The sequence below is a fragment of the Carcharhinus amblyrhynchos genome, unplaced genomic scaffold, assembly GCF_965287045.1.
Source record: "Carcharhinus amblyrhynchos unplaced genomic scaffold, sCarAmb.v2.hapA scaffold_40, whole genome shotgun sequence".
Taxonomy (NCBI): domain Eukaryota; kingdom Metazoa; phylum Chordata; class Chondrichthyes; order Carcharhiniformes; family Carcharhinidae; genus Carcharhinus; species Carcharhinus amblyrhynchos.
In genome coordinates, this window is record NW_027649781.1 from 1,263,736 (window position 1) to 1,335,824 (window position 72,089).

A 72,089-nucleotide genomic window follows, 5' to 3' on the forward strand; every position below is an offset into this window, starting at 1 on the left:
GTCAGTCCCACTCCTGGTGTTAGCCACTTAGCTCAGGGGCTGGCTGGATGGTTACTGATGCAGAGCGACACCATCAGTGTGGGTTCAATTCCCACCAGCTGAGGTTATCCATGAAGGTCCCACCTTGCCCCGTGCCTGAAGTGTGGTGACCCTCAGGTTAAATCACCACCAGTCACCGCTCCCCACTCAAAGTGCAGAACAGCCCATGGTCACCTGGGACTATGGTGATGTTACTTTACAGTGTGGAGCCCAGAACTGCCCACAATATTCCAGCTGAGGTCTAACTGGTGTCTGAGAGGACAGCAGAGGTCTCAATTTAATGTTTGCTCTGAAAGACAGCACTGGTGGGAGTGCAGCACCCCCTCAGTGCTGGAATGGAGTGACAGCCTTCATTATTGACTTCACGTCCTGTCCTGGGACTGGAACCCACCACCATGTACTCTATGTACTGTATGTTTTCCCTGTATAATGCTCAGGAAACAATGTTTTTTACTGGGTGGGATTTCATGACCTCGCTTGTCCCAAACCCAGAAAATCCCACCCGAGGTCAACGGATCTTTCCATAGCCTGCACCTCACCCACACTGATCCCTAAGACATGTGTCTGGGAAAATTCCGGTCACTGTATCCCAATATGTGTGACATTAATAAATCAAATCAAAATCAAATGAAATCAAACTGCATCCAGCCTCCGATCTACAGCTCTCTGCTAATACTACATTCCACTGAACTGCTTTAATTACTTCCTGTACCATGGTGTCCTGGTCAATTATCCACCTTGGAATAAATCCAAAGCTGAGAGAGACGGATCTCTGGATTTTTAGAGAGTCAATGGATATTGGGGAATGAGATGGGAAGTAGAGTAGAAGAAGGAGATCCTGCTGATTGTATTGAATGGTGGGGCAGCAGGCTGGTGGGGGCCATATAGTCTACTCCTGCTCCTATTTCTTATCATCTGATACTGTCATATTCTCCGATTACTTTCAAGAAATAACAATATTATTTTGCCGGCTGTGACCACTACACTGGGAGATTTACAATAATGTATTGAGACTCACTCTGTTGAATCTGTCACTGCAGAAATCCATTGAAACAAATGGGTGGCTTTTTCACCTGTTGGGCAGCCAATGGGCCCAGAAGTGACCACGAAGCCAGCAAGTGTGAAACTGATGCTGTGTAAGGCTGATTGGTGCCGGGGAGGGCAGGTACAGATTGGTTACTGAGAAAAGTGAGGGTGTGGGTTCGCCGTTCCAGTCTGCTCCCAGTTGTCAAGTTAGAATTTGGGGCCCGATCCTCCCAAAAAAATTCTAAGTGCTGAATTGGTTTGAAAAATGCTGTAAATCACTGTTGTTTTTTGCCGTGGGAGTTCAGACTGGAATCTCCCACTGTGCAATGCAGAGGTCACAGTTGTGAATATCATTAAAAGCTTGGGGGGGCCTATTCAGGACAGAGTCACCAGTTCCAGAACTCTGCACACGTGCAGTGGCCCCGAACTGTCAGCATCCCACTCGCTCGATCGCTGACCACCCCGGGACCCCCACACTGCTGCCCCTCCAGACCTCCCCACAGCCCAATCACAGCCCCGCTGTCCATTCCCGAGGCAGTCCCAACCCCCCCTCCCATCCTGCAGTGCCCTGGTCTCCAGCACCCCCACCCCCAGCAGTGACGATACACCTCCATCCCCCTCCGGCAGACCCAGCCCCTGACCACCCCACCAGAGGCAGACACCCCCCCGGGAGGCAGAGTCCCCCCTGCAGACCAACATCCCAGCCCATCCCAATCACTGTCCACCCCCAGCCCCGACCAATCCTATCTACAGAATGGTACAGGGACCCCCCGCCACCCACACCAATCACCCCTAGGCCCCGCCCACATTAGACCCCACCTTGCTGCTCTTTCTCCTATATTATTGTTTAGTCCCTCCTCTGGATAAGAGATGTGTAATGATGCAAGCTCAGACTGCACCACACCAGCATTTATTAACAAGGAGAAGCTTGCAGCCTCTCCCCCTCCCCCTCCAGCAGCTCTGGCAGCAGCCCACCCTCTGCTCCAGTTCCTACATGTCTTCTCTGGGCCTTCTAGATATCTCCTGCCCGAGAGAGGACTCCACTCCTGGGGCTGATTCCACACTCTCTGTCCCGATTGGTCCCTCAAGTCAGCTGACCCTCATCTCCTGTGCTGCCCTTAAAGGAGCAATCATGTTGTGAAGTTAACTTTGTAAAATCATAAAAAGTGCTCAAAAAGAATTAAAAAGATTATTAAAAAAAAGTTAGAGTGAAAGATAACAGTGTGTGGGCCCTTTAAATATTGTTTTGAGTTTCATGTTAAAATGCAGATTACACACAGACTCCAGGTTACAATATTTGTTTCAAAAGGACCAAGCATCAGGGTTGCCTTGCTAACCGGCTCTACAGGTTTTTGCATTTTTCTTCGCCTGTGAGTTTAAAGAAAACACTCAACAATTGGCACAGTGGCACAGTGGGTGGCACTGCTGCTTCACAGCGCCAGGGATATAGGTCCGGTTCCTGGGTTGGGTCACTGTCTGTGCGGAGTGTGCACTTTCTCCCCATGTCAGTCTGGGTTTCCTTTGGATGTTCCGCTTTCTGACTGACGTGCTGGTTAGGGTGCATTGGCCATGTTAAATTCTCCCTCAGTGCCTCCAAACAGGTGCAGAGTGTAGCGACTCGGGGATTTTCACAGTAACTTCATTGCAGTGTTAATGTAAGCCTACTTGAGATTAATAAATAAACTTTCTGGGTAAGTTGGGTAGAGAGGGATATGGGCCACAAGTGGGAAATTGGGTCTATCTTAGGAGTTTAAAAAGGGGCCGATGGGCCTGTCTCCATGCTGGAAACCTCTATGAAGAGCCTATCAGATTTGAGTTTGATCGTGTTGACAACATGAAACCAATCGCGGTGGAAGAAAATTGTGAGGTCATCACAGGAATAACGGCCAAAGTGACAGCTATTACAAGGGAGAACATCTTGGAAGAACATCTCCAGAGACCAGAGCAGCCAATGGAACAGCAAATATTCCTCTCTGGAGCAGCACTTCACTCTGCCAGTTTAATATCCCTTCAGAGAATTATCCAGCTATCTAACCGATGGATCCCCAATCAGAAAACCTTATAGACAGTGGACAACTACCGAAGACTTCAACACTTCCCACCACTATCAGACCTGGGGAAATATATATTTTGAGAGTGACTAAACATCTATTATTACTGTTTTGGGTCATGTATTTTCCTTGTATTATTCGAACAGCACTTCTGTCAAAATTTATGTTAGCTAATATGTCACTTGACCAGTTGAAGTTCCTGGTTATTTAAATAAAACACCTTGTTAATTATTCACTGAAAGTGAGTGTCAGACCTTTATATTAATGAATCTCTAAACTGAAGAACAGATACAACCTTTCCAAAAAATTGCAGCAGATTATGACGCGAGGTAAAGGGGATTAACCTCTGTGTCGTAAAAATCAGCACAAGATATTACCACAGAACTGCCAGAGCTTTACGTTCGAACTTCAGACATGGTCCCGACTCATAAATGTGTGAAATTACAAAAGGAAATGTCTAGAATGCTGCAGAGTGACACAGTGGTTCGCACGGCTGCCTCACAGTGACAGGGACCCGTGTTTAATTCCCAGCTTTTGTCACTGTCTGTGTGGAGTTTGCACATTCTCCCCGTGTCTGCGTGGGTTTCCTCTGGTTGGACCAGTTTCCTCCCACAGTCCGAAAGTCTGGTTTGGTGCATTGACCATGATAAATTCTCCCCCAGTGTAACCGAACAGGTGCTGGAGTGTGGCAACTAGGGGATTTTCACAGGAACATAGAACATAGAACATTACAGCGCAGAACAGGCCCTTCGGCCCATGATGTTTGCGCCGACCAGTTAAAAAACAATGACCCACTAATCTAAACCAATCCCTTTTCGTCCATAAACCTATCCACGGATCTCTTAAACGCCCCCAAACTAGGCGCATTTACAACTGCAGCAGGCAGGGCATTCCAATCCCTCACCATCCTCTGGATAAAGAACTTACCCCTGACATCCGTCCTGTAGCTACCCCCCCTTAATTTAAAGCTATGCCCCCTCGTGCTAGCTTTCTCCATCCGAGGAAAAAGGCTATCACTATCCACCCTATCTAAACCTCTAATCATCTTATATGTTTCAATAAGATCCCCTCTGAGCCGCCTTCTTTCTAACGAAAACAACCCCAAATCCCTCAGTCTCTCCTCATAGGACCTCCCCTCCACACCAGGCAACATACTGGTAAACATCCTGGAACTTCAATCCAGTCTTAATGTCAGCCTTACTTGTGACACTAATAAATAAGGAAAACCTGAAGCAATGTCTTAAAGCAAAATTTTTGATTGGTGGGTGAGTGTGAGTGTCAGACATGCACCAACCAACAGCAAAAAGACAATTTAAATTAACGAACCACCAATGGCCCAGAATTTTACATTGTCCTTCTGTCTTTGCAATGGACAGATGTTCCGATTGACAAGGCAGCTTTTACGGTGAAACTGCATCCTGGATCCAGGGCAGGGTGAAAGGTGAGGCTTCAAATCAATTCACCAGTGTGTCTGGGGACTGAGCTCTGTGTCTGATCATGTGTTCGTGCCCTGGAGCAGAATCCCAAATTCCATCAGGAAGACAGATTAGACCCCAGCAACTTTTCTGTTTTGGCATTAATGTGAGGATTGTGTGCTTCACTCCAGGAGTAATTCCACCAACAAATTAGGGATCCAACCACATTCCATCGACTAAAACCAACACAGTTAAAGTATAGGCCACCTCCTCCGACTAACCTGGAGCGACCCCACTGGTGAATGCATTACAGAACCTGTCATTCAGATATCACTGTTCACATCCAAAAATACCCTGTGGAACATCGTGACTCTGTGTGATAACAGACACTGAGGCAAAGGGCGAAACACACCACACTGCACATTAAATGGCAGACGCGACCAAGACAAATTCCATGGATCTCTCGGCAATCCACCCAGATATCAGTGACCGCAGTGAGTCACAACATCTCCTTCAATCTCTGTCTTGCTCAGGATGGGATTGAGATCTCTGAGTTCCCACAAAAGCCTCTGCGTCTCGGACTGTCCCAGCATTCCGATAGTTTGATGGATGTGATGGTTGGAGAAAATACATTTCAAGATGACCTGGGAGGAAAGAGGCAGAGTGATTCAGGGAAGGATTTCCCAGGAGTTAAGTGACGGCCGCCAAGGGTGAGAAATAAGCCGGGATACACACAAGGAAGCAGAGAGAGAGCGGGCTATTCTCCCAAAATTCCCAATGCTGTATTAGCAGGAAAACATGTGTAAATCACAATTGCTTTTTATTCAGTGGGAGTTCGGACTGGAATCTCCCACACTCTACAATACAGAGGTCACAATTGTGAATATCATTAAAAGCTCGGGGAGGGGCCTATTCACACCACAGTCTGATAGTTCCGGACCTCTGCACATGCGCAGCAGCCCCGTACTGTCAGACTGCATTTTGCTGGCCAGCTCGATCACTGCCACAACGAGCGTTCCCCAGCCCAGCCCCGACCCCTCCCGCAATCTCCAGCAGCTGCCCCCAGCACTGATGACCCCTGCCTATCCCAACAGACCCAACCCCCCCCAAGGAGCCAGACCCCACCGCAGACCAACCCCCACCCCCACCCCAGCCCATCCCAATCGCTGGCCTCCCTCCAGCCCTGACCTATCCCCATGCAGGTTGGCAGCGGGACCCCCTACCACCACTGATCATCCCTAAGCCCACCCACAGTTGGCTCCGCCCAATGGCACTGGCTCAGGCCCAGTGGGCAGTGTCAAGCTGCTGTGTGGCATGGGCACTTTGCCCCTTGGCTGCCAGGATGCCCATGCCCATGGGGCACGACCCCCTCCCCACTGCCCAACCACCCCAGGGGGCTCCACCTAACTCCCCTTCCCTCCAGCAGGGTCTCCGATCGGTTCCCCGAAAGTTGGGGGTTACTCTGGACCTCACTTGAATGAAATTGTCCTGGTGGGGTGGGAGATGCTATCGGGCCTGGTGAATTCAGTCCTGGGCCTGAAAATGAGATTTCAATGACGTTCAGACCAGATTAAAATCGCTTCCCGGGTCTTCCCGCAGGTTTCCAGTGTGACTGCGCCTGCTGTCCAGCTGTGAGAGCCACACACATCAGGAATGGGAGAATTATCCCCAGAAACACCAAGATTCCCGGAGGCTGGGGGTGGGAAGCCAGCGGGAGATTCCTGGGAAGGACAGGCTGGAAACAACGGATAGAATTCCAGAAGAATTTAAATGCTGGTTTATTGATTTGATTTGATTTATTTTTGTCACATGATACAGTTAAAAGTATTGTTTCTTGTGCACTGTACAGACAAAGGCCTGATTTTACCATCACGTTGCCCCCATGTTGGGACGGGAAAACTTGGTAAAGTCGGACGGTGAGGTGAGTAGTGCGACCCGTGCCCGACTCCGCGCCGGTTCCCCCTTTCCCAAGGCCCGGAAATGGCCAGGATCGGGGCCTTGATGCAGGTATTTAAATGAATTGAGTGGGCTGCACTCCCAACCTTCCCAGCACTTCCCCCTTTACCATCACGTTCACCCATCTGGATTCAGTCCAAAAAAACACCCTCCAAAAACTCCAATTTGGGCCCTCCAGTTAATGGGGAGGAAAGTGTCGAGTGTCCGATGGCTCTCTGTCCGAGATCAGTGAGGGGGAGGGGGGGGGTCTTCTGGAACTCTGTCTGTGATCAGTGAGGGGGAGGGGGGGGGTCCGCTGGAACTCTGTCTGTGATCAGTGAGGGGGAGGGGGGGGGGGTCCGCTGGAACTCTGTCCGTGATCAGTGAGGGGGAGGGGGGGGGTCCGCTGGAACTCTGTCTGTGATCAGTGAGGGGGAGGGGGGGGGGTCCGCTGGAACTCTGTCTGAGATCAGTGAGGGGGAGGTGGGGGGGTCCGCTGGAACTCTGTCCGTGATCAGTGAGGGGGAGGGGGGGGGTCCGCTGGAACTCTGTCCGTGATCAGTGAGGGGGAGGGGGGGGGGGTCCGATGGCTCTCTGTCCGAGATCAGTGAGGGGGAGGGGGGGGGTCCGCTGGAACTCTGTCCGAGATCAGTGAGGGGGAGGGGGGGGGGGTCCGCTGGAACTCTGTCCGAGATCAGTGAGGGGGAGGGGGGGGGTCCGCTGGAACTCTGTCCGTGATCAGTGAGGGGGAGGGGGGGGGGTCCGCTGGAACTCTGTCTGTGATCAGTGAGGGGGAGGGGGGGGGGTCCGATGGCTCTCTGTCCGAGATCAGTGAGGGGGAGGTGGGGGGGGTCCGCTGGAACTCTGTCTGTGATCAGTGAGGGGGAGGGGGGGGTCCGCTGGAACTCTGTCTGTGATCAGTGAGGGGGAGGGGGGGTCCGCTGGAACTCTGTCTGTGATCAGTGAGGGGGAGGGGGGGGTCCGCTGGAACTCTGTCCGTGATCAGTGAGGGGGAGGGGGGGGGGTCCGCTGGAACTCTGTCCGAGATCAGTGAGGGGGAGGGGGGGGGTCCGCTGGAACTCTGTCCGAGATCAGTGAGGGGGAGGGGGGGGTCCGCTGGAACTCTGTCCGTGATCAGTGAGGGGGAGGGGGGGGTCCGATGGCTCTCTGTCCGAGATCAGTGAGGGGGAGGGGGGGGGGTCCGCTGGAACTCTGTCCGTGATCAGTGAGGGGGAGGGGGGGGGTCCGATGGCTCTCTGTCCGAGATCAGTGAGGGGGAGGGGGGAGGTCTGCTGGAACTCTGTCTGTGATCAGTGAGGGGGAGGGGGGGGGTCCGCTGGAACTCTGTCCGAGATCAGTGAGGGGGAGGGGGGGTCCGCTGGAACTCTGTCTGTGATCAGTGAGGGGGAGGGGGGGGGTCCGCTGGAACTCTGTCTGTGATCAGTGAGGGGGAGGGGGGGGGTCCGCTGGAACTCTGTCTGTGATCAGTGAGGGGGAGGGGGGGGTCCGCTGGAACTCTGTCTGTGATCAGTGAGGGGGAGGGGGGGGTCCGCTGGAACTCTGTCTGTGATCAGTGAGGGGGAGGGGGGGGGGGTCCGCTGGAACTCTGTCTGTGATCAGTGAGGGGGAGGGGGGGGGTCCGCTGGAACTCTGTCTGTGATCAGTGAGGGAGGGGGGGGGGGTCCGCTGGAACTCTGTCTGTGATCAGTGAGGGGGAGGGGGGGGTCCGCTGGAATTCTGCCTGGTGATTAATGGGGGAGGGGGAGGGGCTGTGTTTGGTCTGGGTGGTGGGGGAGGTGAAGGGGGTCAGTAATGTTGTGTGGGGTGGGGTAATGTCTGTGGGTCCAGGGGGAGGCTCTATCCGGCCTGGGAGTGAGGGGGACCTGCATTCCATCATTATTCTGCGCCTGCACAGTTAGAGGCTCTGGTCAGAGCTGCAGGATTTCGGGGGTGATAAACCCCACCCACAGGCTGGTGCAGCACCATACAGAATCACTGATATTTTTTTCAGGCAGAGTCCGTATAGGGGTGTCTCAAAACGGGTCTAAAAGTCGGACCTGAAACTCTCCCAGTTTGAAGTCTGCCCAGCAATTACAATTCAAACGGTAAAATAGGGCCCAAAGCATACCGTTCATAGAGTAGAGAGGGGAGAAGCAATGCAGAGGATGCAGAATACAGCTTTACAGCCACAGCGAGGGTGGACAGAAAGACCAACTTCATATAAGGCAGGTCCATTCATAAATCTGATGGCAGCAGGGAAGAAGCTGTTCTTGAGTCGGTCGGTTTGTAACCTCAGACTTTTGCATCTTTTCAGTTCTTGGACAGGCAAAGTTGAATTCTAGGAAATGAGAAAGTGGCACGGTGGCACAATGGTTCACACTGCTCCCTCACAGCGCCACGGACCCAGGTTCGATTCCGGCTTGGGTCACTGTCTGTGTGGAGTTTGCATGTCCTCCCCATGTCTGCGTGGGTTTACTCTGGTTGATCCAGCTTCCCCCCACACAGTCCAAAAAACACACTGGTTAAATTGTTTGGATAGTTTGCCCCTTAGTGTCAGGGGATTAGCAGAATAAATATGTAGGTTTATGGGGATAGGGCCTGGATGGGTGACTGTTGGTGAAGGCTTGATGGGCCAAATGGCCTCCTTCTGTGCTGTCGGGATTCTATGATTTTATAATACTAGAATTCTATGATTCCAGAGTGAAAGCACCTTAGAGTCTATTACAGTTAAAAGGTTGGAGTTATATTGATGTGAGGGGATAGCAGATTTAATGCTAAGACCCTAAAACAGGAGATGGGTTTACAAAACTGAAGAACTGGGAACACGGTGTCTCCAATGAATATTTGTATTTTAGCATTATTTTTTAAAAGTTTATTTGTTGGGGTCACAAGTACGCTTCCATTAACACTGCAATGAAGTTACTTTGAAAATCCCAGAGTCGCAAATCCCACACTCCGGTGCTTGTTTGGGTCCACTGAGGGAGAATTTTACCGTGGCCACTACACACGAACCAGCCCGGCTTCCAGACTGTGGGAGGGAACTGGAGCACCCGGAGGAAACCCACGCAGATGGCGGGGAGAGCGTGTGTAGGCTCCACACAGAGAGTGACCCAAGCCGGGAATTGAACCCCAGCCCCTGGCACTGTGAGGCAGCGGTGTTGTCCACTGTGTCACCGTGCCACCCTGAGCTAATTTAGGGGAAAAACAATCAGTGAACCCTGAAAGGCCATGTTGTTATGGAGAGGGGTGGAGGATAAGAAACTTCTCTGGTTTCAGTTTATCTTTGTGTTGGCTGGAGAGGTGTCGGTTTCCGTTTGGACCTCATGTTGTTTGCAGATCACAGAGAAACGCTGGAACCCTTTACAGCTCAGTGCAGCTGCAAGACTGGAGTTGGGAGAAACCCGGGACAATGTTAGTTTAATGGAACTAGTGATTTGTGAGAAAGAGCTGGAATTGTGGCAGTAGTTAGAGGTGGGAGTGCATTTGTGTGAATCCCAGAGAACACAGGCCCAGGAGAAACAATGGAACCATCGGAAGGCTGAGACAGTCCGAGTCGGAGTGGTTTATGTGGGAATTCAGAGTCTAAGGGTGAGATACTCCAGCCTCCCAGCCATCTGATTCCCACCAGCGGGATGAGGCATGTTGTTTGCCAGCGGCAGTATTCTCTGGTCCCTCCACTCTCAATGGGAATTCCCATTGATGTCACCCCATGCACCTACGGACAGGGGTGCGCTGCCGGTGGGACTCCCAATGGTCACTGACATCTGGGTGGGCTGCTGAGATCATGGAATCTATCTTGGTCACATCTGCCATTTAATATACAGTGCGGTGTGCTTCCCCACCACTAACTGCTAATTCTCATGTACCTGGTGTTAAATCTGAATATGGGAGTGTCAGTTAGATATTGTAGATTGTTTGACTTTGCTGACTTTGTAGAGTGAATTTTACATTGTTTGTTCCAAACCGTTGTCTATTCCCTTAGCGGTTAACTGTCATTTCCAACTTTTGTCTCCTCTCAGCACAATGTTTCTGGTCACTATCTGGACAATAAGAGAATCAAGTGTGGGGCTCTTTCATGGGCAGGCTCGGTGTAAAAAAGAGTGATTGTTCTGAACACAGAGAGTGCCCAGCGGGAGAGTCAAGTCAATGCCTGTCCTAATGGAAACACAGTGAGTAACAGAATACTGAAAGGCCTGGATAGAGTGGACGTGGGGAAGGTGTTTCCATTAGGAAGAGAGACTCGGATCTGAGATCACGGCCTCAGAGTTAAGGGGCGGCCATTAAGAATCGGGATGAGGAGAAATTTATTCAGACAGAGGGTGATGAATCTGTAGAAATTATTGCCACAGAAGGCCGGGGAGGCTGGGTCATTGAGTGTATTTAAAACAGAGATAGATAGGTTCTCAATTGGGAAGGAGATCAAAGGTTACGTGAGAATGGGATTGAGAAACATGTCAGCCATGATGGAATGGTGAAGAAGGCTCGATGGGCCGAATGGTTTAATCCTGCTCCTCGTTGTCTTATGCTCTAAAAGGCCATTGGATTGGGAGGAATACAGAGAGAAAATAAATCTCAAAAACACCCTGATGGTGTCGAGACGCTGTGATGAACAACAGTGTAAAAGCCAGGGGAATAGTGAACCTGCAACTCTCCAAATTACTGTTACTGGTGATGAAATTATCCCCTGATCTGAAAATCATTTCATTCATGATGTTTTGCTGGATTGTCTGTGTCCCCGCTGGCAGCTGTTAGGTAACTTCACCGAGCCATTGGAGGATTGGTTCAGGTATAAATCTGTGTGCTGCTTCCAATGCATTACGCAGAGCGCCAGTTGGAGGCTTGATCTCGGGAAGTTTCAATAATGTCTGTGTAAAATGGGAGCAACCAAATCTGTCGACATTACTGTGATTGGTTATCCAATTCTTGTCATTATCAGTATCCCTGGTGAGTAACAGTAAACAACTATTTATTTTAGAAAGCCCTGGTTTCGATGTGTTGTCTTTTTCTTCCCCCTTGCTGTCTGTTGCTGAATCCACGTTGACCATTGCTGCTCCAGTTTAGGCAAGAAAATAATCGTACTTTTCCTTATTTGTATTGATTGTGTGGATCTGAGGCAGATTTTTGACAGGATACTGTGATTCACCGTGGACACTAATATATGGGTGGATTGCTGAGAAATCCATGGAATCCGTCTTGGCAGCATTTGCCATTTAATGTGCATTCTGGTTTGTTTGATGACAGTTTGCCTGGAAACTCACACGCATCTATTGTTAATTATGTTAATGTGACGGTGGCACAATGGCACCGTGTTTAGCACTGCTGCCTCACAGCGGCAGGGACAGGGGTTCCATTCCCGGCTCGGGTGAATGTCTGTGTGGAAACTGCACGTTGTCCCCTGTCTGCATGGGTTTCCTCCGGGTGCTCCGCTTTCCTCATACAGTCTGAAACACGTACTGGTTAGTTGCATGGGTAATGCTAATTTCTCCCTCAGTGAACCCGAACAGGCATCAGAGTGTGGCGAGAAGGGGAGTAATTATTTTTTCCAATTTCTTACAGCTAATCTGATGGCGATTGTGGTCCTGTCCCAGGGAAGGTGCGGCCTCTCCAAAGGGATCACCTGTTATATGATCACCATGGCGATAGCCGATCTCCTGGTCTGCATTTTTAACGTCACACTGGAAGGAATCTTTAGCCATCATTTCCCGTATTCATTCCTGATGTACACCAGTGTCTGCAGCGCCAATATCATGATGCAAGTATCCAGCATCCAAGTGTCCGTCTGGTCCACAACATTATTTACTCTTGACCATTTCGTGGCCATTTGTTGTCCAAAACTAAAATTAAAATACTGCACCAGGAGAACTGCCACTGTGATTCTAACGGCCGTGAGTGTACTCAGTTTTGTCATGAATATTCCAGCCTATTTCCGTTATGAACCCTATTCTCTTGTTGGCAATGTGCAGTGGGGCTGCCGCACAGTGAAAGAGTACGTTTCTTCACCAGCATGGAGAGCTTACAAGTGGGTCGTTCGCCTCTCCGTCCCCTTATTGCCATTCCCCTTGTTGCTGCTGTTGAATATTCTCACCGTCCATCACATTTTGGTGGCCAGTAGGTCTCGCAGGGCCCTGAAGGCTCACGGCCCTGGGGAGGGCAGCAGTGACCCCGTGTTGAAGAGCAGAAGAACGGCTATCGTCCTGCTCTTCACCGTCTCCGGGAGTTTTATGGTTCTGTGGACACCAATTGTAATACTTGACGTCCTGTTCGATTTCACTGAGGCAACTGCCCTAGAAGGTGCCAGTTTGCTTCATTTGACAATGAGAATCTCACTCCTGATGATGTATTCCAGCACCTGTACGAACACATGCATTTATATATTGACCCAGAGGAGGTTCCGGGAAGAGATTCTGAACATGGTGAAATATCCATTCATTCTCCTGTTCAAATTTCTTCAGTGATTTTAGATTAATGGAAAGCTGGATAGGGTGCACGTAGGAAAGATGTTTCCATTAGTTAGAAAGACTGATATCCGTGGGCACAGCCTCAGAGTCGAGATCAGGAGGAATTTCTTCAGCCAGAGGGTGGTGAATCTGTGGAACTCGTTGCCACAGAGAGCTGTGGGGGCCCGAGCATTGAATGTTTCTAACACAAAAATAGATAGTTTCATGATTGGTAAGGGGATCAAAGGTTACAGGGAAAAGTTGGAAAAATGGGTCGAGAAACATATCAGCGATGATTAAATAGTGGATAAGATTTGATGGGCCGAGCAGCCCAATTCTGCTCCTTTATCTTACAGTCTTAAGTTTTGGAAGCTTGATTTGATGGAGTTGGGGAACGAGATGTTACCTGATATCTCAATTGGACCTCACCAAGTGGCCAGAAGATCGAGGCAAGTCTCGCTGTTCACGGCTTCTCAATCTCTCACAAAATCAGGGTTTTCTTTTAACTGAAGGAGTTTGGACTAATATTGTTATCCTGGGCACATGTGGTTACCATTGACCAGAAACTCAACTGCACTCGCTACATAATCACAGTGGTTACAAGAGCAGGTAAAAGGCTCGGAATACTGCAGTGAGAAACTTACTCCCGACTTCCCAAAGCCTCTCCACCATCTACAAGGCAGAGGTCAGGAGAGTGATGGAATATTCCCCACTTGCCTGGATGGGTGCGGCTCCAACAACACTCAAGAAGCTTCACACCATCCAGGACAAATCAGCCCGCTAGATTTGCATCATATCTAAAAGCATTCACTCCCTTCACCACCGACGCTCATTAGCAGAAGTCTCTACCATTACAAGATGCACTGCAACAATCCACAAAAAAATCCTTAAACAGCACCTTCCAAATCCACGGCCACTTCCAGCTGGAAGGACAAGGGCAGCAGATACATGGGAACACCACCACCTGCAAGTTCCCCTCCAAGCCACTCAGCATCTTGAGTTGGAAATATATCACCGTCCCTTCGCTGTCGCTGGGTCAAAATCCTGGAATTCCCTCCCTAATGGCATTGTGGGTGAACCCACAGCACGTGGACTGCAGCGATTCAAGAAGGCGGCTCACCACCACCTTCTCGAGGGCAACTAGGAATGGGAAATAAATTCTGGCCCAGCCAGTGACACCCAATTTTTCAAATTCATTTGTGGGACATGCATTGTCAATGCTAAATTCTCCGGAGTGCGGCAAATAGGGGATTATAACAGTAACTTCATTGCAGTGTTAATGTAATGCTACTTGTGACACTAATAAATAAACTGTAAAAGTATTTTAACTGAATAGTATCCACTAAATCAATTAGAGTTCAAGTGGATTTTTCAGAACTGAACCAGAAGGTTTCCCTGGAAGGAGAAATGTGTCCGTGTGAGAAAGCAGCAATCCAGCCTCTTCAGCTGTTTCACAACTGCTGGGGGGGGGGACCCGATGTTAATTTTAACTTTCGGCTGTGTCGGAGAGCTGGCCTCCAAATCCAATTACCTTCCCCATCAACAGAGAGGAAAATCAGTCACCGTGGGGGGCCAATTCCATATCCGGTGTCCAGCTTTCCCCAGAGTTGAAGTGAACCCATGTCCCCAATGCTGAAGTCTTCTCCATTGACTTGAACAGCCTGTCAGTCCCACTCCTGGTGTTAGCCACTTAGTTCAGGGGCTGGCTGGATGGTTAGTGATGCAGAGCGATGCTAACAGCGAGGGTTCAATTCTCACACTGGCTGAAGTTATCCATGAGGGTCCCACCTTGCCCCGTGCCTGAGGTGTGGTGAATCTCAGGTGAAATCAACACCAGTCACCGCTCCCCACTCAAAGTACAGAGCAGCCCATGGTTACCTGGGACTATGGCGATGTTATTTTATCGTGTGGCACACAGAACTCCATGCAGTATTCCAGGTGAGGTCTAACCAGTGTCTGAGAGGGTGACAGAGGTCTCGATTGAATGTTTACTCTGAAAGACAGCACTGGTGGAAATGCAGCACCCCCTCAGTGCTGGAATGGAGTGACAGCCTTCATTATTGACTTCACGTCCTGTCCTGGGACTGGAATCCACCACCATGTACTCTATGTACTGTATGTTTTGCCTGTATAATGCTCAGGAAACAATGTTTTTTACTGGTTGGGATTTCATGGCCTTGCTTGTCCCAAACACAGAAAATCCCACCCGAGGTCAACGGACCTTTCCATAGCCTGCACCTCACCCACACTGATCCCTGTGACGTGTGTCTGGGAAAATTCCGGTCACTGTATCCCCATATGTGTGACATTAATAAATCAAATCAAAATCAAATGAAATCAAACTGCATCCAGCCTCTGATCTACAGCTCTCTGCTAATACTACATTCCACTGAACTGCTTTAATTACTTCCTGTACCATGGTGTCCTGGTCAATTATCCACCTTGGAATAAATCCAAAGCTGAGAGAGACGGATCTCTGGATTTTTAGAGAGTCAATGGATATTGGGGAATGAGATGGGAAGTAGAGTAGAGGAAGGAGATCCTGCTGATTGTATTGAATGGTGGGGCAGCAGGCTGGTGGGGGACATATAGTCTACTCCTGCTCTTATTTCTTATCATCTGATACTGTCGTATTCTCCGATTACTTTCAAGAAATAACAATATTATTTCGCCGGCTGTGACCACTATACTGGGAGATTTACAATAATGTATTGAGACTCACTCTGTTGAATCTGTCACTACAGAAACCCATTGAAACAAATGGGTGGCTTTTTCACCTGTTGGGCAGCCAATGGGCCCAGAAGTGACCACGAAGCCAGCAAGTGTGAAACTGATGCTGTGTAAGGCTGATTGGTGCCGGGGAGGGCAGGTACAGATTGGTTACTGAGAAAAGTGAGGGTGTGGGTTCGCCGTTCCAGTCTGCTCCCAGTTGTCAAGTTAGAATTTGGGGCCCGATCCTCCCAAAAAAATTCTAAGTGCTGAATTGGTTTGAAAAATGCTGTAAATCACTGTTGTTTTTTTCAGTGGGAGTTCAGACTGGAATCTCCCACTGTGCAATGCAGAGGTCACAGTTGTGAATATCATTAAAAGCTCGGGGGGGCCTATTCAGGACAGAGTCACCAGTTCCAGAACTCTGCACACGTGCAGTGGCCCCGAACTGTCAGCATCCCACTCGCTCGATCGCTGACCACCCCGGGACCCCCACACTGCTGTCCCTCCAGACCTCCCCACAGCCCAATCACAGCCCCCCTGTCCATTCCCGAGGCAGTCCCAACCCCCCCTCCCATCCTGCAGTGCCCTGGTCTCCAGCACCCCCACCCCCAGCAGTGACGATACACCTCTATCCCCCTCCGGCAGACCCAGCCCCTGACCACCCCACCAGAGGCAGACCCCCCCCCGGGAGGCAGAGTCCCCCCTGCAGACCAACATTCCAGCCCATCCCAATCACTGTCCACCCCCAGCCCCGACCAATCCTATCTACAGAATGGTACAGGGACCCCCCGCCACCCACACCAATCACCCCTAGGACCCACCCACATTAGACCCCACCTTGCTGCTCTTTCTCCTATATTATTGTTTAGTCCCTCCTCTGGATAAGAGATGTGTAATGATGCAAGCTCAGACTGTACCACACCAGCATTTATTCCCAACTTGTCCATGCCAGCACTGTCAATGAGAATTCACATTGACATCACCGTATGCTGGCTGGGAACTACAGGTGGGGGTGCGATGCCGGTGGGACTCCTTGTAGTCACTGACCTCTGGCTGGGTTGCTGAGAAATCCATGGAATCTATCTTGGTCGCATCTACCATTGAATGTGCAGTGTGGTTTCCTTGCCCACTACATCCCTACTAATTTGCATGTCTCTTGTGTTAAATCTGAATATTGGAATATAAGTTAGATGTTTTAGATTGTTTGAATTTGCTGTGTTTGTAGAGTGAGTTTTACATTGTTTGTTCCAAACCGTTGTCTATCCTCCTCGCGGGTAACTTTTGTCTATCTGAAGTACAATGTTACTGGTCAGGAAATGAACCATCAGATAATCGGGTCTGGAGTTCTTTTGTGGACAGGCTCGATGCCAAAAAAGAGCGATTGAGCTGGACACAGCCAGTACCGAGTGGGAGAGTCAAATCAATGCCTGTCCTATTGGAACTAAAGGGAGGAACAGAATACTGAAAGGCCCAGATACAGTGGACATGGGGAAAGATATTTCCATTCGGAGGAGAGACTAAGATCTGAGGGCACAGCCTCAGAATAAAGAGACGACACTTCAGAGCGGAGATGAGGAGGAATTTCATCCAGCAGAGGGTGGTGAATCTGGGGAATTCATTCCCAGAGAAGGCTGTGAAGGCTGGGTCATTGAGTACATTTAATACAGAGATAGATAGTTTCTTGATTGGTAAAGGGACCAAAGTTTACTGGAGAATGGGGTTGAGAAACTTATCAGCCATGATGCAATGGTGAAGCATCGAATGGCCTAATTCTGCTCCTTGTGGTCTGATGGTCAAAAATGCCATTAGATGAGGGGGAACACCGAAAGAACAGAATTCTCAAAAATACCCTGATGGTGTAGAGACGCTGTGACGAGCAACAGTCTAAAAGCCAGGGGAATAGTGAACCTGCAACTTTCCAAATTACTGTTACTGGTGATGAAACTATCCCCTGATCTGAAAATCATTTCATTCATGATGTTTTGCTGGATTGTCTGTGTCCCCGCTGGCAGCTGTTAGGTAACTTCACCGAGCCATTGGAGGATTGGTTCAGGTATAAATCTGTGTGCTGCTTCCAATGCATTACGCAGAGCGCCAGTTGGAGGCTTGATCTCGGGAAGTTTCAATAATCTCCGTGTAAAATGGGAGCAACCAAACCTATCGACATCGCTCTGATTGGTTATCCAATTCTTGTCATTATCAGTATCCCTGGTGAGTTACAGTAAACAACTATTTATTTTAGAAAGCCCTGGTTTCGATGTGTTATCTTTTTCTTCCCCCTTGTTGTCTGTTGCTGAATCCACGTTGACCATTGCTGCTCCGGTTTAGGCATGAAAATAATTGTATTTTTCCTTATTTGTATTGATGTGTGGATCTGAGACAGATTTTTGACAGGATACTGTGATTCACAGTGGACACTAATATCTGGGTGTTTTGCTGAGAAATCCATGGAATCTGTCTTGGCAGCATTTGCCATTTAATGTGCATTGTGGTCCACTTGATCACAGTTTGCCTGGAAACTCACACGCATCTCATGTTAATCATGTTAATGTGACGGTGACACAATGGCACCGTGTTTAGCACTGCTGCCTCACAGCGGCAGGGACAGGGGTTCCATTCCCGGCTCGGGTGAATGTCTGTGTGGAAACTGCACGTTGTCCCCTGTCTGCATGGGTTTCCTCCGGGTGCTCTGCTTTCCTCATACGGTCTGAAACACGTACTGGTTAGTTGCATGGGTAATGCTAATTTCTCCCTCAGTGAACCCGAACAGGCATCAGAGTGTGGCGAGAAGGGGAGTAATTATTTTTTCCAATTTCTTACAGCTAACCTGATGGCGATTGTGGTCCTGTCCCAGGGAAGGTGCGGCCTCTCCAAAGGGATGACCTGTTATATGATCACCATGGCGATAGCCGATCTCCTGGCCTGCATTTTTAACGTCACTCTGGGTGGCATTTTTAGCCATCATTTCCCACATTCATTCTTGAGGTACACCAGTTTCTGCCGTGTCAATAACATGATGCAAGCATCCAACGTCCAAATGTCCGTCTGGTCCACAACAGTATTTACTCTTGACCGTTTTGTGGCCATTTGTTGCCCAAAACTAAAATTAAAATACTGCACCAGGAGAACTGCCACTGTGATTCTAACGGCCGTGAGTGTACTCAGTTTTGTCATGCATATTCCAGCCTATTTCCGTTATGAACCCGACTATATTGTTGACAATGTGCAGTGGGGCTGCCGCACAGTGAAAGAGTACGTTTCTTCACCAGCATGGAGAGCTTACAAGTGGGTCGCTCGCCTCTCAGTGCCATTATTGCCATTCTCCTTGTTGCTGCTGTTGAATTCTCTCACCGTCCGTCACATCTTGGTGGCCAGTAGGTCTCGCAGGGCCCTGAAGGCTCACGGCCTTGGGGAGGGCAGCAGTGACCCCGTGTTGAAGAGCAGAAGAACGACTATCGTCCTGCTCTTCACTGTCTCCGGGACTTTTATGGTTCTGTGGACACCACTCGTAATAATTGACGTCCTGTTCGATTTCACCGAGATGCCTACCTCGGAAGATGTCAGTTTGCTTCACTTGGCAATGAGAATCTCACTCCTGATGGCGTATTCCAGCACCTGTACGAACACATGCATTTATATATTGACCCAGAGGAGGTTCCGGGAAGAGATTCTGAACTTGGTGAAATCGCCATTGATTCTCCTGTTCAAATTCCTTAAGTAATTTTTGAATAATGTCAAGCTTGGATTGAGTGGACGTAGGGAAGATGTTTCCATCAGTCGGAGAAACTGAAATCCGAGGGCACAGCCTCAGAGTAAAGAAACCAACCTTTAGAACTGAGATCAGGTGGGATTTCTTCAGCCAGAGGGTGGTGAATCTGTGGAACTCATTGCCACAGAGAGCTGTGGGGGCCCGAGCATTGAATGTTTCTAACACAAAAATAGATAGTTTCATGATTGGTAAGGGGATCAAAGGTTACGAGGAAAAGTTGTGAAAATGGGTAGAGAAACATATCAGCCATGATTAAATAGTGGATAAGATTTGATGGGCCGAATAGCCCAATTCTGCTCCTTTATCTTACAGTCTTAAGTATTGGAAGGTTGAGTTTATGGAGTTGGGGACCTAGTTATTGTTTGATATCTCAATCAGACCTCACTAAGTGGCCAGTAGATCGAAGCAAGTCTCTCTGTTCACGGCTTCTCAATCTCTCACAAAATCAAGGGTTTTTATAGCTGAAGAGTTTGGACCAATATTGTTATCCTCGGCACATGTGGTTCCCATTGACCAGAAACTCAACTGCACTCGCCACATTAATACCATGGCTACACAAACAGGTTAGAGGCTCGGGTAACTTGGGGGAGTTTTTGTTTGCCCAGAAACTGTAAAAATCCTACCCGAGATCAACGGATCTCATAGAGTCATAGAATCATAGTCATGGAGGTTTACAGCATGGAAACAGGCCCTTCGGCCCAACGTGTCCATGCCACCCCTTTCTTTTTAAACCCTAAATAGTACCAATTGTCCTTATTTAGCCCATATCACTCTATACCCATCTTCCCCATGTAACTATCTAAATGATTTTAAAAGACAAAACTGTACCCACATCTCCTCCCACCTCTGGCAGCTTGTTCCAGACACTCATCACCCTCTGTGTGAAAAAATTGCCCCTCTGGACATAATTGTACCTTTCTTCTCTCACTTTAAATCTATTCCCTCTAGTTTTAGACCCCCTTACATTTGGGAAAAGATACTGACTCTCCAGCTGATCAATGCCCCTCATTACTTTATAGATCTCTGTAAGATCACCCCTCAGCATCCTACGCTCCAGAGAAAAAAGTCTCAGTCTATCCAGCCTCTCCTTTAAACTCAAACTATCAAGTCCTGGAGCATTGTAGTCAATATTTTCTGCACACTTTCTAGTTTAATAATATCCTTTCTATAACATGGCAACCAGAACCGTACACAAGATGCCAAGTGTGGCCTTACCAATGTTTTGTACAACTTCAACAAGACGTCCCAACTCCTGTATTCAATGTTCTTACCAATGAAACCCAGCATGCCGAATGCCTTCTTCACCACTCTGTCCACCTGTGACTCCACTTTCAGGGAGCTATGAACATGTACCCCTAGATCTCTGTGTTCTGTAACTCTCCCCAGTGCCCTACCATTTACAGATGATCTTTCCATGGCCTGCCCCTCGCCCACTCCAATTCCCGTGACGGACTGGTAAAATTCCGGCCACTGGATCCAAATATGTGTGAAATTAATAACTCAAATCAAATCAAAATCAAATCAAACTGTGTCTATCCTGTGACACTTTGGCCCTCTGCTAGCACTACATTCCTGCTAACTGCTTCAATGACTTCCTGCACCATGGTGTCCAGGTCAATTATCCACCTTTGAATAATTCCAAGGCTGAGAGAGACGGATCTCAGGATTTTTAGAGAGTCAATGGATATTGGGGAATGAGATGGGAAGGAGAGTAGAGGAAGGAGATCCTGCTGATTGTATTGAATAGTGGGGCAGCAGGCTGGTGGGGGTCATATAGTCTACTCCTGCTCCTATTTCTTATGATCTGATGCCCATCGTGTTTTCCTATTCCTTTTGTTACGACACAGACGTTAATCCCCCAAAGAGGAATACCTCACCTTGTAATGTGTTAAAAGTGTGTGTGAAAGTCTGAACCGTCCTTCAGTCATGTTCAGCGGTTAACTGACAGAAAGACCTGTCACTCACTTTAAAATAAAAATTTAACAATTTATTTATCTAACAGGGAACTTTAAATCAACATTAAACACAACGAGAAAACAAGATTCTACTGGATTGCTGTTCAAATAAACACAATGTTATTTCATTAAAAAAGATGGAATTTAGACACTCTCAGACCACATCCAAGCAGGAATTGTGTCTTTCGGAAGGTTCCGGAGTTTCTCATTTGATTTCCCAATTTGGTAACTGTGGGTCAGAGGGTGTTTTCTCTTCAGAGATATATAAAGCTGGCAGGGGGGAGAGCTGGTCACTCCCTCTTCAGACTTGAGAGGTGACAGTTGTTAACACCTCTTTTCCCTTTTGCACAATCTTTTATACCTGTGATGACCTATCAATTTTCCCACAACTGGATTGGTCTGATTTTTTTTCAACATCATCAAATTCAAATTGTACAGGTTCTTGGTAGCTGAACACCAGCTTTAAATTATTTGGGTAAATTCAAATGTTCAAATGCCTGACGACTGTTACCAAGGCAACTCTGCTTTCTGGCCTTGGAGAAAAACGTTTCAGCTTGGATTCAGTGTGTACTTTTCATTTTCGGTGCAGCACGGTGGCACAGTGGTTAGCACCGCTGCCTCACAGCTCCATGAACTTGGTTCGATTCCCGGCTTGGGTCACTGTCGTGTGGAATTTACACATTCTCCCTGTGTCCATGTGGGCTTCGTCCGGGTGCTCCGGTTTTCTCCCACAGTCCAAAGGTTGATTGGCCATGCTAAATTGCCCCTGAGTGTCTCAGGATTTGTGTGTCAGAGGGATCTATGCCCTGATTGTGGACATCCTCTGGACTCTTTCCAAGGCCAGCGCATCTTTCCTGAGATACGGGGCCCAAAACAGCTCACAATATTCCAAATGGGGTCCGATCAGAGCCGATACAGCCTCAGAAGTACATCCCTGCTCTTGCATTTTAGCCCTCTTGACATGAATGCGAGCATTGCATTTGCTTTCCTAACTGCCGACTGAAACTGCAAGTTAAGCTTAAGAGAACCTTGAACAATGACTCCCAAGTTCCTTTGTATTTCTGATCTGTGAAGCGTTTCCCCATTTACAAAATAGTCTCTGCCTCCATTCCTCGTTCCAAAGTGCATAACCTCACACTTTTCCACATTGTGTTCCATCTGCCACTTCTTTACCTACTCTCCCAACCTGTTAAATACTTCTGCACCCTCCTGCTTCCTCAATAATACCTGCCCCTCTTCATGTTTTTGTATCATCTGCAAACTTAGTAACAGTGCCTTCAGTTCCTTCCTCCAAATCGTTGATGTATATTGTGAAGAGTTATTGTCCCAGCACCGTCCCCTGAGGCACATCACTAGTCCCTGGCTGCCTTCCGGAGAAGACCCCTTTATCCCCACTCTCTACCTTCTGCCAGACAGCCAATCCTCTATCTGTGCCTGATCTTACCCTTTATACTTTGGACTCTTCATTTCTTTTATAGTCTGCTGTGTGACACCTTGTCAATGGCCTTTTGGAAATCTAAATAAATCCTGTCCATTGGTTCTCCTTTCTCGAACTTCCTTGTTACCTTCTCAAAGAACAGATTTGTGAGACATAACCTCCCCTTGACAAAGCCATACTGACTCTGTCCTGTTTTATCACGCACTTCTAAGAACTCCACAATCTCATCTTTAATAATGGGCTCTAAAATCTTGCCAATGACTGAACTCAGGCTAACCTGCCTATAATTTCCCATCTGCTGCCTCCCTCCCTTCTTAAACATTGGTGTTACATGAGCTACTTTCCACTCCTCTGGGACCCTCCCTGCCTCCAACGATTCCTGAAAAATCACCACCAATGCCTCCACAATTTCCTCAGCAATCTCTTTTATAACACAGGGGTGTACTCCATCTGGTCCAGGTGATTTATTCACCTTCAGACCTTTCAGCTTCCCCAGAATCTTCTCCTTAGTGATGGTCACTGCACTCACCTCTGCCCCCTGATTCTCCTGAAGCTCTGGCATCCCACTGGTGTCTCCCACCGTGAAGACTGATGCAAAGGAACTACTCAGTTCTTCTGCCATTTCTTTGTTTCCTATTATTACGACTCCAGCCTCATTCCCACTGGTCCAATGTCTATTTTTGCCTCTCTCTTACCTTTTGTACATTGAAAAAGAAAGCTTCCTATTTTCTTTTATATTCCTAGTTAGCTTACACTCATATTTCTTTGTCTCCCCTCTTATTGCTTTTTTTAGCTGTCCTCTGCTCACATTAAAGTCTTCGCAAACATCTGGCTTCCCACTAATCCTCGCCACTTTGTTTACTTTTCCTTTTGCTTTCATATTTCCCTCGACTTCCCTCATCAGCCATGGATCTCTCATCCTCCCCGGAGCATGTTTCCCCTTCCTTGGGATGAATTTCTCTTGTGCCTCCTGAATAACTCCCAAAAACTCCTGCCATTGCTGTTCCACTGTCTTCCCTGCTGGGTTCACCTTTCCAATCAACTCTGGCCAGCTCCTCCCTCATGTCTTTGTAGTTGCCTTTATTTAATTGGAATTCCATTCTATCTGATTCCAGCTTCTCCCTCTCAAACTGCAGGGTGAATTCTATCATACTGTGATCACTGCTCCCTAAGGGTTCCCCCACCTTCCGTTCCCTAATCCAGTCTGTCTCATTACACATCACCAAATCCAGAATTGCCTGTTCCCTCACAGGCTCTGCCACAAGCTGCTCCGAAAAACCATCCCTGAGACATTCCACAAATTCCTTTTCTCAGGATCTAATACCGACCTGATTTTCCCAGTCCTCTTGTATCTTGAAGTTCCCCCATGATAGTTCATTTATTGCCTTTTTTATGTGCCTTTTCTGTCTCCTAATTTATTTGCTACCCCGAGCCTGACGACTGCGAGGGGCCTACACATAATTCCCATCAGGATCTTTTTTTTGATTCCTCAAATCCACCCACAGAGATGTTATGCCTTCTGACCCTCGATCGCTTATTCCTATCATAGAGTCAGAGAGTCAGAGGATCAGAGGGTCAGAGAGTCAGAGTGTCAGAGGTCAGAGGGTCAGAGGGTCAGAGAGCCAGAGGGTCAGAGAGTCAGAGGGTTAGAGGATCAGAGGGTCAGAGGGTCAGAGTGTCAGAGAGGTTTGCAGCACGGACATAGGCCCTTCGGCCCAACTTGTCCACACTGCCCTTTCTTGACCCCTAAGTTCATCCCAGTTGTCCCAGTTTCACCCATATCCCTCGATACCCATTTACCCATTTACCCATGTAAATGTCTAAAAGGTTTTTTAAAAGACAGGATTGTACCCGCCTCTACTACTAAACCTGGCCGTTTGTTCCAAACACTCACTCCTCTCTGTGTGAAAGAATTGCCCTTCTGGACCATTTTGCGTCCTCCCCTCTCAACTTAAATCTATGCCCTCGAGTTTCAGACTCTCCTAACTTTGGGAAAATACATTGACTATCTAGATGATTGATGCCCCTCTAGATGATTGATCCCCTATAGGATCTTATAGACCTCGATAAGATCACCCCAGAGCCTCATACATTCCAGAGAAAAAGTCTCAGTTGATCCAATCTTTCCTAAAAACTCAGACCGTCAAATCCCGATCGCATCCATAGAACCATCGAAAATTACAGCTCAGAAACAGGCCTTTTGGCCCTTCTTGTCTGTGCTGAACCATTTTTTGCCGAGTCCCACTGACCTGCACTTGGACCATATCCCTCCACACCCCTCTCATCCATGAACCCATCCAGGTTTTTCTACAATGTTAAAAGTGACCCGGCATTTACCACTTTATCCGGCAGCTCATTCCACACTCCCACCACTCTCTGCGTGAAGAAGCCCCTCCCTAATATTCCCTTTAAACTTTTCTCCTTTCACCCTGAACCCATGCTCTCTGGTTTTTTTCTCCCCTCGCCTCAATGGAAAAAGCCTGCTTGCATTCACTCTATCTATACCCATCAAAATCTTGTACAGCTCTATCAAATCTCCCCTCATTCTTCTACACTCCAGGGAATAAAGTCCTAACCTCTTCAATCACTCTCAAGTCGCGGCCACACCCTCGTGATCCTTCTCTGCACTCTTTCAACCTTATTTACATCCTTCCTGTAACTCGGTGACCAAAACTGTACACAATATTCGAAATTCGGGTTTATAAATGGCTTATATAACCTTACATTAACACTCCAACTTTTATACTCGATACTCCGATTTATAAAGGCCAATGTACCAAAAGCACCCTTTATGACCCAATCCACCTGTGACGTCACTTTTAGGGAATTTTGTACCTGTATTCCCAGATCCCTCTGTCCAACTTCACTCTTCAGTGTCCAACCATTTATCCTGTACGTTCTACTTTGGCTTGTCCTTGCAAATTGCAATACCTCACATTTGTCTGTGTTAAATTCCATTTGTCATTTTTCAGCTCATTTTTCAGCCTATTTTTCGAGTTGTAAATCATCCCAGTAAATCTTTTCTGCACTCTGTCTAGTTTAATAACATCATTTCTATAATAGGGTGACCAGAACTGGACACAGTATTCCAATTGTGACCTGACAAAAGACTTGTACAACTTCAACAAGACATCTCAACTCCTGTGTTCAATATTCCGACCAATGAACCCAGGTATGCCGAAAGCCTTCTTCACCACTCTGTCCACCTGTGACTCCACTTTCAAAGAGATATGTACCCCTAAATCTCTTTGTTCTGTCACTCTCCCCAGTGCCCTCCCATTAACTGAGTAAGTCCTGCCCTGGTTCGATCGATTAAAATGCATCACCTCACATTGATCTAAATTAAACTCCATCTGCCATTCGTCAGCCCACTGGCCCAATTGATCAAGGTTCTGTTGCAATCCGAGATAACGTTCTTCACTGTCCACAATGCCACCAATCTTGGTGTCATCTGAAACTTACTAACCATGCATACTAAATGATCATCCAAATCATTAATATAAATGACAAATAACAGTGGGATCAGCACCGATCTCAGAGGAACATCACTGGTCACAGGCCTTCAGTCTGAAAAACAACTCTCTCCAACCACCATTTATCTTCTGTCATCAAGTCAATTTTGTACCCATTTGGCTAGCTCACCCTGGATTTAACTTTATGCAACAACCTACCATGTGTTGCCCTGTCAAAGGCTTAGCTAAAGTCCATGTAGATAACATCAACTGCACTGCCCTCATCTACCTTCTTGGTTACCCCTTCAAAAAACTCAATCAAATTTGTGGGATATGTTTTTCCACTCACAAAGCCATGCTGACCGTCCCTAATCCGTTCTTGTGTCTCGAAATGCCTGTAGACCCTGTCTCTAAAAATACCTTCCAACAACTTATTCACGATGGATGTGAGGCTCACGTTCCTGTAGTCCCCAGGCTTTTCTCTGCAGTCCTCCTTGAACAAATGCACATTTCCCACCCTTCAATCTTCAGGCACCTTCCCTGTGACTATCAATATTCAAATATCTCTGCTAGCGGACACACAATTTCCTCCCTAGCCTCCCACAGTGTCCACGGATACACTTCATCAGATCCCAGCGTTTATCGACTTTGATGCATTTTAAGACTTAATCACCTTCTTCTCAGTGATACGTACACTCCTCAAGACATCACTATTTATTTCCCCAAGTTCCCAAACATTCATGATTTTCTCAGATGTGAATATTGATGAGAAATATTCATTTAGGATCTCACCCATCTCTTGTGGATCTGCACAGAGATGACTTTATTGCTCCTTAAGAGGTCCTACTCTCTCCCGAGTTCCTCTTTTGTCCTTTATGTATTTGTAGAAGCTGTTTGGATTCTCCTTTGCCTGATCTGACAAAACAAGCTCGTGATCCCTTTTTGCCCCCCTGATGCCTCCTTAACTATCGATTTAACTTCATTCCTTACCAAGTTTAGAGATTCATAAATATGAAGGCCTGACACTCACTTTCAGTGAATAATTAACAAGGTGTTTTATTTAAATAACCAGGAACTTCAACTGAACAAGTAATATGTTAACCAAATTAATTTTGACTGAAATGCTGTTTGAATAATACAAGGAACATTCATGACCCAAAACAGTAATAATAGACGTTTAGTCACTTAGAATTTTCTTGGGAGGATCGGGCCCCAAATTCTAACTTGACAACTGGGAGCAGACTGGAACGGCGAACCCACACCCTCACTTTTCTCAGTAACCAATCTGTAACTGCCCTCCCCGGCACCAATCAGCCTTACACAGCATCAGTTTCACACTTGCTGGCTTCGTGGTCACTTCTGGGCCCATTGGCTGCCCAACAGGTGAAAAAGCCACCCATTTGTTTCAATGGGTTTCTGTAGTGACAGATTCAACAGAGTGAGTCTCAATACATTATTCTAAATCTCCCAGTGTAGTGGTCACAGCCGGCGAAATAATATTGTTATTTCTTGAAAGTAATCGGAGAATACGGCAGTATCAGATGATGAGAAATAGGAGCAGGAGTAGACTATATGGCCCCCACCAGCCTGCTGCCCCACCATTCAATACAATCAGCAGGATCTCCTTCCTCTACTCTACTTCCCATCTCATTCCCCAATATCCACTGACTTTCTAAAAATCCAGAGATCCGTCTCTCTCAGCTTTGGATTTATTCCAAGGTGGATAATTGACCAGGACACCATGGTACAGGAAGTAATTAAAGCAGTTCAGTGGAATGTAGTATTAGCAGAGAGCTGTAGATCGGAGGCTGGATGCAGTTTGATTTCATTTGATTTTGATTTGATTTATCAATGTCACACATATTGGGATACAGTGACCGGAATTTTCCCAGACACATGTCACAGGGATCAGTGTGGGTGAGGTGCAGGCTATGGAAAGGTCCGTTGACCTCGGGTGGGATTTTCTGTGTTTGGGACAAGCGAGGCCATGAAATCCCAACCAGTAAAAAACATTGTTTCCTGAGCATTATACAGGCAAAACATACAGTACATAGAGTACATGGTGGTGGGTTCCAGTCCCAGGACAGGACGTGAAGTCAATAATGAAGGCTGTCACTCCATTCCAGCACTGAGGGGGTGCTGCACTCCCACCGGTGCTGTCTTTCAGAGCAAACATTAAATTGAGACCTCTGCTGTCCTCTCAGACACCAGTTAGACCTCAGCTGGAGTATTGTGGGCAGTTCTGGGCGCCACACTGTAAAGTAACATCACCATAGTCCCAGGCGACCATAGGCTGTTCTGCACTTTGAGTGGGGAGCGGTGACTGGTGGTGATTTAACCTGAGGGTCACCACACCTCAGGCACGGGGCAAGGTGGGGCCTTCATGGATAACCTCAGCTGGTGGGAATTGAACCCACACTGATGGTGTCACTCTGCATCAGTAACCATCCAGCCAGCCCCTGAGCTCAGTGGCTAACACCAGGAGTGGGACTGACAGGCTGTTCAAGTCAATGGAGAAGACTTCAGCATTGGGGACGTGGGTTCCAAACCTTGGGATTCAGTTCCAAACAAAATATCCGCCTTAACTCTGATCAAATCTGCATATTTTATGCAGTTAATGTATTTTTGTAGTTTATTTATCAGTGTCACATGCAGGCTAACATTAACACTGCAATGAAGTTACTGTGAAAATCCCATATTGGCCACACTCTGGAGAATTTAACATGGCCAATGCAAGCAACACTCATGTCCCACAAATTAATTTTATAAAAAGATAATCATCGCTGGCTGGCCTGCATTTATTGTCAATCCTTATTTTTTTCATGAGAAGGTGGTGGTGAGCCGCCTTCTTGAATCGCTGCAGTCCACGTGCGATGGGTTCACCCACAATGCCATTAAGGAGGGAATTCCAGGATTTTGATCCAGCGACAGTGAAGGAACGGCGATATATTTCCAAGTCAGGATGGTGAGAGTGGTTTGGAGGGGAACTTGCAGGCAGTGATGTTCCCATGTAACTGCTGCCCTTGTCCTTCTCGATGTAAGAGGCCGTGTTGATGGAAGGTGCTGTCTAAGGGTCTTTGGTGGATTGCTGCAGTGTATCTTGTAGATAATACACGCTGCTGCTACTGAGCGTCGATGGTGGAGGGAGTGGATTTTTGTGGGTGTGGTTCCAGTCAAGCGGGGCTGCTTTGTTCTGGATGGTGTCAAGTTTTTTGAGTGTTGTTGGAGCCGTGCCCATCCAGGCAAGTGGGGAATATTCCATCACACTCCTGACTGGTGCCTTGTAGGTGGTGGACAGGATTTGGGGAGACAGGAGGTGAGTTACTCACTGCAGTATTCGGAGTCTCTGACCTGCTCTTTGAGTCAATGTGTTCATGTGGCAAGTCCAGTTGAGTTTCTCGTCAATGGTAACCCCATGTGTCAAGGACAACAAAATAAATCCAGACATCTTCAGCTGAACAAAAACCCTGATTTTGTGAGAGATTGAGAAGCCGTGAACAGTGAGACTTGCCTCGATCTACTGGTCACTTGCTGAGGTCCAATTGAGATATCGAACAACAATTAGATCCCCAACCTCCATTCCCACCTCCCAATATTTAAGACCAGATGATAAAGGAGCAGGATTGGGTAATTCAGCCCATCTAGTCTAAACCACCATTGGATCATGGCTGATATATTTCTCACCCTCATTTTCCCACCTTCTCTCCGTAACCTTTGATGTCCTTGCCCATCAAAAACCTCCATTGCCTTCTGTGGCAATGAATTCCACAGGTTCAGCACCCTCTGGCAGCAGGAATTCCTCCTCATTTCTGTCCTAAAAGGTCGTTCTTTCACTCTGAGACTGTGCTCTCAGAACTAATCTCTCCGAACAAGGGATGTCTACCACATCCACTCGATCCAAGCTTTCCAATATTCTAAAATTACTTAAGGAATTTGAACAGGAGAATCAATGGAAATTTCACCATGTTCAGAATCTCTTCCCGGAACCTCCTCTGGGTCAATATATAAATGCAAGTGTTCGTACAGGTGCTGGAATACATCATCAGGAGTGAGATTGTCATTGGCAAGTGATACGAACTTTTACCTTTCCAGGTCGATATCTCGGTGAAGTCGAACAGGAGGTCAATTATTACAATTGGCATCCACAGAACCATAAAACTCCCGGAGACAGTGAAGAGCAGGATGATAGTCGTTCTTCTGCTCTTCAACACGGGGTCACTGCTGCCCTCCCCAGGGCCGTGAGCCTTCAGGGCCCTGCGAGACCTACTGGCCACCAAGATGTGACGGACAGTGAGAATATTCAACAGCAGCATTGAGGGGAATGGCAATAAGGGGACGGAGAGGCGAGCGACCCACTTGTAAGTTCTCCATGCTGGTGAAGAAACGTACTCTTTCACTGTGCGGCAGCCCCACTGCACATTGCCAACAACATAATAGGGTTCATAACGGAAATAGACCGGAATATTCATGACAAAACTGAGTACACTCACGGCTGTTAGAATCACAGTGGCAGTTCTCCTGGTGCAATATTTTAATTTTAGTTTTGGACAGGAAATGGCCACGAAACGGTCAAGAGTGAATAATGTTGTGGACCAGACAGACAATTGGACACTGGATACTTGCATGATGACATTGAGACAGCAGACACTGGTGTACATCAGGAATGAATATGGGTAATTATGGAGAAAGATGCCAACCAGGGTGATGTTAAAAATGCAGACCAGGAGATCGGCTATCGCCATGGTGATCATATAACAGGTGATCCCGTTGGAGAGGCCGCACCTTCCTCGGGACAGGACCACAATCGCCATCAGGTTAGCTGTAAGAAATTGGAAAAATAATTACTTCCCGAGTTGCCACACTCCAGCTCCTGTTCGGGTAAACTGAGAGAGAAGTCAGAATGGCCAATGCACCGAACCACTATGTATTATGGACTGTAGCAGGAAACCGGAGCACCCGGAGGAAACACAGGCAGACAGGGAACAACTTGCAGAGTCCACACACACAGACACCCGAGACAGGAATATACACAGTCCCTGGCGCTGTGAGGCTGCAGTGCTCCAAACTGTGCCACTGTGCCACCAGTTTAACATAATTAACATGAGGAACATGTGAGTTTTACTGGCAAACTGTGCTCAAGCTCACCACACTGCACATTAAATGGCAGATGTGACCAAGACAGATTCCATGGATTTCTCATCAACCCACCCAGATGTCAGTGTCCACTGTGAATCACAACAAACTGTAAAAACTGACTCAGATCTGCAGTTCCGTGCACATAAGGAAGAACAGGATCCTACTTTTGGCAAAACTATCACCAGAAACAGGATCAGGAATGGTCAACATGGAATCAGTAACAGACAAGGGGAAGGAAAAAGATAACACATCGAAACCAGGGCTTTCTAAAATAAATAGTTGTTTACTGTTACTCACCAGGGATACTGATAATGACAAGAATTGGATAACCAATCCCAGTGATGTCTACAGATTTGGTTGCTCCCATTTTACACGGAGATTATTGAAACTTCCCGAGATCAAGCCTCCAACTGGAACTCTGCGTAATGCATTGGAAGCAGCACACAGATTTATACCTGAACCAATCCTCCAATGGCTCGGTGAAGTTACCTAACAGCTGCCAGCGGGGACACAGACAATCCAGCAAAACATCATGAATGAAATGATTTTCAGATCAGGGGATAATTTCATCACCAGTAACAGTAATTTGGAGAGTTGCAGGTTCACTATTCCCCTGGCATTTAGACTATTGTTCATCACTGCGTCTCTACACCATCAGGGTGTTTTTGAGAATTATTTTCTCTCTGTATTCCTCCCAATCCAATGGCCTTTTAGACCATAAGACAACAAAGAGTAGAATTAAACCATTCGGCCCATCGAGCCTTCTTCACCATTCCATCATGGCTGACATGTTTCTCAATCCCATTCTCATGTAACCTTTGTTCTCCTTCCCAATTGAGAACCTATCTATCTCTGTTTTAAATACACTCAATGACCCAGCCTCCCCGGCCTTCTGTGGCAATGATTTCCACAGATTCATCACCCTCTGTCTGAATAAATTTCTCCTCATCCCGATTCTTAATGGCCGCCCCTTAACTCTGAGGCCGTGATCTCAGATCCGAGTCTCTCTTCCTAATGGAAACACCTTCCCCACGTCCACTCTATCCAGGCCTTTCAGTATTCTGTTACTCACTGTGTTTCCATTAGGACAGGCATTGACTTGACTCTCCCGCTCGGCACTCTCTGTGTTCAGAACAATCACTCTTTTTTACACCGAGCCTGCCCATGAAAGAGCCCCACACTTGATTCTCTTATTGTCCAGATAGTGACCAGAAACATTGTGCTGAGAGGAGACAAAAGTTGGAAATACCAGTTAACCGCTAAGGGAATAGACAACGGTTTGGAACAAACAATGTAAAATTCACTCTACAAAGTCAGCAAAGTCAAACAATCTCCAATATCTAACTGACACTCCCATATTCAGATTTAACACCAGGTACATGAGAATTAGCAGTTAGTGGTGGGGAAGCACACCGCACTGTATATTAAATGGCAGATGTGACCAAGATAGATTCCATGATCTCAGCAGCCCACCCAGATGTCAGTGACCATTGGGAGTCCCACCGGCAGCGCACCCCTGTCCGTAGGTGCATGGGGTGACATCAGTGGGAATTCCCATTGAGAGTGGAGGGACCAGAGAATACTGCCGCTGGCAAACAACATGCCTCATCCCGCTGGTGGGAATCAGGTGGCTGGGAGGCTGGAGTATCTCACCCTTAGACTCTGAATTCCCACATAAACCACTCCGACTCGGACTGTCTCAGCCTTCCGATGGTTCCATTGTTTCTCCTGGGCCTGTGTTCTCTGGGATTCACACAAATGCACTCCCACCTCTAACTACTGCCACAATTCCAGCTCTTTCTCACAAATCACTCCTTTCAATAAACTAACATTGTCCCGGGTTTCTCCCAACTCCAGTCTTGCAGCTGCACTGAGCTGTAAAGAGTTCCAGCGTTTCTCTGTGATCTGCAAACAACATGAGGTCCAAATGGCAACCGACACCTCTCCAGCCAACACACAGATAAACTGAAACCAGAGAAGTTTCTTATCCTCCACCCCTCTCCATCACAACATGGCCTTTCAGGGTTCACTGATTGCTTTTAAACTAATTTACCTCAGAGTGGCACAGTAGCACAGTGATTAGCCTTGCTGCCTCACAGTGCCAGGGACATGGGTTCAATTCTTGGCTTGTGTCACTGCCTGTGCGGAGTCTACACGTTCTTCCCGTGTCTGAATGCCTTCCCTCCGGGTGCTCCGGTTCCCTCTCACAGTCCGAGAGGTTAGGGTGCATTGGCCATGCTAAATTCTCCCTCAGTGTACCCGAACAGGCACCCAGGAGTGGGGACTCGGAGATTTTCACAGTAACTTCATTGAGGTGTTAATGTAAGCCTACTTGTGACACTAATAAACTTCAACAAGTATCTTTAATGCCAAAAGACAAACATTCAGTGGAGACACCGTGTTCCCAGTTCTTCAGTGAAGGAAGCCCCTCTCCAGTTTTGGGACTTACCATTAAATCTGCTCGCCCCTTACGTCAATATGGCTGCAAACATTTAACTGTCATCGGCTGCAAGATTCTTTCATTCTAGAATAATAAAATTATAGAATTATAGAACCATGGAACCCCGACAGTGCACAAGGAGGCCATTTGGCCCATCGAATCTGTACCAACAGCAATCCCACCCAGGCCCTATCCCCGTAACCCCATACATTTACTCCACTCATTCACCTGACACTAAAAAACCATTTAGTATCACTAATCAACCTAACACACCCATCTTCCACATAGACAGTGACCCAAGGCCAGAATCGTGCCTGGGTCCCTGGCACTGTGAGGCAGCAGTGCCAACCACTGTGTCACTGTGCCATGTTCACATGTTCTACAGTTCAACTTTACTCATCCCAGAACTAAACCATTACCACTGAAATATTAACATGAAACGTGAGACCGATATACATTATAATTTCTGCAACAATTTCAGGGCTGACGTCACATCCAGAACATTCCATAAACTTCCTCCCAAACTGCTCATTACTCACCCCATATCAAGACTATGCTGTTATTAACCTGCTCCTGGAAAGCATCCTTTCTCGATGTATCACAGTTTGGGATGGCTCCTACTCTGACTGGGACTGCAATAAAATACAAAGGGTGGTGAAAATCACCCAGTTTATCACGCAAACCAGTCTCCCATCCATTGACTCTGTCTACACTTCCTGTGGTCTCGGAAACGCAGCCAGAATAATCAACCCCACATCACCCCGGACATTCTCTCTTCCACCTTCTTCCACCAAGAGATAGATGCAAAATTCTGAGGTCATGTACCAACCGACTCAAGAAAAGCTTCTTTCCTGCTGCCATCAGTGTTTTGAAAGGACCAACCTTATATTAAGTTGATCTTTCTCTTCACCAGAGCTGTGACTGCAACACTACATTCTGGACCCTGTCCTTTCCTTCTCCCCATGTACTCTATGAATGGTATGCTTTGTATAGCGCAAAAGAAACAATATTTTTCACTATACCATGTGACAAAAATGAACCAAGTCAAATCAAAAAATCGAAATGTATATTCTAATGGAATTCTTTATGTGTTTCAAGCCTGTCCACCCCAGTAATCTCCTGTTGATTTACCACCTCCAACCTCAGAAATCTTGGTGTGTCTCTCTCGCTGATTCCTTGTGTGTGTCCCTTCTTATTTCTCACCCTTGGTGGACGTGACTTAACTCATGAGAAATCCTTCCCTGAATCACTCTGCCTTTCACCCTCACTTCCTCCCAGAAGGTGATCTTGAAATGTATTTTCTCCACCCATCAAACCATCGGAAGTCTGAGACAGTCCGATTCAGAGTGGCTTTTCTTGGAACTCAGAGACTAGATCTTCAAAAGTAAAGGATCAAATCCTGTCCTGAGGGAGACAGAGATTGAAGGAGATGTTGTGACTCACAGCGGTCACTGACGTCTGGCTGGCTTGCTGAGAAATCCATGGAATTTGTCTTGGTCGCGTCTACCATTTAATGTGCAGTGTGGTGTGCTTGCACAGTGAGATATGAATGATAGGTTCTGTAATGCATTCACCAGTGGGCTCGCTCCAAGTTTGTTGGATGAGGTGGTCCATATTTTAACTGTGTTGGTTTTCAGTGATGGAATGTGATTGGAGTCCCTAATTTGTTGGTGGAATTCCTCCTGGAGTGAAGCACACAATCCTCACATTAATGCCAAAACAGAAAAGTTGCTGGGGTTTAATCTGTCTTCCTGATGGAATTTGGGATTCTGCTCCAGGGCACGAACACATGATCAGACACAGAGCTCAGTCCCCAGACACATTGGTGAATTGATTTGAAGCCTCACCTTTCACCCTGCCCTGGATCCAGGATGCAGTTTCACCGTAAAAGCTGCCTTGTCAATCGGTACATCTGCCCATTGCAAAGACAGAAGGACAATGTAAAATTCTGGGCCATTGGTGGTTCGTTAATTTAAATTGTCTTCTTGATTGTTGGTGGGTGCACGTCTGACTCTCACTGATCTCAACATTGGACAAAGTTTTACTTATTTAATACATCATAAGGAGGCTTACATTAACATGACAATGGAGTAACTTTGAAAATCCCCTAGAGACCACACTCCGGTGCCAGGCTGGTTACAATGAGTGAGAACTTCGCATGGCAAATGCACCTAACTAGCTCGTCTCCCAGACGATGGGAGGAAACCCACGCAGACACGGGAAGAATGTACAGACACCACACAGACAGGGATCCAAGCCAAGAATCGAAACCGGGTCCCTGGTGCTTTGATGCAGCAGCACTAACAGCTGTACCACCGAGCTGCCCCAGGGGATTAGTGGGGTTATGGGGATAGAGTGTGTTTAAGAGTCAATGCAATCTCAATGGGTTGAATGGTATCCTTCAGGGAGGAAACCAGGGCACTCGGAGGAAACCCACGCAGGCAGACAGAGATTGTACAAACTCCGCACAGACAGTGACTGAGCCAGGAATCGAACCCAGGTCCCTGGCTCTGTGAGGCAGCTGTGCTATCCACTGTGGCACCGGGATGTCTGCCTGATGTTTCCTTTTGTCATTTCACACACTTCTGATTCAGTCACATGCTGAACATGGTGAATATTCAATGATGAATGATTAACCAGAACACCATGGTACAAGAACCATTCAAGCAGTTAAGAGGAATGTAGTGCTAGCAGAGGGCCGTAGAGTCAGAGGAGAGACACAGTTGGATTGAATTTTGATTTGATTTGATTTATTGATGTCACACGTATTGGGAAACAGAGGCTGGAATTTTACCAGCCTGTCCATCCTGGGAAATAGGGAGAGCGAGAGACAGGCCGTCGAAAGACCCACTGACCTCGGGCGAGACTGTCCGGTTTTGGGGCAAATAAGGCTGTAAAATCCCACTGGTGAAAAGTATTGTTTCTTGTGCACTGTACAGAAAGTATACAGTATATAGAGTACATCGGGGAGAAGGAAAGGAGAGGGTGCAGAATGTAGTGTTACAGTCATAGCTAGGGTGCAGGGAAAGGTCAACTTCATATCTGGCAGGTCCATTCAAAAGTCTGAAGGAAGCAGGGAAGAAGCTGTCCTTGAGTCAGTCGATACGTCACCTCAGACTTTAATAACTTTTTCCTAACGGAGTAAGGTGGAAGAGAGTATGTCCGGAGTGTGTGGGGTTCTTGATGATGCTGTCTGCTTTTCCAAGGCATTGGGAAGTGGAGATGGAGTCAGTGGATGGGAGATTGGTTTGTGTGATGGACTGGGCTATTTTTGAACCCTTTGTAATTCCTTGTGGTCTTGGTCAGAGCAGGAATCATGCCAAGCTGTGATACATTCGAAAGGACGCTTTCTAAAGTTGGTGAGAATCGTAGCAGACATGTCTAATTTCCTGGGATATTCTTCCCAAATATTCTCCAAATCTCTCACTCCTAATCTTGCTACGAATTTACCAAATTTAAAACCATACACTAGCAGAGCAAATCCCCTCAGTTCCTGGTCAGAATGTGGTGGGTTCCAGTCCCAGGCCAGGACTTGAAGTCAATAATGAAGGCTGTCACTCCATTCCAGCACTGAGGGGGTGCTGCACTCCCACCGGTGCTGTCTTTCAGAGAAAACCTTAAATTAAGACCTGTTCTATCCTCCCAGAGACCGGTTAGTCCTCAGCTGGAATATTGTGTATATTTCTGGGAACTACACTATAAAGTAACTTCTCCATAGCCCCAGGTGACCATAAGCTGTTCTCCCCTCTGAGGGAAAAGGAGACTCGTGGTGATTTAACCTGAAAGTCGCCCCACCTCAGGTGAGGGGCAAGGAAGGGCCATCATGGATAACCTCAGCCAGTGTGGGAATTGAACCCTCGCTGTTAGCATCGCTCTGGCATCACTAACCATCCAGCCAGCCCCTGAGCTAAGTGGCTAACCCCAGGAGTGGGACTGAAAGGCTGTTCAAGTCAATAGAGAAGACTTCAGCATTGGGGACGTGGGTTCACTTCAACTCTGGGGAAAGCTGGACACCGGACATGGAATTGGCCCCCCACGGTGACTGATTTCCCTCACTGTTGATGGGGAAGTTCATTGGATTTGGAGGCCAGCTCTCTGACACAGCCGAAAGTTAAAATTAACATCGGGTCCACCCCGCCCCAGCAGTTGTGAAACAGCTGAAGAGGCTGGATTGCTGCTTTCTCACACGGACACATTTCTCCTTCCAGGAAAACCCTGTGATTCAGTTCCATGAAAAAGAATCCACTGAAACTCTGATCAGTTAAACTATTTTTAAGTTTTTTCAGTCAGTGTCACAAGTAGGCTGACATTAACATTGCAATGAAGTTACTGTGAAAATCCCCTAGTGGCCACACTCTGGAGAAGTTTGCATGGTCAATGCACGCAATGCCCAAATCCCACAAATGATTTTTTCAAAAAATGTGCCTCGCTGGCTGGCCAGCATTTATTGACCATCCCTTGTTGTCCTTGAGAAGGTGGTGGTGAGCCCCCTTGTTTAATCGCTGCAGTCCCTGTGTTGTGTGTTCACCCACAATGCCGTTAGCGAGGGATTTCCAGGATTTTAATGCAGTAACTGTGAAGGAATAGCGATATATTTCCAAGTCAGGACGGTGAGTGGCTTGGAGGGGAACTTGCAGGTATTGGTGTTCCCGTGTATCTGCTCCCCTTGTCCTTCTAGGTGGAAGTGGTCATGGGTTTGGAAGGTGCTGTCTAAGGATCCTTGGTGAAAAGCTGCAGTGTATCTTGTCGATGGTACACACTGCTGCTTCTGAGCGTCGGTGGTGGAGGGAGTGGTCGCTTGTGGATGTGGTGCCAAAAAAAAGGCTGCTTTATCCTGGATGGTGTTGATCTTCTTGAGTGTTGTTGGAGTTGTAACCATCCAGGCGAGTGGGGAGTATTCCATCACACTCCTGACTTGTACCTTGCAGATGGTGAACAGGATTTCGGGAGACAGGAGATGAGTTACTCGCTGCAGTATTCAGTCTCTGACCTGCTTTGTCAGCCAATGTGTTTCTGTGGTGAGTCCTGTTGAGTTTCTCGTCAGTGGTAACCCCATGTGTCTGGGACAACAAAATTAGTCCAATCACCTTCAGTGAAATAAAACCCCTGATTTTGTGAGAGATTGAGAATGCATGAACAGCGAGACTTGCCTCGAACTACTGGCCACTTGATGATGTCCAATTGAAATATCAAACACCAGTTAGTTCTGCCAACCTCCATTCCCACCTCCCAATATTTAAGACCAGATGATAAAGGGGCAGGATTGGGTAATTCAGCCCATCTAGTCTACTCCACCATTGGATCATGGCTGATATATTTCTCACCCTCATTTTCCCACCTTCTCCCCATAACCTTTGATCCCTTTACCAAACAAGAATCCATCAATATCTATCTTAAAACCCTCAATGATTTTGCCTCCACGGCCTTCTGTATCAATGATTTCCACAGGTTCACCACCCTCTGTCTGAAGAAATTCCGCCTCTTTCCGTCTCTAAAAGGTTGTTCCTTTACTCTGAGGCTGTGCCCTCGGATTCCAATATCCCCTCATCATGGAAACATCTTCCCCATGTCCAGTCTATCCAGCTTTTCAATATTCTAAACTTACTTAAGGAATTTGAACAGGAGAATCAATGGATATTTCACAATGTTCAGAATCTCTTCCCGGAACCTCCTCTGGGTCAATATATAAATGCATGTGTTTGTACAGGTGCTGGAATACATCATCAGGAGTGAGATTGTCATTGCGAAGTGAAATGAACCTGTACCTTTCAAGACAGATGTCTCAGTGAAGTCGAACAGAATGTCAAGTATTACAATTGGCATCCACAGAACCATAAAAGTCCCGGAGACAGTGAAGAGCAGGACGATAGTCGTTCTTCTGCTCTTCAACACAGGGTCACTGCTGCCCTCCCCAGGGCCGTGAGCCTTCAGGGCCCTGCGAGACCTACTGGCCACCAAGATGTGACGGACGGTGAGAATATTCAACAGCAGCAACAAGGGGAATGGCAATAATGGGACTGAGAGGCGAGTGACCCACCTGTAAACTCTCCATGCTGGTGAAGAAACGTAATCTTTCACTGTGCGGCAGCCCCACTGCACATTGCCAACAAGAGAGTAAGGTTCATAACGGAAATAGACCGGAATATTCATGACAAAACTGAGTACACTCACGGCCGTTAGAATCACAGTGGCAGTTCTCCTGGTGCAGTATTCTAATTTTAGTTTTGGACAAGAAATGGCTACGAAACGGTCAAGGGTAAATAATGTTGTGGACCAGACGGACATTTGGACGCTGGATACTTGCAAGACGGCATTGATACTACAGACACTGGTGTACCTCAGGAATGAATGTTGGAAATGGTAGCGAAAGATGCATTCCAGAGTGACGTTAAAAATGCAGACCAGGAGATCGGCTATCGCCATGGTGATCATATAACAGGTGATCCCTTTGGAGAGGCCGCACCTTCCCCGGGACAGGACCACAATCGCCATCAGGTTAGCTGTAAGAAATTGGAAAGAATATTACTCCCCGAGTTGCCACACTCCAGCTCCTGTTCGGATACACTGAAAGAGAAGTCAGCATGGCCAATGCACCGAACCACTACGTATTATGGACTGTAGCAGGAAAACGGAGCACCTGGAGGAGACACATAAAACAGGGAACAACTTGCAGACTCCACACACAGTCATATAAGCCATGAATGATACACGGTCCCTGGCACTGTGAGGCAGCAGTGCTAAAAATTGTATCAGTGTGCCACCATCTTAACATAATTAACATGAGGAACATGTGAGTTAACAGGCAAACTGTGCTCAAGCTCACCACACTGCACATTAAATGGCAGATGTGACCAAGACAGTTTCCATGGATTTCTCACTGACCCATCCAGATGTCAGTATCCTCTATGAATCACAGCATCCTGTTAAAACTCTGTCCCAGATCCGCAGGTCCACGTAAATGAGGAAAAGCACGATTCTATTCTCGCCAGGACTGTTAGTAGAAACTGGAGCAGCAATGGTCAACGTGGATTCAGCAACAGAAGCAAGGGGGAAGGAAAAGACAACACATCGAAACCAGGGCTTTCTAAAATAAATAGTTGTTTACTGTAACTCACCAGGGATACTGATAATGACAAGAATTGGATAACCAATCACATTGATGTCGACAGATTTGGTTGCTCCCATTTTACACGGAGATTATTGAAACTTCCCAAGATCAAGCCTCCAACTGGCGCTCTGCGTAATGCATTGGAAGCAGCACACAGATTTATACCTGAACCAATCCTCCAATGGCTCGGTGAAGTTACCTAACAGCTGCCAGCGGGGACACAGACAATCCAGCAAAACATCATGAATGAAATGATTTTCAGATCAGGGGATAATTTCATCACCAGTAACAGTAATTTGGAGAGTTGCAGGTTCACTATTCCCCTGGCTTTTAGACTGTTGCTCGTCACAGCGTCTCTACACCATCAGGGTGTTTTTGAGAATTATGTTCTTTCGGTGTTCCCCCTAATCTAATGGCATTTTTGACCATCAGACCACAAGGAGCAGAATTAGGCCATTCGATGCTTCACCATTGCATCATGGTTGATAAGTTTCTCAACCCCATTCTCCAGTAAACTTTGGTCCCTTTACCAATCAAGAAACTACCTATCTCTGTATTAAATGCACTCAATGACCCAGCCTTCACAGCCTTCTCTGGGAATGAATTCCCCAGATTCACCACCCTCTGCTGGATGAAATTCCTCCTCATCTCCGCTCTGAAGTGTCGTCTCTTTATTCTGAGGCTGTGCCCTCAGATCTTCGTCTCTCCTCCGAATGGCAATATCTTTCCCCATGTCCACTGTATCTGGGCCTTTCAGTATTCTGTTCCTCCCTTTAGTTCCAATAGGACAGGCATTGACTTGACTCTCCCACTCGGTACTGGCTGTGTCCAGCTCAATCGCTCTATTTTGGCATCGAGCCTGTCCACAAAAGAACTCCAGACCCGATTATCTGATGGTTCATTTCCTGACCAGTAACATTGTACTTCGGATAGACAAAAGTTACCCGCGAGGAGGATAGACAACGGTTTGGAACAAACAATGTAAAACTCACTCTACAAAGACAGCAAATTCAAACAATCTAAAATATCTAACTGATATTCCAGTATTCAGATTTAACACAAGATACATGCAAATTAGCAGGGATGTAGTGGGCAAGGAAACCACACTGCACATTAAATGGTAGATGCGACCAAGATAGATTCCATGGATTTCTCAGCAACCCAGCCAGAGGTCAGTGACTACAAGGAGTCCCACCGGCATCGCACCCCCACCTGTAGTTCCCAGCCGGCATACGGTGATGTCAATGTGAATTCTCACTGACAGCGCTGACATGGACAAGTTGGGAATAAATGCTGGTGTGGTACAGTCTGAGCTTGCATCATTCCACATCTCCTATCCAGAGGAGGGACTAAACAATAATATAGGAGAAAGAGCAGCAAGGTGGGGTCTAATGTGGGTGGGGCCTAGGGCTGATTGTTGTGGGTGGCAGGGGGTCCCTGTACCATTCTGTAGATAGGATTGGTCGGGGCTGGGGGTGGACAGTGATTGGGATGGGCTGGGATGTTGGTCTGCAGGGGGGACTCTGCCTCCCGGGGGGGTGTCTGCCTCTGGTGGGGTGGTCAGGGGCTGGGTCTGCCGGAGGGGGATGGAGGTATATCGTCACTGCTGGGGGTGGGGGTGCTGGAGACCAGGGCACTGCAGGATGGGAGGGGGGGTTGGGACTGCCTCGGGAATGGACAGCGGGGCTGTGATTGGGCTGTGGGGAGGTCTGGAGGGGCAGCAGTGTGGGGGTCCCGGGGTGGTCAGCGATCGAGCGAGTGGGATGCTGACAGTTCGGGGCCACTGCACGTGTGCAGAGTTCTGGAACTGGTGACTCTGTCCTGAATAGGCCCCCCCGAGCTTTTAATGATATTCACAACTGTGACCTCTGCATTGCACAGTGGGAGATTCCAGTCTGAACTCCCACTGAAAAAAACAACAGTGATTTATAGCATTTTTCAAACCAATTCAGCACTTAGAATTTTTTTGGGAGGATCGGGCCCCAAATTCTAACTTGACAACTGGGAGCAGACTGGAACGGCAAACCCACACCCTCACTTTTCTCGGTAACCAATCTGTACCTGCCCTCCCCGGCACCAATCAGCCTTACACAGCATCAGTTTCACACTTGCTGGCTTCGTGGTCACTTCTGGGCCCATTGGCTGCCCAACAGGTGAAAAAGCCACCCATTTGTTTCAATGGGTTTCTGTAGTGACAGATTCAACAGAGTGAGTCTCAATACATTATTGTAAATCTCCCAGTGTCGTGGTCACAGCCGGGGAAATAATATTGTTATTTCTTGAAAGTAATCGGAGAGTACGACAGTATCAGATGATAAGAAATAGGAGCAGGAGCAGACTATATGTCCCCCACCAGCCTGCTGCCCCACCATTCAATACAATCAGCAGGATCTCCTTCCTCTACTCTACTTCCCATCTCATTCCCCAATATCCATTGACTCTCTAAAAATCCAGAGATCCATCTCTCTCAGCTTTGGATTTATTCCAAGGTGGATAATTGACCAGGACACCATGGTACAGGAAGTAATTAAAGCAGTTCAGTGGAATGTAGTATTAACTGAGTGCTGTAGATCGGAGGCTGGATGCAGTTTGACTTCATTAGATTTTGATTTGATTTATTAATGTCACACATATTGGGATACAGTGACCGGAATTTTGCCAGACACATGTCACAGGGATCAGTGTGGGTGAGGTGCAGGCTATGGAAAGGTCCGTTAACCTCGGGTGGGATTTTCTGGGTTTGGGACAAGCGAGGCCATGAAATCCCAACCAGTAAAAAACATTGTTTCCTGAGCATTATACAGGCAAAACATACAGTACATGGAGTTCACAGTGCTGGAGGAAAGGAGAGGGGACAGACTATACTGTTACAGTTTTCGTGAGTGTGTGGAGAAAGATCAATTTAATATATGATAGATCCATTCAAAAGTCTGATGGCAGCAGGGAAGAAGCTGTCCTTGGTTCGGTTGGAACGTGTCCTCAGACTTTTGTATCTTTTTCCCGATGGAAGAACATGGAAGAACGTATGTCCATGGTGCATGGAGTCCTTGTTTATACTGGCTGCCTTTCTGAGGCAACGGTAAGTATCGACACAGTCAGCGGATGGGAGGCTGGTTTGTGTGATGGACTGGGCTTCATTCACCATCTTTTGTAGTTTCTTGCAGTCTTGGGCAGAGTGGGAGCCCATACCCAAGCTGTGATACATCTGGAAAGAATGCTTTCATTGGTACATCTGTAAAAGTTGGTGAGATTCATAATATTCAGGCCAAATTTGCTTCGCTCCCTGGGATATTCTTCCTGAATTTTCTCCAAATCCCTCATTCCGAAACTTGCCCCCACTAATTTACCAAATTGAAACCACACACTGGCAGAGCAAATCCCCTCAGTCCCTGGTCAGAATGTGGTGGGTTCCAGTCCCAGGCCAGGACTTGACAAAAGTCAGTAATGAAGGCTGTCACTCCATTCCAGCACTGAGGGGGTGCTGCATTTCCACCAGTGCTGTCTTTCAGAGTAAACATTAAATCGAGACCTCAGATGCCCTCTCAGACACTGGTTCGTCCTCACCTGGAATACTGTGTGCAGTTCTGTGTGCCGCACGATAAAGTAACATCACCATCGTCCCAGGTGACCATGGGCTGCTCTGTACTTTGAGTGGGGAGCGGTGACTGGTGGTGATTTAACCTGAGGGTCACCACACCTCAGGCACGGGGCAAGGTGGGACGTTCATGGATAACCTCAGCTGGTGGGAATTGAACCCACACTGATGGTGTCACTCTGCATCACTAACCATCCAGCCAGCCCCTGAGCTAAGTGGCTAACACCAGGAGTGGGACTGACAGGCTGTTCAAGTCAATGGAGAAGACTTCAGCATTGGGGACGTGGGTTCACTTCAACTTTGGGGAAAGCTGGACACCGGATATGGAATTGGCCCCCCACGGTGACTGATTTTCCTCTCTGTTGATGGAGAAGGTCATTGGATTTGGAGGCCAGCTCTCCGACACAGCCGAAAGTTAAAATTAACATCGGGTCCCCGCCCCCAGCAGTTGTGAAACAGGTGAAGAGGCTGGATTGCTGCTTTCTCACACGGACACATTTCTCCTTCCAGGAAAACCCTGTGATTCGGTTCAAAAAAATCCACTTTAACACTAATTGATTCTGCATATATTATTCAGTTAAAAAAACTTTTACAGTTTATTTATTCGTGTCACAAGTAGCCTTACATTAACACTGCAATGAAGTTACTGTTATAATCCCCAATTTGCCGCACTCCGGGGAATTTAGCATTGACAATGCATGTCCCACAAATGAATTTGAAAAATTGGGTGTCACTGGCTGGGCCAGAATTTATTTCCCATTCCTAGTTGCCCTCGAGAAGGTGGTGGTGAGCTGCCTTCTTGAATCGCTGCAGTCCACGTGCTGTGGGTTCACCCACAATCCCATTAGGGAGGGAATTCCAGGATTTTGATCCAGCGACAGTGAAGGAACGGTGATATATTTCCAAGTCAGGATGCTGAGTGGCTTGGAGGGGAACTTGCAGGTGGTGGTGTTCCCATGTATCTGCTGCCCTTGTCCTTCCAGCTGGAAGTGTTCGTGGATTTGGAAGGTGCTGTTTAAGAATTTTTTGGTGAATTGTTGCAGTGCATCTTGTAACGGTAGAGACTTCTGCTCATGAGTGTCGATGGTGGAGGGAGTGAATGCTTTTAGATATGATGCAAATCTAGCGGGCTGATTTGTCCTGGATGGTGTGAAGCTTCTTGAGTGTTGTTGGAGTCGCACCCATCCAGGCAAGTGGGGAATATTCCATCACACTCCTGACCTCTGCCTTGTAGATGGTGGATAGGCTTTGGGAAGTCGGGGGTAAGTTTCTCACTGCAGTATTCCGAGCCTTTTACCTGCTCTTGTAACCACTGTGTTTATGTAGCGAGTGCAGTTGAGTTTCTGGTCAATGGTAACCACATGTGCCCAGGGTAACAATATTAATCCAAACTCCTTCAGCTAAAAGAAAACCCTGATTTTGTGAGAGATTGAGAAGCTGTGAACAGCGAGACTTGCCTCGGTCTACTGGTCACTTGGTGAGGTCCAATTGAGATATCAAATAACAACTAGGTCCCCAACCCCGTCATCTTAACCTTCCAATACTTAAGACCATCAGATAAAGGAGCAGGATCAGGCTATTCGGCCCATCGTGCCTTCCCTGCCATTCGATCATGGCTGATATGTTTCTCAACCCCATTCTCCCACCTTCTCCCTGTAACCATTGATCCCCTTACTGATCAATACCGATCTATTTTTGTATTAAAAACACACAATGACCCAGCCTCCACAGCCTTCCATAGATTCACCACCCTCTGGCTGAAGAAATCCCACCTGATCTCAGTTCTAAATGGTCACCCCTTTACTCTGAGGTTGTGCCCTCGGATCTCAGTCTCTCCAACTAATGGAAACATCTTTCCTATGTCCCCCCTATCCAGCTTTTCAATATTCAAAAATTACTTCAGGAATTTGACCAGGAGAATCAATGGATATTTCACCATGTTCAGAATCTCTTCCCGGAACCTCCTCTGGGTCAATATATAAATGCATGTGTTCGTACAGGTGCTGGAATACATCATCAGGAGTGAGATTCTCACTGTCAAATGGAGCAAACTGGCACCTTCTAGGGCAGCTGTCTCAGTGAATTCAAAGAGGAGGTGAAGTATTACAATTGGTGTCCACAGAACCATAAAACTCCCGGAGACAGTGAAGAGCAGGATGATAGTCGTTCTTCTGCTCTTCAACACGGGGTCACTGCTGCCCTCCCCAGGGCCGTGAGCCTTCAGGGCCCTGCGAGACCTACTGGCCACCAAGATGTGACGGACGGTGAGAGAATTCAACAGCAGCAACAAGGGGAATGGCAAAAATGGGGCTGAGAGGCGAGCGACCCACCTGTAAACTCTCCATGCTGGTGAAGAAACGTACTCTTTCACTGTGCGGCAGCCCCACTGCACATTCGCAACAACAGAATAGGGTTCATAACGGAAATAGACCGGAATATTCATGACAAAACTGAGTACACTCACGGCCGTTAGAATCACAGTGGCAGTTCTCCTGGTGCAGTATTTTAATTTTAGTTTTGGACAACAAATGGCCACAAAACGGTCAAGAGTAAATAATGTTGTGGACCAGACGGACATTTGGACACTGGATACTTGCAAGAAACTGCTGATGCTGCAGACACTGGTGTACAGCAAGAATGAATACGGGAAATGATAACGAAAGATTCCTTCCAGAGTGACGTTAAAAATGCAGACCAGGAGATCGGCTATCGCCATGGTGATCATATAACAGGTGATCCCTTTGGAGAGGCCGCAGCTTCCCCGGGACAGGACCACAATCGCCATCAGGTTCGCTGTATGAAATTGGAAAATAATTACTCCCCGAGTTGCCACACTCCAGCTCCTGTTCGGATAAACTGAGAGAGAAGTCAGCATGGCCAATGCACCGAACCACTACGTATTATGGACTGTTGCATGAAACCGGAGCACCCGGAGGAAACACAGGCAGACGGGGAACAAGTTGCAGAGTCTGAACACACAGTCATAAAAGCCGTGAATCGTCCACAGTCCCTGGCACTGTAAGGCCGATAGTAGTCATGATGTGGGTATGCCGGCGTTGGACTGGCGTAAACACAGTAAAAAGTCTGACAACACCAGGTTTTAATCCAACCGATTTATTTGATAGAAAGTGCGTTTACTATCAAATAAATCGGTTGGATTCAAACCTGGTGTTGTCAGACTTTTTACTGTGAGGCAGCAGTGCTAAAAACTGTGCCACCGTGCCACCACCTTAACATAATTAACATGAGGTCCATGTGAGTTCACAGGCAAACTGTGCACAAGATCACCACACTGTGCATTAAATGGCAGATGCAACCAAGACAGGTTCCATGGATTTCTCATCAACCCACCCAAATGTTAGTATCCTCTATGAATCACAGTGTCCTGTTAAAAGTTTGTCTCAGGTCCACAGATGCGTGCAGATGAAGAAAAGAATGATTCTATTCTTGCCAGGACTGTTAATAGAAACTGGAGTCGCAATGGTCAACGTGGAGACAGCAACAGACAGCAAGGGGGAAGGAAAAGACACCACATCGAAACCAGGGCTTTCTAAAATAAATAGTTGTTTACTGTTACTCAGCAGGGAAACTGATAATGACAAGAATTGGATAACCAATCACAGTGATGTCGATAGATTTGGTTGTTCCCATTTTACACGGAGATTATCAAAACTTCCCGAGATCAAGCCTCCAACTGGCGCTCTGCGTAATGCATTGGAAGCAGCACACAGATTTATACCTGAACCAATCCTCCAATGGCTCGGTGAAGTTACCTAACAGCTGCCAGCGGGGACACAGACAATCCAGCAAAACATCATAAATGAAATGATTTTCAGATCAGGGGATAATTTCATCACCAGTAACAGGAATTTGGAGAGTTGCAGGTTCACTATTCCCCTGGCTTTTAGACTGTTTCTCGTCACAGCGTCCCGACACCATCAGGGTTTTTTTCAGAATTACGTTCTCTTGGTCTTCCTACCAACCAATTGGCCTTTTAGACCATACGACCACAAGGAGCAGAATGAGGTCATTCTGCCCATCGAATCTGTTTCACCATTCAATCATGGCTGATAAGCTTCTCACCCCATTCTCCCATAATCTTTGCTCCCCTTACCAATCAAGAAACTATCAATCTCTGTCTTAAATGTACTCAGTGATCCTGCCTCCACAATCTACTATGGCAATGACTTCCACAGATTCACCACCCTCTGGCTAAAGAAATTCCTCCTCATCTGGGTTCTGAAGGGTTGTCCCTTTATTCTGAGGCCGTGTCCTCAGATCTGAGTCTCTCCGACTAATGGAAACATCTTTCCCCACGTCCGCTCTATCCAGTCCTTTCAGTATTCTGTTACTCACTGTATTTCCAATAGGACAGGCATTGACTTGACTCTCCCCCTCGGTACTGGCTCTGTTCACATCAGTTGCTTCTTATTTGTGTCGTTAATGCCCATGAAAGAACTCCAGACCTGATTTTCTTACGATCCTGTTCGTGATCAGTAACGTTGTGTTTCGAGGAGACAAAAGTTTGAAATGCCAGTTACCCACTCGGAGAATAAACAATGATTTGGAACAAAATATGTAAAATTCACTCAACAAAGTCAGCAAAGCCAAACAATCTATAACATCTAACTTCTCCCCCAATATTCACTTTTAACACGAGATACATGCACATTATCAGGGAAATGTGGTCAAGTCCACCACACAGCACTTTAAATGGCAGATGCCACCAAGATAGATTCCATGGATTTCTCAGCAGTCCACCCAGATATCAGTGACCATTGTGAGTTAGAACATGCCATTAAATCAATGCTCCTCTCAGGAGAGTTTTCAACTCATAATATTTGAAATTTAAGTTCAAATCCTCTGGCCATTTACACCGGCGAGTAAGTCCCCCAGTTTATCACGTAAACCAGCCTCCCATCCATTGACTCTGTCTACACTCCCCCACTGCCTCAGAAAAGCAGCCAGCATAATCAATCCCACATCATTCCGGACATTCTCTCTTCCACCTTCTTCCATCAGGAGAAAGATGCAAAGTCTGAGGTCATGTACCAACCGACTCAAGAAAAGCTTCTTTCCTGCTGCCATCAGAGTTTTGAAAGGACCAACCTTATATTAAGTTGATCTTTCTCTACACGAGAGCTGTGACTGCAACACTACATTCTGAAGCCTGTCCTTTCCTTCTCCCCTTGTACTCTATGAATGGTATGCTTTGTCTGTATCGCGTAAAGAAACAATCCTTTTCACTGTACCATGTGATAAAAATGAATCAAGTCAAATCAATAAATTCAATAAATCAACATGTATATTTTTATGGAATTCTTTATGTGTTTCAAGCCTGTCGACCCCAGTCACCTCCTGTTGGCTTATCACCTCCAACCTCAGAAATCTTGGTGTGTCTCATAAGAACATAAGAACATAAGAAATAGGAGCAGGAGTAGGCCATCTAGCCCCTCGAGCCTGCCCTGCCATTCAATAAGATCATGGCTGATGTGTTGTGTCTCAGTTCCACATTCGCGCCCTCTCCCCATAACCCTTAATCACCTTGCCTATCAAAAACCTATCAACCCGCGTCTCTCTCTGCTTCCTTGTGTGTGTCCCTTCATATTTCTCACCCTTGGCAGCCGTGACTTAACTCACAGGAAATCCTTCCCTGAATCACTCTGCCTTTCACCCTCATTTCCTCCCGGAAGGCCATCTTGAAATGTATTTCCTTCACCCATCAAACCATCGGAAGGCTGAGACAGTCCAATTCAGAGTGGCTTTTCTTGGAACTCAGAGGCTAGATCTTCAAAAGTAAAGGATCAAATCCTGTCCTGAGGGAGACAGAGATTGAAGGAGATGTTGTGACTCACAGCGGTCACTGACGTCTGGGTGGATTGCTGAGAAATCCATGGAATTTGTTTTGGTCGTGTCTGCCATTTAATGTGCGGTGTGGTGTGTTTGACTCTTTGCCTCAGAGTCTGTTATCACACAGAGTCATGATCTTCCACGGGGTATTTTTGGATGTGAACAGTGATATATGAATGACAGGTTCTGTAATGCATTCACCAGTGGGTCACTCCAAGTTAATTGGAGGAGGGAGCCGATATTTTAACTGGGTTGGTTTTAGTTGATGGAATGTGGTTGGATCCCGAATTTGTTGGTGGAATTACTCCTGGAGTGAAGCACACAATCCTCACATTAATGTCAAAACAGAAAAGTTGCTGGGGTTTAATCTGTCTTCCTGAAGGAATTTGGGATTCTGCTCCAGGGCACGAACACATCATCAGACACAGAGCTCAGTCCCCAGACACATTGGTGAATTGATTTGAAGCCTCACCTTTTACCCTGCCCTGGATCCAGGATGCAGTTTCACCGTAAAAGCTGTCTTGTCAATCGGAACATCTGCCCATTGCAAAGACAGAAGGACAATGTAAAATTCTGGGCCATTGGTGGTTAATTAATTTAAATTGTCTTCTTGATTGCTGGTTGGTGCACGTCTGACTCTCATACGCTCTGTCTGATCAAAATATTGCACAAAAACATTGCTTCAAGTTTTATTTATTTATTAGGATTTCACGTAGGCTTACATTAATGCTCAATTGAAGTTACTGTGAAAATCCCTGAGACGCCACACTCTGGCACCTGTTCGGGTGCACTGGGGGAGAACTTAGCATGGCCAATGCACCAAACCGGACTGTGGGAGGAAACTGGTTCACCCGGAGGAAACCCACGCAGACATGGGTAGAACGTGCAAACTCTCCACAGACAGTGACCCAAGACAGGGATCGAACCGGGTTCCTGGCGCAGTGAGGGAACAATGCTAACCACTGTGCTCCCATACCGTATACCAAATGTTTCCTTTTGTAATTTCACACATTTATGAGTCGGGTGAATGTCTGAACTTAGAACGTAAAGCTCTGACAGTTTTGGGGTAATGGCATCTTGTGCTGATTGTTCTGACACAGAGGTTAATCCCCTTTACCTCGAGTCATAATCTGCTACAATTATTTAGTAAAGTGTTATCTGTTCTCAATTACAGTTTTTGAGGTTCATTAATATAATGGTTTGAACACTCACTTTCAGTGAATAATTAACAAGGTGTTTTCTTGAAATAACCTGGAACTTCAACTCAACAAATAACATATTTGCTAACATAGATTTTGACTGAAATGCTGTTTGAATAATACAAGGAACATTCATGACCCAAAACAGAAATAATTGATGTTGAGTCACTCTCAAAATATATATTTCCCCAGGTCTGATAGTGGTGGGAAGTGTTGAAGTCTTCGATAGTTGTCCACTGTCTATAAGGTTTTCTGATTGGGTACCCATCGGTTAGATAGCTGGATAATTCTCTGAAGGGATATTAAACTGGCAGAGTGAAGTGCTGCTCTAGAGAGCAATATTTGCTGTTCCATTGGCTGCTCTGGTCTCTGGAGATGTTCTTCCAAGATGTTCTCCCTTGTAATAGCTGTTACTTTGGCCGTTATACCTGTGATGACCTCACAATTTTCTTACACCGCGATTGGTTTGATGTTGTCAACATGATCAAACTCAAATCTGATAGGCTCTTCATAGAGGTTTCCAGCATGGAGACAGGCCCTTCGGCCCAACTTGTCCATGCCACCCAATTTTTTAAGCTCCTAAGATACTCCCAATTTCCTGCTTTTGGCCCATATCCCTCCCTAAACATCTTACCTAGAAAGCTGATTTATTAGTCACAAGCAGGCTTACATTAACACTGCAATGAAGTTACTGTGAAAATCCCCTAGTCGCCACACTCTGGTGCCTCTTCGGGTACACTGAGGGGGAATTTTGCACGGCCAAATGCAACTAATCAGTTCGTCATTCGGACTCTGGGAGCAAACCTCATCATCCGAAGGAAACCCATGCAGACACGGGGAGAAAGTGCAGACTGCGCACAGACAGTGACCCAAGCTGGGAATCGGACCTTTGTCCCTGGCACTGTGAGGCAGCAGTGCCACCCACTGTGCCACCGTGTCAATTGTTGAGTGTTTTCTGTGAACTCATAGTCTGTTAGCTGAGTATCTTCTTTAAACTCATGGGCTGGCAAAAAGCTGCAGAGCCGGTTACCAAGGCAACCCTGATGCTTGGTCCTTTTGAAACAAATGTTGTAACCTGGAATCTGTGTGTACTTTGCATTTTAACACAGAGCTCAAAACAATTCTTAAAGGGTCCACGCACTGTTTTCTTTCACTCGAACATTTTTCTTACAATCCGTTTATATCTTTTCAAACATTTATTTTAGATCTTTACAAACTCAACTTGATAACAGGATTGCTCCTTTAAGAGCAGCAGAGCAGAAGAGGGTCATGTGACTTGAGGGACCAATTGGGACAGAGAGTGTCTAATCACTCCAGGAAGTGGAGTCCTCTCTCGGGCAGAAGATATCTGGAAGGCCCATGGAAGACGTGTAGGAACTGGAGCAGTGGGTGGGCTGCTGCCAGAGCTGCTGAGATGGAGGGGGAGAGGGCCACATGCATCTGTGCAAGCTTCTCCTTGTTAATAAATGCTGGTGTGATGCAGTCTGAGCTTGCATCATTCCACATCTCTTATCCAGAGGAGGCACAAAACAATAATATAGGAGAAAGAGCAGTAAGATGGGGCCTAATGTGGGTGGGGCTTTGGTGATGATTTGTTGGGGGCAGGGGGTCCCGCTGCCACTCTGTAGATAGGATCGGTCGGAGCTGGAGAGAGTGCAGCGATTGGAGCGGATTGGGGGGTGGTCTGCCAGGGGGCCACTCTGCCCCCCAGGGGACATGTCTGTACCTCCAGTGGGGAGAGAGGGTGGTCAGGGAGTCGTCTGACTGGGGAGTAGGTGGATAGTCACTGCTGGGGATGGGGGCCTGGAGACCAGGGTGCTCTGGGACAGGAGGGGAGTTGAGCCTGGCCCGGGAATGGACAGCAGGGCCCCGATTGGGACAGTGGGGGTGATGGTGGGCTCTGGATGGGCAGCAGTGCGGGGTTCCCGGGCTGGCCAGTGATCGAGCTGACCAGCAAGTGGGAGGCTGACAGTTCGGGCCCACTGCACAGGGTCAGAGTTCCAGAACTGACAGATTCTGGCACGAATAAGCCCCACACCCTCCCCCGAGCTTTTAATGGTATTCCCGATTGTGACCTCTGTGTTGCAGAGTGGGGAGATTCCAGTCGAACTCCCACTGAAAAAAATAAACATCATTTCCAGCAGTTTTCCCGCCAGTTCAGCCCTCAGACTGTTTTTGGAGAATCGAACCCCAAATTCTGACTTTGCAACAGGGAGCACATTGGTTAGGCCATCCCGCACCCTCCCTTCCCTCAGCACCCACCCTCTACCTGCCCCTCCCCCAGCACCAATCAGCTTTATACAACGCCATGTTCAGATTCACTGACTTGGTCACCACTTCTGGAACCGTTGACTGCCCGACAAGCAAAAAAATTCAGGCCATTGTTATCCGTTTGTTATTGTTATCACTCCGAGAGGACACAGGGTTAAGGTGCTGGGGAGTAGGTACAGAGGAGATGTCAGGGGTAAGTTTTTCACTCAGAGGGTGGTGAGTGAGTGGAATCGGCAGCCGCTGGTGGTGGTGGAGGTGAACTCATTGGGGTCTTTTAAGAAACTTCTACATGGGATTTAATGGGATTGAGGGTGATAGATAGGCCTGGAAGGTAGGGATATGATCGGCACAACTTGTGGGCTGAAGGGCCTGTTTGTGCTGTAGTTTTCTACGTTCTGTGTTCTATGTTTGTTTCAATGGGTTTCTGTAGTGACAGATTCAACAGAGTGAGTCTTAATACATTATTGTAAATCTCCCAGTGTCGTGGTCACAGCCGGCTGAATAATATTGTTATTGCCTTGAAAATAAGTGGAGAACATGACGGCATCAGATGATAAGAAATAGGAGCAGGAGTAGACTATATGTCCCCCACCAGCCTGCTGCCCCACCATTCAATACAATCAGCAGGATCTCCTTCCTCTACTCTACTTCCCATCTCATTCTCCAATATCCACTGACTCTCGAAAAACCCAGGAATCCAGCGATCTCAGCCCAGGGTTTATTCAATAATGGATAATTGACCAGAGCACATTGATACAGGAAGACATTAAAGCAGTGGTGTGAGCAGAGGGCCGTAGAGTCAGATGATAGAAGCAGTTTGATTTGATTTGATTCTGATTTGATTTATTCATGTCACACGTATTGGGATACAGTGACCGGAATTTTACCAGACGCCCGTCACAGGAATCGGAGCGGGCGAGGGGCAGGCCATGGAAAGTTCTATTGGCCCCGGGTGGGATTTTCTGGGTTTGGGACAAATGAGGCCATGTAATCCCACCCAGTGAAAAGTATTCTTTCTTGTGCGCTATACTGAGAAATCATATCTAACATCGAGTACATCGAGGTGGAGGAAAGGAGAGGGTGCAGAATATAGTGTTACAGTCACAGCGAGGGTGTGGAGAGAGATCAACTTCATATCTGGTAGGTCCATTCAAAAGTCTGATGGCAGCAAGGAAGAAGCTGTTCTAGAGTTGGTTGGTGTGTGATCGCAGGCTGTTGTATCTTTTTTCTGATGGAAGAAGTAGGAAGAGAGTATGTCCGGGGCACACGGCACACTGGCTGCTTTTCCGAGGCAACGGTAAGTATAGACAGAGCCAATGGATGGGAGGCTGGCTTGTGTGATGGACTGGGATACGTTCACCACCCTTTATAGTTTCTTGTGGACTTGGACAAGCAGGAGGCAGACCGAACTGTGATACAACCAGAAAGGATGCTTTCTATTGTGTGTCTGTAAAAGTTGGTGAGAATCGAAGCAGACATGCCAAATTTCCTTCGCCCCCTGGGATGTCCTTCCTGATTTTTTTCCAAGTTTTTCACTCCTAAATTTTCCATTAATTTACCGAATGTCAAACTGCAGGCGGCAGAGCAAATCCTCTCAGCTCCTGGTCAGAATGTGATGGGTCCCAGGCCAGGACTTGACATCAGTAATGAAGGCTGGAACTCCATTCCAGCACTGAGGGGGTGCTGCACTCCCACTGGTGCTGTTTTTCAGAGAAAACATTAAATTGAGAACCTTTCTGTCCCCCGAGACACCGGTTAGACCTCAGCTGGAGTGTTGTGTACAATTCTGGGTACCACACTATAAAGTAACATCACCATAGTCCCAGGTGACCATAAGCTCCTCATACCTTTGAGGGGGAAAGGTAACTGGTGGTGATTCACATCAAACTGCATGTTTTATCAGTTCAACTATTTTTGTAGTTTATTTAGCAAAGTCACATGCAGGCTAACATTAACACTGCAATGAAGTTACTGTGAAAATCCCATATTGGCCACACTCTGGAGAATTTAACATGGCCAATGCAAGCAACACTCATGTCCCACAAATTAATTTTTTTTTAAATAATCATCGCTCGCTAGCCTACATTTATTGTCCATTCCTTGTTGTCTTTGAGAAGGTGGTGGTGAGCCGCCTTCTTGAATCGCTGCAGTCCACGTGCTGTGGGTTCACCCACAATGCCATTAGGGAGGGAATTCCAGGATTTTGACCCAGCGACAGTGAAGGAACGGCGATATATTCCCAAGTCAGGATGGTGAGAACGGTTTGGAGGGGAACTTGCAGGCAGTGATGTTCCCATGTATCTGGTGCCCTTATCCTTCTAAATGGAAACGGCCGTGTGTTTGGAAGGTTCTGTCTAAGGGTCTTTGGTGGATTGCTGCAGTGTATCTTGTAGATAATACACGCTGCTGCTACTGAGCGTCGATGGTGGAGGGAGTGGATTTTTGTGGGTGTGGTTCCAGTCAAGCGGGGCTGCTTTGTCCTGGATGGTGTCAAGTTTTTTGAGTGTTGTTGGAGCTGTGCCCATCCAGGCAAGTGGGGAATATTCCATCACACTCCTGACTGGTGCCTTGTAGATGGTGGACAGGATTTGGGGAGACAGGAGGTGAGTTACTCACTGCAGTATTCGGAGTCTCTGACCTGCTCTTTGAGTCAATGTGTTCATGTGGCAAGTCCAGTTGAGTTTCTCGTCAATGGTAACCCCATGTGTCAAGGACAACAAAATAAATCCAGACATCTTCAGCTGAACAAAAACCCTGATTTTGTGAGAGATTGAGAAGCCGTGAACAATGAGACTTGCCTTGATCTACTGGTCACTTGCTGAGGTCCAATTGAGATATCAAACAACAATTAGATCCCCAACCTCCATTCCCACCTCCCAATATTTAAGACCAGATGATAAAGGAGCAGGATTGGGTAATTCAGCCCATCTAGTCAACTCCACCATTGGATCATGGCTGATATATTTCTCAACCTCATTTTCCCACCTTCTCCCCGTAACCTTTGATGTCCTTACCAATCAAAACCCTCCATTGCCTTCTGTGGCAATGAATTCCACAGGTTCAGCACCCTCTGGCAGCAGGAATTCCTCCTCATTTCTGTCCTAAAAGGTCATTCTTTCACTCTGAGACTGTGCTCTCAGAACTAATCTCTCCTAACAATGGATGTCTACCACAACCACTCGATCCAAGCTTTTCATTATTCTAAAATTACTTAAGGAATTTGAACAGGAGAATCAATGGATATTTCACCATGTTCAGAATCTCTTCCCGGAACCTCCTCTGGGTCAATATATAAATGCATGTGTTCGTACAGGTGCTGGAATACGTCACCAGGAATGAGATTCTCATTGTCAAATGAAGCAAACTGGCACCTTTCAAGGTAGATATCTCAGTGAAGTCAAACAGAATGTCTAGTATTACGATTGGTGTCCACAGAACCACAAAACTCCCAGAGACAGTGAAGAGCAGGACAATAGTCGTTCTTCTGCTCTTCAACACGGGGTCACTGCTGCCCTCCCCAGGGCCGTGAGCCTTCAGGGCCCTGCGAGACCTACTGGCCACCAAGATGTGATGGACGGTGAGAATATTCAACAGCAGCAACAAGGGGAATGGCAATAATGGGACTGAGAGGCGAGCGACCCACTTGTAAACTCTCCATGCTGGTGAAGAAACGTACTCTTTCACTGTGTGGCAGCCCCACTGCACATTGCCAACAACATAATATGGTTCATAACGGAAATAGGTTGGAATATTCATGACAAAACTGAGTACACTCACGGCCGTTAGAATCACAGTGGCAGTTCTCCTGGTGCAGTATTTTAATTTTAGCTTTGGGCAACAAATGGCCACGAAACGGTCAAGAGTAAATAATGTTGTGGACCAGACTGACATTTGGACGCTGAATACTTGCAGGACGGTATTGATACTACAGACACTGGTGTACCTCAGGAATGAATGTGGAAAATGATAGCTGAAGATGCCGACAAGGGTGACGTTAAAAATGGAGACCAGGAGATCGGCTATCGCCATGGTGATCATATAACAGGTGATCCCTTTGGAGAGGCCGCACCTTCCCCGGGACAGGACCACAGTCGCCATCAGATTAGCTGTAAGAAATTGGAAAGAAAGTTACTCCCCGAGTTGCCACACTCCAGCTCCTGTTCGGGTACATCGAGAGAGAAGTCAGTATGGCCAATGCACCGAACCACTACGTATTATGGACTGTCGCAGGAAACTGGAGCACCCGGAGGAAACACATGCAGACAGGGAACAACATGCAGACTCCACACACAGTCACCTGAGCCAAGAATGGCACACGGTCCCTGGCGCTGTGAGGCAGCAGTGCTCAAAACTGTGCCACCGTGCCACCAGTTTAACATAATTAAGATGAGGTACATGTGAGTTAACAGGCAAACTGTGCTCAAGCTCACCACACTGTGCATTAAATGGCAGATGCGACCAAGACAGATTCCATGGATTTCTCCTCAATCCACCCTGATTCCAGTGACCACTGTGGATCGCAACAGCCTGTTAAAACTGCCTCAGATCCACAGATTCTTGCAAATAAAGAAAAGCAGGATCCTATTTTTGGCAAGACTGTCACCAGAAACTAGAGCAGCAACGGTCAACATGGGTTCAGCAACAGACAACAAGGGGGAAGGGAAAAGACAACACATCGAAACCAGGGCTTTCTAAAATAAATAGTTGTTTACTGTTACTCACCAGGGATACTGATAATGACAAGAATTGGATAACCAATCACATTGATGTCGACAGATCTGGTTGCTCCCATTTTACACGGAGGTTATTGAAACTTCCCGAGATCAAGCCTCCAACTGGCGCTCTGCGTAATGCATTGGAAGCAGCACACAGATTTATACCTGAACCAATCCTCCAATGGCTCGGTGAAGTTACCTAACAGCTGCCAGTGGGGACACAGACAATCCAGCGAAACAACATGAATGAAATGATTTTCAGATCAGGGGATAATTTCATCACCAGTAACAGGAAGTTGGAGAGTTGCAGGTTCACTATCCCCCTGGCTTTTAGGGTGTTTCTTGTCACAACGTCTCTACACCATCAGGGTGTTTTTGAGAATTATGTTCTCTCAGTATTCCTCCTGATTCAATAGCCTTTTACACGATGAGACCCAGCATTGACACCTTATCGACTATGTGATTGTCAGGAGAAAAGACAGGCAGGATGTCAGAGTGACCAAGGCCATGTGTGGTGCTGACTGCTGGACAGATCACAGGCTCATTGTCTCCAATATGAGGCTCCACATCAGACCCAAGAGGCGACCACAAGGAAGCAAAGTTATGAAAAGAATCAATGCAGCCAAGCTAAAGAAACCCAGCATAGCTTCAGCACTGGCTGAAGACTTAGAAATCAAGCTTGCTGACCTACACCTTGCAGGCAGCGCTGAGGATGACTGGGAACACTTCAGGGATGCTGTCCATATATCTGTGCTGAAGATGCTCAGGCCCTCTACCCACAAGCAGCATGATTGGTTCGATGAGAATGATGAGGTGACACAGGCTGTACTTGTTGAAAAGCACTGTCTTCATCGGGCCTGTCAGAACAACCCAGCTTCAGCTGCCAAGAAAAATGTTTTTACCTGTGCTCGCAGGACAGTCCAGAATAAACTGTGTAAAATGCAGGATGCCTGGCTGAGTGCCAAGGCAGATGAAATACAGGGATACGCTGACAGAAACGACTTGAAATGGTTCTGTGAAGCCCTCAACACTCCCTGCGGACCTCAATTTCTCGGGAGCTCCCTCCACTGAGTACAGATGGCACAACTCTCATTACAGAGAGGGCTCAGATCCTGCAGAGATGGGCTGAACACTTTGAAACCGTCCTCAACCGACCGTCATCTATTAACGATGAGGCAATAGACAGGATTCCCCAGGTTGATAACAGCAGCACCATGGATGACCCACCGGTAGTGACCGAAGTCACGAAAGCTGTCAGCCAGTTATCCAGTGACAAACCCCCGCAGGACATGCCATACCCGCAGAGATCTATAAAGCTGCTGGTCCTGTACTTATCGAGAAGCTCACCGAGTTGTCCCAATCCTTTTGGAGGCAAGGATCCATCCCTCAGGAGCTTAAAGATGCTTCCATCGTACAACTCGACAAGAGGAAGGGCAATCGGCAAGTGTGCGACAACCACTGGGGAATCTCCCTGCTCTCCGTCACAGGAAAAACCCTCACAAGAATCCTGCTAAATCGTCTGGTCACCCATCTGGAGCTGGGCCTGCTTCCAGAGTCACAGTGTGGCTTCTGTAAAGGTATCAGGACGATTGACATGATTTTTGCTGTGCGCCAACTTCTGGAGAAGTGTCAGGAGCAGAATCGCGAACTCTACACAACCTTTGTTGACCTCGTGAAAGCCTTCAACACTGTCAGCCGACAAGGTCTGTGGAGGATCATGTCAAAGCTCGGGTGCCCCAGCCCCAAATTCATTCAGATGGTACGCCAGTTCCATGATGGCATGAGGGTCAGGGCACTGGATGGCGGAGAATCTTCTGAGGCATTCCCAGTCACCAATGGTGTCAAACGGGGAAGGGGGGGGATGGGGTTCTAATCAGGGGAGCGTTTGCCAGGCGGGCTGCCCCCCAGGGGGGTCCGATCGAGACTCATTCCACCCTCCCCACCACCCCGGCTCTCTCTCTGTTTTGATCTTTCGCGCTCGGACGCGCTGTTTCAGATTTTTTACGAACTGCGCACACACAGTTCAAAGCTCCGATCATTCCGGCAGCGCTAAGCCCCGCCCACAGTGCGGACCGGACCGGAGCCGGCAGAAAGCGTATGGGCGTGCGGGAAGGAGGATTCCAGGTTTGCATCCATTTTACATCCGGATCTGGCCCTAAGCCTCCGATTGGTAAAATCTGGCCCTCAGTGTCACGATCTTCCACGGGGTATTTTTGGATGTGAACAGTGATATATGAATGAGAGGTTCTGTAATGCATTCACCAGTGGGGTCACTCCAAGTAAGTCGGAGGAGGTGGTCTATACTTTAACTGTGTTGGTTTTAGTCGATGGAATGTGGTTGGATCCCTAATTTGTTGGTGGAATTACTCCTGGAGTGAAGCACACAATCCTCACATTAATGCCAAAACAGAAAAGTTGCTGGGGTCTAATCTGTCTTCCTGGTGGAATTTGGGATTCTGCTCCAGGGCACGAACACATGATCAGACACAGAGCTCAGTCCCCAGACACATTGGTGAATTGATTTGAAGCCTCACCTTTCACCCTGCCCTGGATCCAGGATGCAGTTTCACCGTAAAAGCTGCCTTGTCAACCGGAACATCTGCCCATTGCAAAGACAGAAGGACAATGTAAAATTCTGGGCCGTTGGTGGCTAATTAATTTAAATTGTCTTCTTGATTGTTGGTTGGTGCACGTCTGACTCTCATACGCACTGTCTGATCAAAATATTGCACAAAGACATTGCTTTGAGTTTTATTTATTTATTAGCATTACATGTCGGCTTACATGAACGCTCGATTGAAGTTACTGTGAAAATCCCTGAGACGCCACACTCTGGCACCTGTTTGGGTGCACTGAGGGAGAACTAAGCATGGCCAATGCACCAAACCGGACTGTGGGAGGAAACTGGAGCACCCGGAGGAAACCCACGCAGACATGGGGAGAATGTGTAAACTCCACACAAACAGTGACCCAAGCCAGGAATCGAACCTGACACCCTCGTGCTGTGAGGCCTCAGTGCTAACCACTGTGCCACCGTGCCACTTTCTCATTTCCTCCAGTTCAACTTTCCTCATCCCAGAACTAAACCATCACCACTGAAGGTGGTAGGGCCCATTGTGGGTGGGCTTCGGGGTGATCAGTGGTGGTGGGAGGGTCCCTCTGCCAATCTGCATGGGGATCAATCAGGGAGGGCAGCAGTTGGAGTGCGCTAAGGGGGTTGGTCTGCAGAGGGGGTCTGCTACCTGGGGGTGGGTCTAATGGAGTAGGGGAGATTGTCAATGTTGGGGGCAGCTGCTGGAGATCTCGATTTTCCAAAATAATGGTTCAAATCCTGTCCTGAGGGAGACAGAGTTTGAAGGAGATGTTGTGACTCACAGCCGTCACTGATATCTGGGTGGCTTGCTGAGAAATCCATGGAATTTGTTTTGGTCACGTCTGCCATTTAATGTGCAGTGTAGTGTGTTTGGCCCTTTGCCTCAGAGCCTGTTATCACACAGAGGCAGGATCTTCCACGGGGTATTTTTGGATGTGAACAGTGATATATGAATGACAGGTTCTGTAATACATTCACCAGTGGGGTCACTCCAAGTTAGTCGGACGAGGTGGTCCATATTTTAACTGTGTTGGTTTTAGTTGATGGAATGTGTTTGGATCCCTAATTTGTTGGTGGAATTACTCCTGGAGTGAAGCACACAATCCTCACATGAATGCCAAAACAGAAAAGTTGCTGGGGTCTAATCTGTCTTCCTGATGGAATTTGGGATTCTGCTCCAGGACACGAACACATGATCAGACACAGAGCTCAGTCCCCAGACACATTGGTGAATTGATTTGAAGCCCCACCTTTCACCCTGCCCTGGATCCAGGATGTAGTTTCACCGTAAAAGCTGCCTTGTCAATCGGAACATCTGCCCATTGCAAAGACAGAAGGACAATGTAAAATTCTGGGCCATTGGTGGCTAGTTAATTTAAATGTCTTCTTGATTGTTGGTGGGTGCACGTCTGACTCTCACTGATCTCAACATTGGACAAAGTTTTACTTATTTAATACATCATAAGGAGGCTGACATTAACATGACAATGGAGTGACTTTGAAAATCACCGAGAGACCACACTCCTGTACCAGCCTGGTTACAATGAGTGAGAAAGTCGCATGGCAAATGCACCGATCGAGCTCATCTCCAAGACTATGGGAGGAAACCTATGCAGACACGGAAAGAATGTGCAGACACCGCACAGACAGGGATCCAAGCCAAGAACCGAAACCGGGTCCCTGGTGCTTTGATGCAGCAGCACTAACTGCTGTACCACCGAGCTGCCCCAGGGGATTAGTGGGGTTATGGGGATAGAGTGTGTGGAAGAGTCAATGCAATCTCAGTGGGTTGAATGGTATCCTTCAAGGAGGAAACCAGGGCACTCGGAGGAAACCTACACAGACATGCGGAGATTGTACAAACTCCGCACAGACAGTGACCTGAGCCAGGAATCGAGCCCAGGTCCCTGGCGCTGTGAGGCAACTCTGCTATTCACTGTGCCACCGGGATGTATGCCTAATGTTTCCTTTTGTAATTTCACACACTTCTGATTCAGACACATGCTGAACATGGTGAATATTCAATGATGAATGATTAACCAGGACACCATGGTACAAGAACCATTCAAGCAGTTAAGAGGAATGCAGTGCGAGCAGAGGGCCGTAGAGTCAGAGGATAGATACAGTTGGATTGAATTTTGATTTGATTTGATTTATTGATGTCACACGTATTGGGAAACAGAGGCTGGAATTTTACCAGCCTGTCCATCCTGGGAAATAGGGAGAGCGAGAGACAGGCCGTCGAAAGGCCCATTGACCTCGGGCGAGACTTTCCGGTTTTGGGGCAAACAAGGCTGTAAAATCCCACAGGTGAAAAGTATTGTTTCTTGTGCACTGTACAGAAAGTATACAGTATATAGAGTACATCGGGGAGAAGGAAAGGAGAGGGTGCAGAATGTAGTGTTACAGTCATAGCTAGGATGCCGGGAAAGGTCAACTTAATATCTGGCAGGTCCATTCAAAAGTCTGAAGGAAGCAGGGAAGAAGTTGTCCTTGAGTCAGTCGATACGTCACCTCAGACTTTAATAACTTTTTCCTAACGGAGTAAGGTGGAAGAGAGTATGTCCAGAGTGTGTGGGGTTCTTGATGATGCTGTCTGCTTTTCCAAGGCATTGGGAAGTGGAGATGGAGTCAGTGGATGGGAGATTGGTTTGTGTGATGGACTGGGCTATTTTTGAACCCTTTGTAATTCCTTGTGGTCTTGGTCAGAGCAGGAATCATGCCAAGCTGTGATACATCCAAAAGGACGCTTTCCAAAGTTGGCGAGAATTGTAGCAGACATGTCTAATTTCCTGAGCTTCCTGGGATATTCTTCCCAAATATTCTCCAAATCCCGCACTCCTAAACTTGTCACTAATTTACCAAATTTAAAATCGTACACTGGCAAAGCAAATCCCCTCAGTTCCTGGTCAGAATGTGGTGGGTTCCAGTCCCAGGCCAGGACTTGAAGTCAATAATGAAGGCTGTCACTCCATTCCAGCACTGAGGGGGTGCTGCACTCCCACCGGTGCTGTCTTTCATAGAAAACCTTAAATTAAGACACGTTCTAACCTCCCAGAGACCGGTTAGTCCTCAGCTGGAGTATTGTGTCCATTTCTGGGCACTACACTATAAAGTAACTTCACCATAGCCCCAGGTGACCATAGGCTGTTCTCCCCTCTGAGGGGAAGAGGAGACTCGTGGTGATTTAACCTGAAAGTCGCCCCCACCTCAGGTGAGGGGCAAGGCAGGGCCATCATGGATAACCTCAGCCAGTGTGGGAATTGAACCCTCGCTGTTAGCATCGCTCTGCATCACTAACCATCCAGCCAGCCCCTGAGCTAAGTGGCTAACACCAGGAGTGGGACTGACAGGCTGTTCAAGTCAATGGAGAAGACTTCAGCATTGGGGACATGGGTTCACTTCAACTCTGGGGAAAGCTGGACACCGGATATGGAATTGGCCCCCCACGGTGACTGATTTTCCTCTCTGTTGATGGGGAAGGTAATTGGATTTGGAGGCCAGCTCTCCGACACAGCCGAAAGTTAAAATTAACATCGGGTCCCCCCGCCAGCAGTTGTGAAACAGCTGAAGAGGCTGGATTGCTGCTTTCTCACACGGACACATTTCTCCTTCCAGGAAAACCCTGTGATTCGTTCCAAACAAAACATCCACAGTAACTCTGATGAAATCTGTCTATATTATTCAGACAAACTATTTCTGTAGTTTATTTATTATTTCACAAGTAGACTTATATTAACCCTGAATTGAATTTACAGTGAAAATCCGCCATTGGCCGCACTCCGGAGAATTTATCAAGGCCCATGCATGGATGGATTGTCCAATATTGAGATCAGTGAGAGTCAGTGAGAGCACCCACCAACAATCAAGAAGACAATTTAAATTAATGAGCCACCAATGGCCCAGAATTTTACATTGTCCTTCTGTCTTTGCAATGGGCAGATGTTCCAATTGACAAGGCAGCTTTTACGGTGAAACTGCATCCTGGATCCAGGGCAGGGTGAAAGGTGAGACTTCAAATCAATTCACCAATGTGTCTGGGGACTGAGCTCTGTGTCTGACCATGTGTTCGTGCCCTGGAGCAGAATCCCAAATTCCATCAGGAAGACAGATTAGACCCCAGCAACTTTTCTGTTTTGGCATTAATGTGAGGATTGAGTGCTTCACTCCAGGAGTAATTCCACCAACAAATTAGGGATCCAAACACATTCCATCAACTAAAACCAACAGAGTTAAAATATAGAACACCTCCTCCGAATAACTTGAAGTGACCCCACTGGTGACTGCATTACAGAACCTATCATTCATATATCACTGTTCACATCCAAAAATACCCCGTGGAAGATCCTGCCTCTGTGTGACAACAGACTCTGAGGCAAAGGGTCAAACACACCACACAGCACATTAAATGGCAGATGTGACCAAGACAAATTCCACGGATTTCTCATGAAGCCACCCAGATATCAGTGACTGCTGTGAGTCACAACATCTCCTTCAAGCTCTGTCTCCCTCAGGACAGGATTTGAACCATTATTTTGGAAAATCGAGATCTCCAGCAGCTGCCCCCAACATTGACAATCCCCCCCACTCCATTAGACCCACCCCCCAGGTGGCAGACCCCCTCTGCAGACCAACCCCCTTCGCGCACTCCAATTGCTGCCCTCCCTGACTGATCCCCATGCAGATTGGCAGAGGGACCCCCCCCACCACCACTGATCACCCCGAAGCCCACCCACAATGGGCCCCACCACCTTCAGTGGTGATGGTTTAGTTCTGGGATGAGGAAAGTTGAACTGTAGGAAATGAGAAAGTAGCACGGTGGCACAGTGGTTAGCACTGAGGCCTCACAGCTCCAGGGACCCAGGTTCTCCCCATGTCTGCGTGGGTTTCCTCCGGGTGCTCCAGTTTCCTCTCACAGTCCAACAAAGTTGTCGGTTAAATTGTTTGGCCATGCTAATTTGTCCCTTAGTGTCAGGGGATTAGCAGAGTAAATATGTGGGGTGACAGGGATAGGGCCTGGGTGGGGTTGCTGTTGGTGAAGGCTTGATGGGACAAATGGCCTCCTTCTGCACTGAAGGGATATTATAACTTTATGATTCGAGAACGAAAGCATCTTGGAGTCTGTTACAGTTAAAAGGTTGGAGCTATATTGATGTAAGGGGATGGCAGGTTTAATGCTCAGACCCTAAAACAGGAGATGGGTTTACAAAACTGAAGAACTGGGAACACGATGTCTCATCTAAATGCTTGTATTTTGGCACTATTTTTTAAAAGTTTATTTATTAGTTTCAGAAGTAGGCTTACATTAACATAGCAATGAAGTTACTGTGCGAATCCCACAGTTGCCACACTCAGGTGCTTGATTGGGTGCACTGAAGGAGAATTTCAGTGTGGCAAATGTACCGAACCAGCACGTCTTTCAGACTGTGGGAGGGAACTGGAGCACTGGCAGGAAACCCATGCAGCCATGGGGAGAATGTGTCGGCTTCGCACAGTGACCCAAGCAGGGAATTGAACCCTGGTCCCTGGCGCTGTGAGGCAGCAGTGCTATCCACTGTGACACCGTGCCAAACTGAGCTAATTGAGGGGAAAAGCCATCAGTGAATCCTGAAAGGCCATGTTGTTATGGAGAGGGGCGGAGGGTAAGAAACTTCTCTGGTTTCAGTTTATCTGTGTGTTGGCTGGAGAGGTGTCGGTTCCCGTTTGGACCTCATGTTGTTTGCAGATCACAGAGAAACGCTGGAACCCTTTACAGCTCAGTGCAGCTGCAAGACTGGAGTTGGGAGAAACCCGGGACAATGTTAGTTTAATGAAACTAGTGATTTGTGAGAAAGAGCTGGAATTGTGGCAGTAGTTAGAGGTGGGAGTGCATTTGTGTGAATCCCAGAGAACACAGGCCCAGGAGAGGAGTGCATTTGTGTGAATCCCAGAGAACACAGGCCCAGGAGAAACAATGGAACCATCGGAAGGCTGAGACAGTCCGAGTCGGTGTGGTTTATGTGGGAATTCAGAGTCTAAGGGTGAGATACTCCAGCCTCCCAGCCACCTGATTCCCACCAGCGGGATGAGGCATGTTGTTTGCCAGCGGCAGTATTCTCTGGTCCCTCCACTCTCAATGGGAACTCCCATTGATGTCACCCCATGCACCTACGGACAGGGGTGCGCTGCCGGTGGGACTCCCAATGGTCACTGACATCTGGGTGGGCTGCTGAGATCATGGAATCTATCTTGGTCACATCTGCCATTTAATATACAGTGCGGTGTGCTTCCCCACCACTAACTGCTAATTCTCATGTACCTGGTGTTAAATCTGAATATGGGAGTGTCAGTTAGATATTGTAGATTGTTTGACTTTGCTGACTTTGTAGAGTGAATTTTACATTGTTTGTTCCAAACCGTTGTCTATTCCCTTAGCGGTTAACTGTCATTTCCAACTTTTGTCTCCTCTCAGCACAATGTTTCTGGTCACTATCTGGACAATAAGAGAATCAAGTGTGGGGCTCTTTCATGGGCAGGCTCGGTGTAAAAAAGAGTGATTGTTCTGAACACAGAGAGTGCCGAGCGGGAGAGTCAAGTCAATGCCTGTCCTAATGGAAACACAGTGAGTAACAGAATACTGAAAGGCCTGGATAGAGTGGACGTGGGGAAGGTGTTTCCATTAGGAAGAGAGACTCGGATCTGAGATCATGGCCTCAGAGTTAAGGGGCGGCCATTAAGAATCGGGATGAGGAGAAATTTATTCAGACAGAGTGTGATGAATCTGTGGAAATCATTGCCACAGAAGGCCGGGGAGGCTGGGTCATTGAGTGTATTTAAAACAGAGATAGATAGATTCTCAATTGGGAAGGAGATCAAAGGTTACGTGAGAATGGGATTGAGAAACATGTCAGCCATGATGGAATGGTGAAGAAGGCTCGATGGGCCGAATGGTTTAATTCTGCTCCTTGTGGTCTCATGGTCTAAAAGGCCATTGGATTGGGAGGAATACAGAGAGAAAATAATTCTCAAAAACACCCTGATGGTGTAGAGACGCTGTGACGAGCAACAGTCTAAAAGCCAGGGGAACAGTGAACCTGCAACTCTCCAAATTACTGTTACTGGTGATGGAATTATCCCCTGATCTGAAAATCATTTCATTCATGATGTTTTGCTGGATTGTCTGTGTCCCCGCTGGCAGCTGTTAGGTAACTTCACTGAGCCATTGGAGGATTGGTTCAGGTATAAATCTGTGTGCTGCTTCCAATGCATTACGCAGAGCGCCAGTTGGAGGCTTGATCTCGGGAAGTTTCAATAATCTCCGTGTAAAATGGGAACAACCAAATCTGTAGACATCACTGTGATTGGTTATCCAATTCTTGTCATTATCAGTATCCCTGGTGAGTAACAGTAAACAACTATTTATTTTAGAAAGCCCTGGTTTCGATGTGTTGTCTTTTTCTTCCCCCTTGCTGTCTGTCACAGACTCCACATTAACCATTGCTGCTGTAGTTTCTGCTAACAGTTCTCGCAAGAATATAATCATGTTTTCCCTTATTTGCACGCATCAGCATACCTGAGACAGTGTTTTAGCAAGCTGCTGTGATTCACAGTGAACATTGATATCTGGGTGGGTTGATGAGAAATCCATGGAATCTGTCTTGGTCGCATCTGCCATTTAATGTGCAGTGTGGTGAGCGTGAGCACAGTTTGTCTGTTAACTCACATGTACCTCATGTAAATTATGTAAAACTGGTGGCACAGTGGCACAGTTCTTAGCACTGCTGCCTCTCAGTGCCAGGGCCTGTGCGCCATTCACGGCTTGTATGACTGTGTGTTCAGACTCTGTAATTTCCTCCCTGTCTGTCTGTGTTTCCTCCGGGTGCTCCGGTTTCCTGCTACAGTCCATAATACGTAGTGGTTCGGTGCATTGGCCATGCTGACTTCTCTCTCAGTTTACCCGAACACGAGCTGGAGTGTGGCAACTCGGGAAGTAATTTTCTTTCCAATTTCTTACAGCTAATCTGATGGCGATTGTGGTCCTGTCCCAGGGAAGGTGCGGCCTCTCCAAAGGGATGACCTGTTATATGATCACCATGGCGATAGCCGATCTCCTGGTCTGCATTTTTAACGTCACTCTGGCTGGCATCTTTCGCTATCGTTTCCCGTATTCATTCCTGAGTTACACCAATGTCTGCCGCCTCAGTGTCATCATGCAAGTATCCAGTGTCCAAATGTCCGTCTGGTCCACAACATTATTTACTCTTGACCGTTTTGTGGCCATTTGCTGTCCAAAACTAAAATTAAAGTACTGCACCCGGAGAACTGCCACTGTGATTCTAACGGCCGTGAGTGTACTCAGTTTTGTCAAGAATATTCCGGTCTATTTGCGTTATGAACCCCATTCTGTTGTTGGCAATGTGCAGTGGGGCTGCCGCACAGTGAAAGAGTACGTTTCTTCACCAGCGTGGAGAGTTTACAAGTGGGCCGCTCGCCTCTCAGTCCCATTTTTGCCATTCCCCTTGTTGCTGCTGTTGAATATTCTCACCGTCCGTCACATCTTGGTGGCCAGTAGGTCTCGCAGGGCCCTGAAGGCTCACGGCCCTGGGGAGGGCAGCAGTGACCCCGTGTTGAAGAGCAGAAGAACGGCTATCGTCCTGCTCTTCACTGTCTCCGGGACTTTTATGGTTCTGTGGACTCCAGTTCAAATACTTGACAATCTGTTTGACTTCAGTCAGATACCTACCTTGGAAGATGTCAGTTTGCTTCACTTGGCAATGAGAATCTCACTCCTGATGATGTATTCCAGCACCTGTACGAACACATGCATTTATATATTGACCCAGAGGAGGTTCCGGGAAGAGATTCTGAACATGGTGAAATATCCTTTGGTTCTCCTGTTCAAATTCCTTAAGTAATTGTTCAATAATGTCAAGCTTGGATTGAGTGGTCGTAGGGAAGATGTTTCCATCAGTTGGAGAGACTGAAATCCGAGGGCACAGCCTCAGGGTAAAGGAACCAACCTTTAGAACTGAGATCAGCAGGAATTTCTTCAGCCAGAGGGTGGTGAATCTGTGGAACTCATTGCCACAGAGAGCTGTGGGGGCCCGAGCATTGAATGTTTCTAACACAAAAATAGATAGTTTCATGATTGATGAGGGGATCAAAGATTACGAGGAAAAGTTGGGAAAATGGGTAGAGAAACATATCAGCCATGATTAAATAGTGGATAAGATTTGATGGGCCGAACAGCCCAATTCTGCTCCTTTATCTTACAGTCTTAAGTATTGGAAGGTTGAGTTGATGGAGTTGGGGACCTAGTTATTGTTTGATATCTCAATTTGACCTCACCAAGTGGCCAGTAGATCGAAGCAAGTCTCGCTGTTCACGGCTTCTCAATCTCTCACAAAATCAAGGGTTTTTATAGCTGAAGAGTTTGGACCAATATTGTTGTCCACGGCACATGTGGTTCCCATTGACCAGAAACTCAACTGCACTCGCCACATGAATACCATGGCTACACAAACAGGTTAGAGGCTCGGGTAACTTGGGGGAGTTTTTGTTTGCCCAGAAACTGTAAAAATCCTACCCGAGATCAACGGATCTCATAGAGTCATAGAATCATAGTCATGGAGGTTTACAGCATGGAAACAGGCCCTTCGGCCCAAAGTGTCCATGCCACCCCTTTCTTTTTAAACCCTAAATAGTACCAATTGCCCTTATTTAGCCCATATCACTCTATACCCATCTTCCCCATGTAACTACCTAAATGATTTTATAAGATAAAATTGTATGCACATCTCCTCTCACCTCTGGCAGCTTGTTCCAGACACTCATCACTCTCTGTGTGAAAAAATTGCCCCTCTGGACATATTTGTATCTTTCTTCTCTCACCTTAAATCTATTCCCTCTAGTTTTAGATCCCACTACTTTTGGGAAAAGATATTGACTCTCTCGCTGATCAATGCCCCTCATTACTTTATAGATCTCTGTAAGATCACCCCTCAGCATCCTTCGCTCCAGAGAAAAAAGTCTCAGTCTATCCAGCCTCTCCTTTAAACTCAAACCATCAAGTCCTGGAGCATTGTAGTCAATATTTTCTGCACACTTTCTAGTTTAATAATATCCTTTCTATAACAGGGCAACCAGAACCGTACACAAGATTCCAAGTGTGGCCTTACCAATGTTTTGTACAACTTCAACAAGACGTCCCAACTCCTGTATTCAATGTTCTGACCAATGAAACCCAGCATGCCGAATGCCTTCTTCACCACTTGGTCCACCTGTGACTCCACTTTCAGGGAGCTATGAACATGTACCCCTAGATCTCTGTGTTCTGTAACTCTCTCCAGTGCCCTACCATTTACAGATGATCTTTCCATGGCCTGCCCCTCGCCCACTCCAATTCCCGTGACGGACTGGTAAAATTCCGGCCACTGGATCCAAATATGTGTGAAATTAATAACTCAAATCAAATCAAAATCAAATCAAACTGTGTCTATCCTGTGACACTTTGGCCCTCTGCTAGCACTACATTCCTGCTAACTGCTTCAGTGACTTCCTGTACCATGGTGTCCAGGTCAATTATCCACCTTTGAATAATTCCAAAGCTGAGAGAGACGGATTTCAGGATTTTTAGAGAGCCAATGGATATTGGGGAATGAGATGGGAAGTAGGGTAGAGGAAGGAGATCCTGCTGATTGTATTGAATGGTGGGGCAGCAGGCTGGTGGGGGCCATATAGTCTACTCCTGCTCCTATTTCTTATCATCTGATGCCCATCGTGTTGTCCTATTCCTTTTGTTACGACACAGACGTTAATCCCCCAAAGAGGAATACCTCACCTTGTAATGTGTTAAAAGTGTGTGTGAAAGTCTGAACCGTCCTTCAGTCATGTTCAGCGGTTAACTGACAGAAATACCTGTCACTCACTTTAAAATAAAAATTTAACAATTTATTTATCTAACAGGGAACTTTA